Below are 72,089 nucleotides of genomic sequence, written 5' to 3'. Positions count from 1 at the left end.
GGAAATTTTTCAAACTGAGAAGTCACCACTTTCTACATACTTGCAGTTCATGATTAATGAAACGACTAGAGCTTATTGGTCGTTACGTTAATCATGAACTGTAAGTATGTAGAAAGATAGCGACTTCTCAGTTTGGAAAATTTTCCCATGGACAGAATCAAAGTCCTTGGGTGTACATACATGATCGTGCAGTTTACGTGAAACTTTTCACTTTTCACGTTTCCGCCCTAGGGGAAATGTTACATGATAGACCCTTTGCTCATTTAGGCATCGCAGAGAACGAGCAGGCGGACTGCGCGGCCAAGGAGATTATTGAGATAGGAAGGGACTCTGATCTTCTCCTCCCCCCCTCTGACCTGAGGGCATCTTGGAGGATCAAGTTGTATAATAAATTGTTTGAATGGGCTGAGAACCGAGATCGGACAAAGGGATTATATTTTTTTGAACGTTTCCCGGTGAGAAGTCGTAAATCGTGGTTCAATGGTTTTAAATTCAGACGTAAAAGTGTTGTGTCAATAAATAGATTGAGATCCGGACATACCACTTTAGCAGAATGCTTGTTTAAGCATAACGTGGTGGATTCACCGTTATGTTATTGCGGGGAAATTCAATCTCCTAATCCCATTTTCTGGCAGTGTGAACTGTTGGATGTGCAGAGAAAGAACCTTTTGAGCACTCTTTATGCTCACGATTTTATGGGCCCTTTCTGCATCGAACAAATTTTGCATACTATGACTCCGGATATTATTTTTGCGCTTACCATTTTTATTGATGCCATTTCGGTTAAGATTTAAGGAGCTACCGTTTACGTCTAATTACATTTGTCTTTCTACTTTTCCTCCCCCTCCCCGCGGTCTATGCTTCGATCTTTGGATCTCGGACTCGTCTTGTAAATTTACAATAGCAAGGAATTGTAACTGAAAAAAAGAAAAAGCGACCCACCCACTTGTTATTTTTTTATACTTACTGTAGGGAGGGTTCCGATAGCGCACATCCAGATAGCTCACCAACCAATCATCTTGACTTATCTAACCCAACCTACGGAAAATCTCTAGGCATCTGCCATTGTGAGTGGTTTGTGTGCTATCGGGATGTGCGCTATCGGGACCCGCCGCTTACTGTAACCTTATTCTAACAAGGGCACCACACACAACCCGGGTCACCGATTTTGATGAAACTTTACAGTTATGTAGTATTAGTATAGAAGTACTAAATGCTAAACGGAGACGATGCACTACTCAACCGTTGACGTGAAATCGTTGTTTGAATTTCACCATATAGCTTTAATACCGTAACATTGAAGGAGTTTGGCAAGTAGCAGCGTGGTGTGGCGGACAGCGCGAGCGCCTATAGTTTTGCAGGTCGCGGCCGTCGCGAGTTCGAGTCCACAAGTTTTTTTTTTTTTTTCTTTTACCCAGTACTCTTATTGTTATAATATATAAATATATATATATATATATATATATAAAAAATATATAATAAATAAAAAAAAAAAATTGGATTTAAATTGGATTTATAAAATGTTCGTGGTGTAAATCAGTTTTATGTTTTACTTGTTTTTATGATTATCATCACCCGAAAGTGTGCAAAATTACAGAGCAAGACGACGAATAAATTCATTTGTAATTGTTTTTGTACTTACACATAAATAAATATGCATATTAACTCTCACAATCAAATATATCATATAAATATCTCGCCATCCATATAAATCTATGTGTGTATATATATATATATATATATATATATATATATATATATATATATATATATATATATATAAATGTATATAAAGTAAACTAACAAAAGTTCGAATGCAGAGAAGATTTTTTGCGTATTATTATATCTATATCTGTGTATTATTTATTATATATTTTATTATATATATATATATATATATATATTGTAACAATAAGAGTACTGGGTAAAAGAAAAAAAAAAAAAAAACTTGTGGACTCGAACCCGCGACGGCCGCGACCTGCAAAACTATAGGCGCTCGCGCTGTCCGCCACACCACGCTGCTACTTGCCAAACTCCTTCAATATTACGGTATTAAAGCTATATGGTGAAATTCAAACAACGATTTCACGTCAACGGTTGAGTAGTGCATCGTCTCCGTTTAGCATTTAGTACTTCTATACTAATACTACATAACTGTAAAGTTTCATCAAAATCGGTGACCCGGGTTGTGTGTGGTGCCCTTGTAAGCTAAAGTTACTTGCTTGTACGCAGCTTTTTAACTTTATCCCTATTCATAGATCTAAGTATTACGTATGTGTAATAAAATAGGCCTATACTCGAAAATTAACATTTTGAGTTCAGTTATGACGCCGGGGCCAACTCAATTCAAACTTAAATTATCTTTTACTTTAATTTCTATTTTTAACTGTTATTGTTATTTTTCATCTTATATGTCTATTTGTTGCATATATAGTTATGTCTATTCTTATATTATATTAACTGTACCGCAATAGTAACTAGACTCATATTAAGTATTATCATGGCTTCGCCACCGATGGTACAGTTGCCTGGATTATAGTTGCGACACTTTTTTTCGATGCGTTTCTGAACGCGCAACTATAACAAGAGCTGAGAATGTAATTGGTTGTTACTTGTAGATCTAACCAATTACGTTTGCCGCTCGATGAGAAAAGCTACATTCCAAAAACCATCAAAGAAAAAGTGTCGCAACTATAATGCAGGCGACTGTACTTGAATCGGTACAGATTTACCGTATGACAGTAAATGTAATTTATTACAATCACTTAAAGTTATGTTGTTCTGTTTCCTATATTATTTTATGTCTTCCCTACTGTGATTTCTAGTTTTTAAGTGATGATAATTTTAGTTGTTATTCCGTTTAGTCAAACTGAATCCTGTCTAGGGGTGTATTCCGAAAGTTCTATTGAAAATAGTCTTTTTAATCATAAAGTTGGTAACACTGTAACTAACTACGCTGTGTTTCGTAATGTAAGTTGAAATTGTGATTATCGTTGGCTTGCAAAGATCAGCAGAGAGGTTAGTTTAACTTTTTGTATTTTAATTATTTATAAAATAATTGTAATGTATTATTGATTAAAATATTGTTACGTCCGCGGATTCGCGAGGGTTGCGATCCCGGGGCGTAGATCTGGTTCGTTGATTAGTTTTGGTGTTAAGGCAGCTGTCACCAGTCGCGGCTCCGAATCGTGTGATAACACGGCCGGATACGCGACAAATTCCTTGTATGGGAAATAGGAGGAAGATATATTATTAGTAGGTTTAGAAAATGTAGTAGTTTTATTAACGCTACTGGAGGAGTAGCGTGCGTGCTTGAGCTTGGCGTGGGATTAAATGAACGACAGAGCGTGTAATAATTAAACTGAATATGTATATATTTACTATTGGTACATTGAGGTAGAGACACCTGTCTTAAGTGCGAGTTAAGTGAAAAATGAAGTAACCCGACGGGGTCCTCTTGACTTTAAAGGGGACCATGATGTCTCCGATGATTCGGGGCCCTCTTCGTGCGAGGCTGGGCCTGGCCGGTTTCAATGTGGTCACCCCGAGAGGCAACGGCCTGGTCGGGACCCGAATCGGCGCGGGGTCAGGAGATATTTTGGCCGTTCTAGCCCGCGGCCTCCCGTCAGCTCTATCGTCCCTGGCTGGGGTTTCTCCGGAGACGACTATGTTAGCGGTGCGCGGGGATCCGGGCGAGTGGTCCTCTAGGTTTCCGGCGGTTTCCTGGGTAGGCGAGTCGTCGTAACTCAGAGCCTCGTCCACCTCTGTGGGGGAGGGCAAGGGGCTGAGTCGCGGAGGCGGGAAAACCGATGGGTCAAACTCGCCCGCAGAGTTGAGGTCCCTTATCATCTTCCGGAAAAAGCGCTTTCTGCCGCCGGCGTACGCGCGGTGAGCCCTTTGTTTGCCCATAGGTGCTTCGAGCGAGGCATGGTAGATTTAATATGGGTGAAGGATTGCCACGTTAATGCGTATATGAACAGGTAACTTACCGATCTTAACGCGAGAGAGAGAGAGAGAGAGAGAGAGAGAGAGAGAACTCGGTATAGAAAATGTACGAAATTTAGTGAAATAGATTAGTGATCGAGTATATGTAACGAGTGACGAATCCGCTGGGTCGGAGTGGTCACCCGTTAGAACGCCTCCCTTAAAGGTGGAAATTATATGGAAGAAGAGGGGACGGTGAAAGCGTCGAGGAGTCGCGCTAGCGAATCTTCCTCGACGGGTTGGGAAGGGAAGAAGGACGGTGTCGAAAAGTCGCGTTAGCGAGTCTTCTTCGACGCCGCAGGAAAGAGAGAGAGAGAGAGAGCAGACGTCGAAGAGTCGCGTTAGCGAGTCTTCTTCGACGCCGTAGGAGAGGGAGGGAGGCAGAGAAACGAGTGAGGCCACACTCTAGCTAGTGCTAGGTGAGGTTCAACCCTCAGGATCTCTGGTGGAAAGGAGGGAGAGGAAAAGGGGCAATCCGACCGGGGCCACCCCGAAGACCAACGTCTTCGTCAGGAGTAAAACCCTCCCGTCGCTGAGATCGTACCTGGAGGTCTGAACGTTGGTGGTCGCCGATGGCAGCGAATCTCACTCGACCAACAAGACTGATCTGAATTTCGAGCTCCAATTTCGCTCCTTATATAGGCAAGGATATGGGCAAGAGGTGTCGCGGGACGATTCCTCAGGTTCGCGGAAAATTCGGAGCGATAGTTTTTCGTAACGTGTGGCCCTTAGAAGCCCGCCCCGTTCCGCGATCGCGCGGCTTGCGCCTATATCGCGCGAGCGCTTGTAGACTTCTCCGGGGACCGCGACTCGCAGGGGCACCGCATACCAAGCCCCGACGCGAAATCCAGTGCTCAGAAAATTAATAGAATTTAATAGAATGTATATTAGAATTGAGAGTGTGCGAGGCGATAACGCCAAGCACATGCAATAGTTTTACGTATAAAAAGTTAAGGTTTAATTATCGTTCGTAGGAGATTAACTGATTCAAAATTATTTGGCATTTTTATTGGCCGTGATTTTAGAGTTGTTTCAATCTGAGTTGCATTGTGCAGCAGTGGGAAGCGTCCATGAGTGGATCACGCTTAGATAATAATAAATTTGCCATTCTTAATATTTCGTATTAAATTGGAAAGATGAATAGAATTCCAACGCGCGGAACTTGGCGGTATCAGAGGGGGTCGCGAGCCGAGGGGTCGGCGCGCACGATGTTTGTCTCGCACCGATGGACGCTCGCGGGTGTTGCGCGTCGAGGGGGCGGCACGATGTAGCCAAGCCGTATGAGATTTGAAATCGAGCGATATCGACTGATGCGGGATTTATCTAATTGATCGGAGGATGTTTCCGGATTCTGATTAGGTTATTATTAGTACGGATGGCGCGGAAAAATAAAAATTTTCTCGCCAGACGTAACACCCCCATCGTTAGGGAGGAGCGAAATCGGAAGTCCCAAATTCTTAAAGCGGGGCGCGAAATCTCTCCCAAAAAAGAAACGGAGTGTGTAGAAAAAAAACGTGACAATCTTTCGGAAACATGTAAGCAGAAATTAACCAACAAAATATGAGCAAAAGAAGCACATCGATAGCATAAGCGCAAAAGAAATATCATCGCAACTAAAACTTACGCAAAAATAATAATAATTGGTTAGTTGCTAAATAAGCGCAGAGGGACGCAAGGTTCGCAAAGAAACAAAAATTAAAACAATAAGCGAAGAATGATAAGCGCATACAACTAAAATTTAAGCGCAAGCAAATATACGCGAGGCGAATGTGTGATACTATATCGCAAAAGAACGTAAGAACTTACAGAGAATTGTTAACATAAGCAAAGCGCAACGCAAAAAGAAAAAACGCAAGTAATACATGAACAGAGTATATAAGCATGGAACTAATGCGCATGAATATGAGTAGCTTAGTGTGATCAGCCGTGTGACTGGGTGATATTATAGATATAGGGTTTAATAACGCAAGAGAACGCAAGTATAGTATAAACAAAGAATGTAAAACTTAGGACAAGTATAATATGAGTAGATGCGATTAGGAGCAAAAGAACGCAAAGAAAATATAAGTTGTCGCAACGTGAGAGCAGATTAATACAGTATTGAACAGCGAACGCAAAACAACGCGAAAAGATTAATACTATAACTATGCAGAAAAACAATGAACGCAGGAAAGATGACTAGTATTATATACAGTTATATGCTTAATATTCTTAGAGTTAGTATGGAAACGTATAATCGCAAATCTTATAAAAAATATATACATATACGGGGGCTTGCACATATATGCATGTATTTTTCTTTTTGTTATTAAAAATTTTTTTTTCTTTTTATATTATGTGTATTTTTTTGTATTTTCTTTTTGTAAATACGTTGAAAGATATTAGAAGCATGATCTCGCAACGATAGGTCGCAATGATTATTGCGGTGGGGTATTGGGGTACTATATTGCTTTGATCGGCAATAATCATTTTCCTTAGATTCACCAGTTGTTGTTAGAAAGGAGAGACTCCAATTGAGTCGATGGAAATGAGAGACGTCAGGATTTTAGTACGAGTTATCGTCGATTGTTATTTCGGAGAAAGAAGAAAAAAAAAGGAGACTCTCGTTAATGAGACAGTGGCGAATTTTAAATTGATTCTGAAGCATTATAATTTAAAAATTTTAACACATAAGGCGATCAAGGGGAAAAAGACTCCCTAAAATTAATAGATTGAGATTTGTTATTGCCACCAGTTATTGACTGTTATTATTGTCACCAGTTATTATGGTGGGGTTTTAAAAGATGTGGTTTATAGGTCGGATGATATAACGCCACTGGACATATAAAGTTTTACTGTAATCGTCGCCAGTTGTTAGATAACATAGGCTGTCTCAGTTAAAATGTGAATAATTTTAAGGGGTCGTTTCCTCTTAATTTTTATAATTAATTCTTGCAATTAATTTTAATTAATCGAGGTTACATTTATAAGGGAGGGGGGGTTTATTGCAAAACTGCACGTGACGTTGTCGTTGTCGATCAGTAGTGGGACGATTGTCCTCCTTCAAGGCAGTCGTCAATCCTCCGCTCCAGTTTAGTCAAAGATTTAGAGGTTGCTGTCATCTCGTTGTACAGAGAGAGACTGAATTGCCGAGTACTGGCCGTGGATTGGCGAGCTCTAACTGACTTGCAACTAGGTATTGTGCAGTCGCAGGTTCGGTTGTGTAGTAACACCGAACGAGGCAATCGACTTGAATTAATGGCCTCGATGTGGCAGGCTGGCGAGAGTTTTGGCATTCTCGCAGCAGAATTTCTTGGTTTGAAGCATTGCCATATTATAATTAGGCAGATTGTTGCACCAATGATTCGGACGAGCCCATGTATGATAGAGGCTGTAATCTTGCGAGGAAAACTGTCTCGCTGTGCAGTCGTGGCATTTTAATTTAGGTTAATTTAAGTCGTTTATCTTTTGTAAAAATTACCTTATTAATGTATAGTCGTGAGCTAAAAGGTTGCAACACGTTTTCTTCAATGGTTTTTGGAAAGTAAACTTGCTCATCAAACGATGAACATAATTGGTTCTTACCTGTGGCTCCAACCAATTACGTTCGTCGATCAATGAGCATTTCTACATTCCAAAAACCATCGAAGAAAATGTGTTGCAACCTTTTAGCTCACGACTGTACACCCAAGGACTTTGATTCTGTCCATGGGGAAATTTTTCAAACTGAAAAGTCGCTATCTTTCTACATACTTACAGTTCATGATTAACGTAACAACCAATAAGCTCTAATTGTTTCATTAATCATGAAACGCGAGTATGTAGAAAGTGGTGACTTCTCAGTTTGGAAAATTTTCCCATGGACAGAATCAAAATCGTTGGGTGTACAGTCGTGTTCATTATAGTTGCGACACTTTTTCTTAGATGCGTTTCTGAACGCGCAATTATAACGCGCAATTATAGAGCTGAGAAGGTGATTGGTTCTTACTTGTGGATCCAACCAATTACGTTCGCCGCTCGATGAGCAAGACTACATTCCAAAAACTATCGAAGAAAAAGTGTCGCAACTATAATGAACACGACTGTACCTCTAGTTTTAATTATGTATGTATCGGCTAGATAGCGTTCCCAGGCCTCACTTTTTGCCTTCAATAAAAAAAAATACATCACATGAAGAGATTGGGGTCCCTGGTGAACACTTGATGCTGATATGTGTATATAATTGATAGATCAGGTTAATATACGTTATCGAAAAAATGAAATATGTATAATTAAAGCACAATATTTATATAAACAAATATAAAATTATAGTTTTTTTTACTAATTTTGCAAATGCAGAATAGCATCTAGAATAACTTTTCTGTTATTTGTTTAAATAAGATGCGATTAGAAAATATATATCAATATAATACAATAATTAAATTAAATATAAAACATTTTTATTAAAAAAAACAATTAAAAAATATTGTTTGTTCATTAGGCTGTAGATCGAGGTTTTTTCATATCGGCGAGTCCCGATAGCGCACATCCCGATAGCACACAAACCACTCACAATGACAGATGCCTAGAGATTTTCCGTAGGTTGGGTTAGATAAGTCAAGATGATTGGTTGGTGGGCTATCGGGATGTGCGCTATCGGAACCCTCCCCACGGGACCGCATGCCTTTTTCTAGAGTCTTAGCGGGGATTCACACCTTGGCGGAAAAGCAGAAAGCAGAAAGCAGAGTGCCAATTAAAACTTACGCTGGTAGTATATAGTTTCAAAATTCTGCTACAGACTGTACCTGTTTACTACCAGCGCAAGTTTTAATTGGCTCTCTGCTTTCTGCTTTCTGCTTTTCCGCCAAGATGTGAATCCCCGCTTAGAGTCAACATTTGAAAGATGTCTGCAGACGTCTATGCAAAGTCGATTTGCAATCAACTTTGAAAGCCTGACTTGGATGAATCGACTTACAGTCGATATATGGACGGTTTTACTCTTAGGGAATGGAGAGATTTAGCGGAAAATTTAGTAACCTCGCCCGATCTTAGTTTACTAAAGGATGAATAATTATAGATGAGTTAAATTAATATATTATTATACGCAAATATTCTGCTTTGGTTCTTTATTGCCACTACTTTATTAAAAAATTATGATATTGCAATGTTTCCGGAATATTACTGGCATATGCCATACGATGTTGCAGGCATATTATTAATTTATGTTTCTGCAATGCAAAAACATCCGTAATCAGTACAAAATTACCTTTTCAAAAAAAGGTAAAAAAAAGGTGCCAATTTATGTGTGTGCGCGCGCGCACCTTATCTATAATTTTTTTTTTAAACTCAAGTGGTACTATTTTTTAATTTAATCTAAATGTATTTTTTCCAAAAAATGTATGAAATCTTTAAATTGCGCCAATTATAAAGAGAATATATTACTGTTTGAAATAACTGTTGTACTACTTTTAACGAATAAAATGCAAGTGATAGTATATTTATTTTTTAAGTAAAATCCAAGTAGCGGTATCTTTAATTCCTTTTTAAATAAAATTCAAGTGATACTGTCTGTGTATTTTTATTGAAACATTTTTCTGTTCTAACCTAAGTGGATGTACTTAATTTAAAAAAGTTTCAATAAAATATGTAACATTTAATCTCAAAGAATTAAACAGAAATGAGAATGTTTTATTAAAATAAAAAATTGTTAAACTACAAAAATTGGCGCTGCTGTTTTACAACATTTTATTTAGATTATAGTTAGACATTTAGCAGCACCAATTTTTTTTAGTGCAATGCTCGACTCAAACGCATTAGTTGTGTTCGGTAGCGAGCTCCTGTGATGGTTTCACTCGGTTGCAACAGCTCATAATAAATCACGCCGAGCTGGTCCCACCAAATACACAGCATGAGCTTCGAACCATGGATGTTTGGCTTGGCCGTCGATGTTGATGCATGGCCGCGGTAGCCCCACGATTTTTTTTTGCTTTGGATTATCATAATGGATCCACTTTTCATCGCCGGTTACAATATGATGCAGAAAACCCTTCCGTTTTTGCCGTTGGAGCAGCTGTTCGCACGCGAAAAAACGCCGTTCGACGTCTCTCGGCTTTAATTCGTATGGCACCCAGTGTCCATACTTTTGGATCATTCCCATGGTTTTCAAACGATGTGAAATAGCTTGTTGAGTCACGCCCAATGAATCTGCAAGCTCCTGTTGCGTTTGAGATGAATCTTCATTCAGTAATGTTTCCAATTGTGCGTCTTCAAACTTTTTCACCTGTCCGGGACGCTCCTTGTCTTCTACGCCGAAATCATCACTTTTGAAGCGTTGGAACCATTCTCGACACGTTCTTTCACTAATGGAAGCCTCACCATAAGTTTTTACAATCATTCGACGCGCTTCAGCCGCAGATTTTTTCGAATTGAAGGCAAAAAGCAAAACTTCCCGCAAATGACGCTTATTGGGCACAAATTTCGACATTTTCGATCACAAAAAAATATATAACGCCGATAAAAATTCACAACTGCAATGATAAGGAATTGTTACCAGATGCTCAACCTTACATTTAAAATTTTTGATCTAACGTTTGGCGCCAGCATTTACCGCTGGCGCCATCTACTGGAAAACGGCGGTTTTAAATTTGTTCTCCTAATATCTTGTATTAGTAATATTATTTTCATAATAATTGGTAGCGATTTAGAATAAATTAGAGTTATGTTTATACAGATATGTTGTATAAAAATATTTTTGCTTATCTTTTTAGAACATTCAACAATATACAAATGATTACAGATTTAAATCTGAATTTCATTCAAAATCAAATGCAGACAAAAGCTTCATAGAAGAGGCATAGAAAGCAGATCATTTCTTCAATAAAGTGATTGCCATCACTTTGTTTATTACGTTTTTTATTAATAGGTCAAACCCCTTCGACGTTTTCGTTCATTTATATTAGTTCTCTTTAATCTAATCCACCAAATAACTATAAATAATTTCATATTCGTATCAATTTCTTTACCTTTCTTTTGTAAAAGATATAATAAAAGTAAAAATCGTTTTTGCTGTTTACTGTTCATCATTAGTATTCTAAAAAATAATATAGAATGTATAAAAATAAAAATAATAAGCTCGTATTATGAAAAGCAAATATAAGAAAATGTAAAAACAATAACAAATAAAAGAAAATGTAAAGCCCTTATATTTTTAAATATTTTTATTAGATTTTAGATTTATAGATTTTGTATGACTTAATTTAATAAAAATTTGATATTTATATTACCTTATTTTATTTGTTATTGACACGTTATTGATTTGTCTTATATTACTTTATAATACTTGTAGAATTACAATAACTCACTTGCTGGTCGCGTAAAAACATATATTGCACATCATCGCGTCTGTGTGAATAGATAGAAAATTCTAATCTCGCGATTTGTTGCGTATCACGCATCGCGTGTCGCGTCATCGTGCTGGTCTGCAAGAGCCATAACATGTCTAGAAAAAGGAATGCGGTCCCGTGGTGCTGTGTGCATTCTAGTATTGTTAAGAAACATAAATATTTATATCAATAGACGAAATAGGTCCATATATGAAGAAACCTCGATCTACAGTCCAATAAACAAACAATATTTTTTAATTGTTTTTTTTAATAAAAATTTTTTCATATTTAATTTAATTATTGTATTATATTGATATATATTTTTTAATTGCATCTTATTTAAACAAATAACAGAAAAGTTATTTCAAATGCTATTCTGCATTTGCAAAATTAGTATGTAACGCTGGTAGTTTCTCGGTGTCGGTTACGGGATTTAGGTTCAGGATCGGTTGCTCGGATGTGCTCGCCGGATGTCCGGGTTCGTGTCAAATGATAACGCCGTGATTTGGTAGTGAAAACAAAATAATTTAAATATATTTTGCTATGGTTTAGTACAAAAGAATCTGGTTCCGGTATCGTTATCGTATAATGCTGAACTCCACGATTAGCATTACGGCACTGGAGTGCTTAATTGCGCGGTCGTCGACCCGCGTGAAACTAATAGCGTTTTTCACTGGGCGACACTGAGTGCGCACTGGAAACTCGCCGAGTTCAGGCGACACTGCCCGAGTGCACTGACAGTGCGAGTTTCTTGCACTCTCAGCTAAACACGTCCATTATTTTCCGTGCAGTTTTATGGCGCATTATATTCGATACCTTTTGAACATTAGCATCACAAAAATTTGTAATTTAATATGGAAGGATCGATTAGTTTGTGTATTTCTTTTAGAATAAATAGTGAAATATTAACTTTAACCCTTGAGCCGCTTGAAACGGACTTATATAATAAATTAAAGAGTAAGTATATACTTATGATCTTGGTTTTTGAGATTATTCAATGAACATGTTAGAAAAGAAATTGATAAATTTCTATAAAATTAATTAATAAAAATAATAATAAAATTAATAAAATAATAAAATTAATTGGTAAGTACCACAGACTTCATTAGATTAAAAATAATAATAATAATGTAATATAATAATAATAGTAATAGTAATAGTAGTAATAGTAATAATAGTAATAATAATAATATAATTAATAATACAATTATTAATAATATAATTATTTGTATTAGAGAATAAAACGTAGGAAATACGAATTAAACGCAGTAGTTGGTGCGTCAATATAATAATACATATATTTCGCTATTAATACATAAACGTGAATACAAATAACGGACGCGTTTCAACTTTCCTTGAAGTCATTCTCAACGATAATTTTCAATTAACAAAATCATATATGCTAATTGTTAATTTAAAATTATCGTTGAGAATGACTTCAAAGAAAGTCGAAACGCGTCCGTTATTTGTATTCACATTTATGTACTGATAGCGAAATATATTTACTATTTATATTATTGACGCACCAACTACCGCATTTGACTCGCATTTCCTACGTTTTATTCTCTAATTTTAATACTACCAAGTCTATCTTAAATATTTTGATAATTATTTGTATTATTGATACTATATATTTATACAATATATATTATTGCTTCACGTGTAATACAATATGTAATACAATATACATATAATCTGCAGAAACAATGAAAACAGATGTATTTACATCTTTATCCGTTAAGTTATGCACCACCTGAACAAAATTTTTGATTTTCGGAATTTTCCGTGGATTTTTTAATACTTCTTCTTCATCACTGCTAGATGATGATGAAGAAAGCAAATCTAGTAATGCAATTGCTAATCGTGCGTCCCGCGCAGCCATGTTGCATTGAACTGGCACCGTCTCTGGGAACTCGTGCCGAAATCTTGCACGAAAGGGCAAAAATTCGGCACTAGCCTTCCCAGTGAAACAGCGCGCACCGGTTTCATGCGCACCGAAACGTTCAGTGAAACACGTTGCCCGTAGCGAGTGCGCACTCAGTGCGCACCAGTTCTCCCAGTGAAAAACGCTATAAGAGCACGGTCACAATGTATTCGCGGCGTACTTAATATCTAGACACTTAGAAGAAACGGATTTTAGCAACTCTGGAAACAGACGGATACGTGTCATGCGCTATGCGCTCGGAGGTAGCAATCGGGGTTGCTCGGTTAAACAATAATCGGTTCCACGGACAAGAAAATATAATTCGCGGTGTCACTTAATACTAAAGAACGGACTCGGATAATTATAGCAACGGACGGACAGGCATTATGCGCCAGGCGCTCGGAAGTAACAGTCGGAGTTGCCGTGAAGCGGCTAACTTAACTTACGGTTAAACGGGCCGTGATTGGCCCGCGCGACGGCCGGTCACGATCGCGGAATCGGCAGTGTGCGGCGCAGCGGACAGTTCCGCGATACGCGAGAGCGGTCGACGGTGGAGACCTAAGCGGTCTCTCCCTGCGGAGTGTTGTCACCCCGTAGAGAACAGGTTTGCGGAATGAGCCAGAGAACGGCGTCGAGCATTCCCAACGACGGTGCTGGTCTCGAGAATCCCCGAGAACGGAATTGCGGGACGGACGGTTCCGATTGGCCGAGAATACCCAGCCGCGGAGACGACGAGTATTCCCGTCGCGGACGGAGGATGGGATCGGCCGAGTATTCCCAGCCGTTAGGACCGACGAGTATGCCCGTCGAGGAAGTTAGAACGAGAATGCCCGTTCCCGAGGAAGTGCTTGAGAATGCCCAAGCTAAGGAGCGTCGAGAATACCCGGCGCAGGAGCGAAGTAGGTTCGAGATCGGTGGCTCGGAGCGATCTGATCTCGGCTGCCCACTGTCGGCTTATATAGCGGTCCGCGCGGTCGCAAGTACCAATCAGCGCGCGCGGTGGGGCCGGCCGGAGTAGGGACGCTTGCCGAACGCGGCGCGCGGCACGCATGGTAGCGCGTGATCGCGGCAAGCTTAGCTGAGCGCGTGCACGTGTTCGGTCTTACGTGTTGCGTTCGGCGTTTGGACCGGAGTAGTGGCGAGGTGGAAAGGCGTAACGTTACAAGTAAAAAAATTATAATTTTATATTTATTTATATAAATATTGTGCTTTAATTATACATATTTCAATAATAAAAAGCATAAGGCAACGCTCGTAATGTGAATAAACACAGAGTATAATGTTAAAACGGTCAATTTAACGAGCCAAATTGATTTAATTCAGGATTTACAATTACAATAATATAGTCGCTAATAATTGGAACGTTTCGGCTTTACTTAGCCTTCATCAGCCTATTAATACAGTTAAAAGTTCATCTCTTTACAAAAGAATTTTCTTTCTTCTTATATTTAAATTTCTACAAATAACAATTTTCCCTAAACTGTCTTTTTTTAAAAATTTATCGTGTGTGTCGCATACCGTCTGTGATTTTTTTTTATGGCGAACAGGTAATCTCATGCATCAAATGGGGGTGCGCACGATTGAACACCGCACGATTGGACACCACCACTCACAGCGGCCGATGCCTAGGGTTTTTCCGTTGGTTTGGTTAGATAAGTCAAGATGATTGGTTGGTGTCCAATCGTGCTGTGTCCAAAAGAGTGTCACCCCATCAAATGTTGTGTGTGTGTGTGTGTGTGTGTGTGTGTGTGCGCACGTGTGTGCGTGCGTGCGTGCGTGTGCGTGTGCGTGTGCGTGTGTGTACAGGTGTTGAGTCCTCCAAGCAGCAACAACTTTTTTTCCTCCTCCTTACATGATGAAGAACTCACGAGATCACTTACGGAGGTGACACTCTTTTGGACACAGCACGATTGGACACCAACCAATCATCTTGACTTATTTAACCAAACCAACGGAAAAACTCTAGGCATCGGCCGCTGTGAGTGGTGGTGTCCAATCGTGCGGTGTCCAATCGTGCGCACCCCGTTATTGTCTTGTATGAATTGTAAATTTTTTTGTCATATAGATTAATTAAAAGGTTTATTTGAAAGAGTATTTGAACAGAAATTATATGGACGTTCGCCATCGTCGCCATTGCGCACGATTGGACACCACCACTCACAGCGGCCGATGCCTAGAGTTTTTCCGTTGGTTTGGTTAGATAAGTCAAGATGATTGGTTGGTGTCCAATCGTGCTGTGTCCAAAAGAGTGTCACCCGTCGACGGTCTTGTTGCCGAGACAGACAGAGCGCAAGTGAGGCAAAACCGTTGGAGCAGGAGTCAGTAACGTATGTTCGTGTTATCTTTAAGCGAGTCAAGTAAACAGAAATAGGAATCATGAAGAAGGTCTGTGTCACTCTATGAATTTAGTCCGTTTGTTTATTGTTTTATATGTATTATTTCCGAAATTAATCTCTTTTGGTAATTTTCTTCAGTGTCCAGAATTTTTATGTCCTTCCAATTGAAGGAATGGTCAAAAAATATTCTATGATTTGTTCTGACTGAGGCTATTTTCCGATATTAACTGCCAGTACTGAAAATGTATAGTATATGTGACGTGAACTATAAATTTTCAGTACTACCAGTAAAAACGGAACACAGCCTGAGTGTTTTGAAGGATCAAGTTTTATATTGTTAATATGCTCTTTTGCTCTAGTCCTCAACTGTCTCTTCGTCTGCCCTACATATGTAGCATCGCAATTATTACAAAAGATCTTATAAACGACATTGCTACTGCAGTCCCTCTCCGTTTTGTCTTTATGTACACCCAAGGACTTTGATTCTGTCCATGGGGAAATTTTCCAAACTGAGAAGTCACCACTTTCTACATACTCGCAGTTCATGATTAATGAAACGACTAGAACTTATTGGTCGTTACGTTAATCATGAAGTGTAAGTATGTAGAAAGATAGCGACTTCTTAGTTTGGAAAATTTCCCCATGGACAGAATCAAAGTCCTTGGGTGTACTTTGATGAAATTGTTAGTTTTATTTATGCATCTATAGCCAAATGTAAATGTATTTTTGTCTAATAAAGATGTTGTTTTTTTAGAGATATTTCGAATGTAAGGGACAACAATGAATTTTTTGTGTTCTCATCTTTTTTTGTCTGGTCTTGATCATTTGTGATGATGGGTGTCATTTTTGTATTGAATAGATATTTTATTCTTATTTTAATATATTTGAAAATAAATTCTAGAGGATATCCATTTTTTAGAAGTAGTCCAATAATTAATTCCAAATTTTTTTGTTGGAAAGTAGGATGAGGTAGCATTAGCGCTCTATCCACCATATTATAGATTGTTCCAATTTTGTGGCATATTGGGTTGTGAGAAAAAAATGATAAATAACGACCAGAGAAAGTTTTTTTATGGAACCAATCAATGATGATGTATTGTCGGTTATATATATTTCATTTTTTTGATAACGTATATTGACCTGATCTACAAATTATAAACATATATCAGCATAAAGGTGTTCACAGATCATCATGAGGGATCAGTTCGCAGCGATCACGGAGGTCAAGCAACGTTCACCGGAATCGCGACTTGAATGGGTGACCGCTTGGAAATTTCCGAAAAAAATATTCCCAAAATTTTTGTGCAAAAAATGTTTTTTAAAATGTTACACAAATATTGTTTTGTTTATTGGAATTATGTGGTGTAATAATATTTATGTAAATATTTTGAAAAAATGGGATGTTTCAATGCAATATTTCAAAAAGCGGACATTTTAATGTTGCTGCAATCTTCCAGCAATGTTGCAGCAATGTTTCGCAATCAAAATGCAATATTACAATGTTTCAATGGAATTATTCTGCAATGTTCCTGCAATCTCTCTGTGCTATATGGGTAACAAAGTTTTGTTGGTAACGGTGTCATATTAATGTCGTAGTAGTGAAAAATGTGTTTTCCGACAATCGAAATAATTTTTGATAGCATTTCTTCAAAATTTAAATAAGATAATAAGGTTTTTTTTGAAAACTTTGAATGTATCGTGTCCAGTTGAATGTATTTGAAACATTTCGTGTTTACTTTTTGCTGTGTGATGTCTATTTTTGTCGATCATACGCAATAATGCGCACAGTTGATGTTGGGGCTATTCGTAATACTAAGCATCGGGGCGATCGTTAATACTGATTACAGCGCCTAATCTAAGTTGGGTAACCCTAATCCTTACCTCCGCGCTGCCAGCTGTCGGACTAAAGCCTGTTCTACAATAGCATAAACACAAGACCGTAAGGTTGTAAGGCGTTTTTAAGAGCTCGTAAGCGAATGAAAAATTTTCATTTCTTACGTTACAACCTTACGGTCTTGTGTTTACTGCTATTGTAGAACAGGCATAACAGATATAACAATTTTGAAGGTGCCATTCGTTTGCTAGTCGTTTGCTAGTGTTTGCATGTTTTTTTGTTTTGTTTGCATATTAATTAGTTTAAACAAAAATTCGAAATTAAAATTTGGACAAATTTGGACAAGTAAAAAGCTGTTTTAGCCTTTACCTCGTGATTTCCTGAATAATTCAGTGTCGAATCGTTTGCTAGTCGTTTGCTAGTTCCAAATATATAAATATTATTCTAATTATATCGATAAATAATGTAATAATTCATTTATTAATAAATGGGATTTTTATAGTAACTTTAGCCCTAGTAACTTTCTAGGTAACTCGATCACCTAGAAAGTTACGAGGGCTAAAGTTACTATAGAATCCCATTTATTAATAAATGAATTATTACATTATTTATCGATATAATTAGAATACTTATATATTCGGAACTAGCAAACGACTAGCAAACGATTCGACACTAAATTATTCAGGAAATCATGAAGTAAAGGCTAAAACAGCTTTTTACTTGTCCAAATTTGTCCAAATTTTAATTTCGATTTTTTGTTTAAACTAAATAATATGCAAACAAAACAAAAAAACATGCAAACACTAGCAAACAACTAGCGAACGAATGGCATCTTCAAAATTGTTATATCTGTTAGTCCGACAGCCGGCAGCGCGGAGATCTAATCCTTTGGCTGTGTTACATACGAACGTCTGCGCTACGCAGAGTCAAGGTCCGTGGATTGGCGTTGGAGGGGAAGGAAGGTCGTTGCATAGCCGCCATTTTCGAGACAGCGAGTCAGTGTTAGTGTATGTACGTAGATAGTAAGGTACTACAGCTATTAGTTGTATGAGTGAGCGAGTGTGCAGTAAAAGTATGGCCGCCGCCATTTTCGTTCCACATCGTTGAAGTGGATGCAACGACCTTCCTTCCCCTCCAACGCCAATCCACGGACCTTGCGCAGAGTTAACCATTGAGATAAAGTTCTTCATTGGTTTAGCTCAAACTTGATAATATTGTGTATTTCAGTACATAGAACATGAATATGAATATAAAATCAACGCTCTCTAGCAGGTAAAAAGTTATAAAGCGTTAAAGATTGACATTTGTGAGGTTAGGAAATCTGTCACACCGATAGCATAAAAAAACATGCGAACATGTATGTTTGCATTTGTTTATTGTATACCTTTTTTTAAATAAAAGAAAGTCTTAACAATAGCTTTTTTACAGTCTTTCAACTTGAAACACAAATTTCGGGATATTCCCGGACTAGTTACAAATTACCCCGGGCTTTGAGCTATTCGTAATTTTTGGCATTGGTCGACATTTTTATATGTACTTCAAAGCAAGTACAATTCCATGTTCTATCTACACCAGCATTGTGAAGGGGAAGATTCAACCTTTCAACCGTCCCATGTTTCTTTTTTTTTAATGAATATAGGACTCGGGAAACACAAAAGAAAAAAAGCTCTAACGAATAGCCCCGGTCTCCCCTATACATTAAAATAATTTTTTTGAATCTTACAATTTTATGTACATACATATGTACTTATTTTTATACTGTTTGAAGTTCAGTAAACCTATTTCGTAAAAAATAAAGAGATATCCATAATGTCAGAAACTTGCAAGTTATCCACAGAAGGGTATCCATTTTAAACTTTCGTACATTCTCACATTGAGAACAATGAACAAAAATGTGCCTGCAGGTTTATTGTATCTATGAATAGTTAAAGTTTATTTTGAATTTCAATTTTTAGTCTTCAAATTGTATTATAAAGTTACAGTAAAAGATCGCATAGGATCCGTCGGACAACCTATGTGTGAGGAGCTAGGATTAAATCAAACAAATAAAAATGTTGAATTAGTTATACATATAGTGGCATAAAATAAATTATAGCTTTTTTATATTGAGCTTTGTATATATTTAAGAGAAAAATAATTTTCTTTGATTGTATTATTTCATATTTGCAGTTTCAAATTTTATGCACACACATGGAAACAAATCTTAAATATGTGTATTTATAAATATTTACTCACATTTTATTGATCAATTCTATATTACAAACTATACTATAAAATCTGTATTTACATTAAGATATCCATATATTAAGAGCAGAATGAAAATTAATGTCATTCTTAAATAAAAGATTAAATAGCGAATATTGTAAATAAATCAAAAATTTATTTCGTTTAGAAACCATTAATTGATGTATAACTTCTGTAAAATAATATGAATTATTTTGATATGATAATGCTTTAGTGCAAAGAAATCTTTTACATTTATATCAAATTATTCAAACTTGGAATTCTTTCTTAGTATTAAAAATAAAAATTAATCGTGCAACATATATGTCAAGAAAGAAATATATGCTCAACTTTGGTATATGTAATGTTATCGAATTTTAAATTCTATGTTTATGTGTTGCATAAATTAATTTTTATTATAATATAAGTTATGCATTGTTTTCTTTACATTAAACCTATACAAGGTGATTCTTAAGTATAAAAAATTAAAGGAGATATTCCTTATTTTAGGAAGAAAGTCCTATGTAATCATGAAAACAGAGCCACTGTAAAAAGAAAACAACAATCATTAATAAAAATATTTAATCATATTAAAATTTAAATATGTACTTTTATTTTATTACTTATTCCAAACATAAGAGATTAAAAACAAATTTTTATTTTATTGCAATTTATATTAAAATAAGTGAAAATCTAATATAAATGCATTAATTTTTATATATACTCGGTTCACTGCAAGAACATATCCAACGCGAACGAAAATTCGTCCGTTTCGCGTACGTTCTCTTGCAGGAGAAAGTCTCCTGCTCAGACTTATACACTCGCTTCTTTAGCAGATAGCATAAGAGCATCGACTTAGCATATCAATATTAATTTTTGAGATGCTACATATTAAAGAACAACATAATACTCATACTCAATTATAAACACGATTTTCATAAAAATATGCTTGTATTACGGATTTAACTATTTCGTATATCATAGACACCTACTTGTGTGATTTAAATATATATCGATTTCACACTGAAATGTAGAGATTATTTCACCTGTTCAATTTTGTAACAGTAAGTGCGGGCCCGAGCGTGCCATATTTATATATATAGTCTAAGTAATGTGCTACGCTTTCTCCACTATGCTATCCATATGCATAGATTTGGGTATGTTCTTGTTGTGAACTGAGTATAAAATGACTTTATTTTTATTATCACCACTATATGTCCATGGGATCTCTTCTTTTTAAAATAAATCAAAGAATATCTCCTTCAGTTCCTTATTGTTATTGTTATATTATTTATGAATTACTCTATGTACTTCTTAGCATAAGGAATCCACAATTTATAATACTATAATACTATTATAATGTCAAAGGATCACAAAAAATATTTTTCTTATGACATAATCATTATATAGTTTAAAACATTTTTAAACTATTTGGTAACATTTAACTGTTCCAAGAGAGTCTCTCTTTCTTTAAGACACGCCCATGCCTTCTCCTGATCTTTTCTCGTTAATGGCACCTTTCTTTGTTTTGCCAAAGTTAATTTTTTATAATGCTCTATCACCTCGTTATCTGCAACACTAATTTTCCGTTTCAATGCTTGTCTCTTGCTTTCCTCCTGGGCCAAATTTAATAATCTCCTTAATTGTGTGACATTGTGATTAGACAATGCAGAGAGTTCCTGTTGACATCTTTTAATTTCTGCAAGAATCTCATCATCCTCTTGATTCTTTTTTTGTGCATCAGGTTCCAAGATACCTTGCTCGACTAGCTCTTTATGCATTCGTAACTCCAAATTCATAGAATTCTGAATAGTCAGATCCCTCAATACAGGTGGATCTCCATCTCGGAATAATTTGTTCTCCATATTATTATTCCCCATATACACATTCTCCTCAAGAAGCGCGGAAACCAATCTCTGAGTAAGGGGTCCTGTGATGCTATTGATCTTTCTATCACCTTTGGCTATCAAATGTGACATATCTGTGCGATTCTTTCTCTTCTCTCTGTTTGGGTTAGCTGCATCCTCTTCCTGCAACAGATCGTTATGCGCCCACATTAAGCTGTAATGACGACCTAAAGAAGGAATTTTCTTGAATTCACTTATGTCACTATGTGTAGCAATTAACTCCTCCAATAATTTCACATCATCAGGCATGATGTCAGTGCAATAGGGATCCACTGACGCCCAAAACTTGTTAGGCGTGTCATTTTTTGGGAGGAGCAGCTTTGGCACATCCGACTTGGATCCTTCAATCCTTGAAATTTCATGCAAATTTGGTACCACCTGACTAGTTGAACCTCCCACTGTTTTCTGCTTAAAGAGTTTTGAATGTAAAGGTGACTGACTCTTAGTATTGGTCTCCTTTGGCTTGAACTTGTCCTCGCGTATCTTCTTGTCAAGTAAAGACAGGCTTTTGCCACTCTTCGATCTTCTATCTTTACGTTCTTCTGCTGAAAACAAGCTGGCAATCTCGTCTTGAAGTGTGCGATGCCGTACAACAACTGCTGACAAGAGTGTCTCGAGTTCTAATTGTAGCGTATCAAGATCATCCATACTGATACCTTCTTCTGCTGTACGCTTTAATATACTAGTATATCTTGGCAGGTGTCGATTGTTGTCGACTGTCTTTAAAAAAAATTGAGAAGTTGTTGGCTCCAATACCTCTGCGTTTGTATCAATATTTGCTGAAGATTGTGTGGTTTTTCCGGACTCACGAACTTTGACGACAGCCTTCTTGGAACTCTGCTTTCCCTTTCCAGACATTTTTTTAACAGGTTGTAGTAATCGATAAGAAATAATTAAATTGTTGCCTCGCACAAAAGCTATTGCTTTTGCAATTAATTTGGAACAACCTCAAACGAGGAATCTCATGTTAAGTCTGCAATTATAATTGAAGGCAATTGTTTAACATTTGTGAAGTAGACTTCGATAATTACTTCAAATTATCAGATTATATGTGTCAGTTTTTTATTTACCTTGCATTGCTTTTTACGCGTAAAGCAAAAATATATACTATTAAACGTGATTAATAGTGTATAACGAATCTTTAGGTTAAGTTATAAATATTACCGCTGACAACCACGGGAGTGAAACCTTTACATATGTTCTGTGGGTGAAACTCACAGAACATTTGGGCTGCGTTCGGAAATACCACTCGTGAGTGTGTTCTGTAATTTAAGTGGAAAAGTAGTGGGGATATAGTGTGCCCTCGTGTGTTTCCGAACGCTAGTCAGTCTTGGGCTGCGTTCAGATTCTCCACCCGGTGAGTGATCTCTGGGGGTGCTTTCCAGCTACGACACAAGTCGACACTGGCTGTGTTCCGTTTTTACTGGCAGTACTGAAAATTTATAGTTCACGTCACATATACTATACATTTTCAGTACTGGCAGTTAATATCGGAATACAGCCACTGTGTAACACAGTGTCCATTAGTGTGAGTGAAACAACTAAAATTTTCTCTCTTACACTAATGGACACTGTGTTACACAGTGTCGATTTGTGTCGTAGCTGGAAAGCACCCTGGGTGACTGGGTAAATGGGCGGAGCTAATGAAAAGCTCCCTAGTGGTTTATGGAATCTGAACGCACTCTCAAACATTGGGTGTGTTTAACAAATAACGCTGAGAAATAGTAAGGCTCAATGCACACAAAACGCGTCAACGCGTTACGCGTGGCGAATAGCCAATCATTCTTTTGCTTTCTTATTTCTTGGCATAAAAACGAAAAAATGATTGGCTATTCGCCACGCGTAACGCGTTGACGCGTCCTGTGTGCATTGAGCCTAACATAAATATCTCAGATTCAGAATAAATTACATAATAAATTGAGATAAACGATAAAGATAATACATAAATATTTTACTATGAATATTTTTATCAATATAACTAAAGTAGGTGAAAATTAAATGTTAGTAGAATAGGACGAATCAATTTAAACAATGAAAATAAATTTTTATTTTAACAAATTAGATGAAGATATATATTGCGCATATCATCTATTATATGTATAGGCTTGTTTTCTATTCCTGCACTAGACTGCACTGGAACGTTCCTTTTTGTTTTCACTAACTTTCAAATATATATCTATTTCACTTTAAGTGCACACTAATTCAGGGAGTTCAGGAACAGAAAACAAACAATATATTTTATTAGTATCAGAAAATATTTAATAATACTAAAAATCTTTAACATACTAATCTCAAATATAAATATTTATATAACGGTTTTGTGAGACTGTAGACCAAGAAACCTTACATTAATAGAATAAAAGATTAATATTTATTAATCTGTAATTACATAAACAGAATAATAAACAAAACGTTTAAACTTTACTTGGTTATTAACGTTTTTCTTTATTATATTTATACATTTTTATTTTTATTTACTATAATATTTTAAATTAAATTTATTTTTTTATTTTAAATTTGTTTTAAATATACGAACTTTATCACAAATATATAGAAATTTTTATAGCGATACATTTTGGAACGCACCTTTACGTCACCCACCCGTTTCACCCGGCTCAAGGACCCATGTGGTTTTTCCACTCTCTCGGGATAGACAGAGGGTGCTTTCCAGCTACGACACAAATCGACACTGTGTAACACAGTGTCCATTAGTGTAAGAGAGAAAATTTTAGTTGTTTCACTCACATTAATGGACACTGTGTTACACAGTGTCGACTTGTGTCGTAGCTGGAAAGCACCCAGAGTGATAAAGTGAACGACCCACCTAGGCCCGTATTCATAGTCGGAACTTATTCTTAAGATCACCTTAAGTTTAATCTTAAGGTGCCCTCTAGATTCATAGTCGAAAAACAAGGCAGGATTTAAGCAAATGCTCAAGGCTTAAAGGCCTCGCACATGAAATGCATAACGTAACGTAAGCACAACATAAGATCGACGAACCAATGAAAATGTTATGTAATTCATATAGCGACTTTATGCTGGATGCTCATTGGCCTATCGGTCTTATGTTGTGCTTATGTTATGTTATGCATTTTATGTGCGAGGCCCTTTACCTTGTTCAAGATGATCTTATTTAAGAATGTCTTAATGTGATTCATAAACACATCTAAGCATGTTCTTAAGGCTACCTTGTTAGTCATTAATTCATAGTCATTTAAGACTGTCTTATTTCACGCACACATTTATAAATAAGACGATCTTCGCGAAGACGTGTCCGAGGACGTATTAAGCAAGGCTTTTGGAGGTTAAGTGGTTCGCGTGCTCCGGTCATAGGCCTAGTTTACATCGAGCACTTGATACGCGTAATAACTCGTAACTTTCTATTAATTTATCTTACTGTCGACAATACGTGTATACATAATACATATATTTAATTATCTTGATTCATATTATACCAACTTAATATACTATTTTTTAAATTTATTGCCGAAATCAAAACAATTTAATAGAAAATTACTAGTTAGTACGTGTATCAAGTACTCGGTGTAAACTAGGCCAAGGTCATACTTTTAATTGATCTGAAGTAAAATCTGTAGTGATAATGACCTTGTTTACACCGAGCACTTGATACGCGTACTAACTAGTAATTTTCTTTTAAATTATCTTGATTTCGGTAATAAATTTAAAAAATAGTATATTAAGTTGGTACAATATGAATCAAGATAATTAAATATATGTATTATGTATACACGCATTGTTGACAGTAAGATAAATTAATAGAAAGTTACGAGTTAGTACGCGTATCAAGTGCTCGGTGTAAACTAGGCCAATAACAAAGTTCTGCATTCTTAAGGCTGGTTTATAATTACTTAAAGTAGGTTTATAATAGCCGTAACCGTAAGAAATTGACCAATCATAGTTAATTTATAAGAAAATAATTGACGATTAACCAATTTCTTACGGTTACGGCTATTATAAACCTTAAGTGTAGTATTAAATTTTAAACTATTAATATCAATAATGACACAAATCAGAAAGAACTGTTCTGCATGTGGTACATTGCATTACAACAATAAATTTATTTTTCAGAAGGACGGTGTGAACATAAGCAGATATATATATATATATATATATATATTTATATTTATACAGCTCAGCTAGTCAGCTAGTCGCTGAATTGTCATCATCACCTTGGTTTATCTTGAGCGCCTACTCATGCAGAAATAATATCGGCTAACTAGAAACGAATTGTGCTGGAGACTATTTTATTGCCAATTTTATCAGGCAGTGTAAAATGTGGATCACTCGCAAAAACTGAGAGACATCACGGTGAAAGACGAATGTAAATATGCTTATCATAAGGATTTCTTTGTGCTCGAGCGAAATACTCTAGGCCATCCCTGGTATATTTGCAATATTTAATATTAATTAATAATACTTAACAATTACCTGCCGATTCCGTTAGCTCTTCAGTTCAAATGAAATTAAAATCATAGCTTAATAATATATAAGATAGTATTACAGTATACAAAAATTACTTAAATGCAACGTTTCTATTGGAGGAGTCCTAGGGAATATTACGAAAATAGCCAAACGGCAAATAAGTACAATCTTAAGATCAACTTTGCCAAGTCGATGTCAACTCAAATAAGAATTACTTGAGCAAAATCTTCTTCGCGAAGGTCACCTTATTTGGCGACTATGAAGTCTTATGACTTAAGACGATCTTGATTGAATAAGATGGTCTTGGCCAAGACGATCTTAAGCGCTGCCTTGAGCTTGGACTATGAATACGGCCCCTAATGTCCGGTAGGGGCACTCTAAAGGAATCTGAACGCTCTTTAGGTGCCTGGGTGCACTCGGGTGGGGAATCTGAACGCAGCCTGGGGGGTGTATGATGGTTCGATGCTTAAAGGGCCTCGCACATGAAATGCATAACATAACATAAGCACAACATAAGACCGATGGACCAATGAACATCCAACATAAAGTCGCCATATTGATTTACATAACATTTTTATTGGTCCATCGGTCTTATGTTGTGCTTATGTTGGCTGTGTTCCGTTTTTACTGGCAGTACTGAAAATTTATAGTTCACGTCACATATACTATACATTTTCAGTACTGGCAGTTAATATCGGAACACAGCCCTTATGTTATGCATTTCATGTGTGAGGCCCTTAAGAGCCTCGCACATGAAATGCATAACAGAGCATAAGCGTAGCATAAAGGGCCTCGCATATAAAATGCATAACATAACATAAGCACAACATAAGACCGATGGGCCAATGAGCATTCAGCATAAAGTCGCCATATTGATTTACATAACATTTTCATTGGTCCGTCGGTTTTATGTTGTGCTTATGTTATGTTATGCATTTCATGTGCGAGGCCCTTAAGGCTTCTGGACCAATGGGAATCTTATGTAAATCAATATGGCGACTTTATGATGGATGTTCATTGGCCCATTGGTCTTATGTTGTGCTTATATTATGTTATGCATTTCATGTGCGAGGCCCTTTAATTGGTTGGATCCACAGGTAAAAACCAATGACGTTTGCCGTTCAATGGCCTAGTTTACATCGTGCACTTGATATGCGTATTAAGCACTATGATCTAGTTTACACCGAGCACTTGATACGCGTACTAACTCGTAACTTTCTATTAATTTATCTTACTTTCGACAATGCGTGTATACATAATACATATATTTAATTATTTTGATTCATATTGTACCAACTTAATATACTATTTTTTTAATTTATTTCCAAAATTAAGATAATTTAATAGAAAATTACTAGTTAGTACGCGTATCAAGTGCTCAGTATAAACTAGGACAATGGCCTAGTTTACACCGAGCACTTGATACGCGTACTAACTCGTAAGTTTTTATTAAATTATCTTACTTTCGACAATGCGTGTATACATAATACATATATTTAATTATTTCGATTCATATTGTACCAGCTTAATATAGTATTCTTTAAATTTATTGCCGAAATTACGATAATTTAATAAAAAATTACTAGTTAGTTTGTGTATCAAGTACTCGGTGTAAACTAGGCCTATATTTGTATCAAATTCGTACTAAATTTTTAGTACTTACGATGTAAACACTGCCGGATCAAATTGGTACGAACATATCAAGCAAGAGTATGGCCTAGTTTACACCGAGTACTTGATACACGTACTAACTAGTAATTTTCTATTAAATTAACTTAATTTCGGCAATAAATTTAAAGAATAATATACTAAGCTAGTACAATATAAATCGAGATAATTAAATATATGTATCATGTATACATGCATCGTCGAAAGTAAGATAATTTAATAGAAAGTTACGACTTTAGTACGCGTATCAAGTGCTGGGTGTAAACTAGGCCTATCGTACCAAACTGATACGCGTACCAAATGATACACGCGTACCAAATGAAAACGTATTTTGTAGTGGATTAGGCCTATTGAATATAACCTTAATTGACCGGTCTTATGATAAGTAATCTTATTTGGTTTTTCTGAAACGATAACATATTAAAAAATGTCGTGTAAGAAACGTTTAGTACGTTCGATGTAAACAAGCCTGTATTAAAGTATTAGTGCGCACCAAACTTAATACGAATACTAAAGTTTTAACGATGTAAACTAGGTCAAAGAGCAAGTCTACATTCCAAAAACAATCGAAGAAAATGTGTTGCAACCTTTTAGCTCACGACTGTACAGTGCGTTGCATTGATGCCTGGGGTATCGATTTTAAGGACCACGTTTCTTTCTTAGTTATTTTTACGTTCATGACCAAATGCTGCTGTCAACGATCACCGCAGCATTCAGTCATGAACATAAAAAAAAATAAAGAAAGAAACGTGGTCCTTAAAATCGGTACCCCAGGCATCAATGCAACGCACTGTAAAGTCGTGAGCTAAAAGGTTGCAACATTTTTTTCAATGGTTTTTGAAATGTAGACTTGCTCATTGAACGGCAAACATAATTGGTTCTTACCTGTGGATCCAACCAATTACGTTTGCCGATCGATAAGCAAGTTTATATTCCAAAAACTATCGAAGAAAATGTGTTGCAACCTTTTAGCTCACGATTGTACACCCAAGGACTTTGATTCTGTCCATGGGGAAATTTTTCAAACTGAGAAGTCGCTATCTTTCTACATATTTACAGTTCATGATTAACGTAACGACTAATAAGCTCTAGTCGTTTCATTAATCATAAACTGCAAGTATGTAGAAAGTGGTGACTTCTCAGTTTGGAAAATTTCCCCATGGACAGAATCAAAGTCCTTGGGTGTACAGTCTTGGACAAAATTATATTCCCCATATTATTAAACTAGTGATGTCGTATTTTCACACGGGGGTGAAACATAACGGTTTTCGGTAACACGGAAAAAGTAGGGCCCACTTGAAAGTGGGAGTTAAAATGACCAATGAAAATGCCTTGATGTAAGTTGGTAAGAGTGAGCAGATGCTCACTCGGGGTGTTTACGATAACTAATCGGATCTTGGATTGGATTGAACAATGGTACTCAACGTAAGTATAGAAAATTTCCCTAGGCTAATCGGATTGACAATTGCTGTCTCAAATGTAATCCGATTGATGACGAAAGCGTGGAGACCGAAAAGCATGCTTGAAAAGTAAGTCTCTTTATTTTTTTAAATAATAACACAAAAAATCAAAGATTAAGTTAAAAAGAATGATTTGAATTTAGATTTAAATATAATTTTTTTTGTCTAAACACTAGATTTCGTTTAAATTTCTGTTTGTAAAAATTAATTAATCTATTCTAAAGTTTGTGGTTATATCGGAAACAAATCAAAATTAATAAAACAATTATTAATTATTAGGTCCATATTAAAGCATATAATATTTCAAGCATATCATATAGAATTCCTGTTTATTATAAACTTAGTAAACATAACTTTGAAATTATTCAACTACATTATACATTAATCAATATTAATTTATATGTTAAAAATCAATAATGTTTCTAAAAATGTTCTTTTTATTCTTTTCCAGATCGTAAATAAACTTCAATTCCATGAATAAATAAAAATTACTGGAAAACGGATTTATATGAAGAGAACATTATTGAACAATATCAATTTGTGCTAACTTAAAATTTGTAAAATCTACTTTTCTTTATTAGTTATTTATTAGAGAGTAATAATATAAAAATGTAATATACGCATCATATATGCATACAATTATTTTAATTTTATTTATGTATATTCCGGTCTTATATTATTACTCTCTAATGAACAACTAACAAAGAATAGCAGATTTTACAAATTTTAAGTTAGCACAAATTGATAATGTTCAATAATGCCCTTTTCATGTCAATCCATTTTCCAGTAATTTTTATTTATTCTTGGAGTTGAAGTTTATTTACGATCTGGAAAAAAATAAAAAAAACATTTTCAGAGACATTATTGATTTTTAACATATAAATTAATATTGATTAATGTATAATGTAGTTGAATAATTTCAAAGTTATTTTTACTAAGTTTATAATAAACAGGAATTCTATATGATATGCTTGAAATATTATATGCTTTAATATGTACCTAATAATTAATAATTGTTTTATTAATTTTGATTTGTTTTCGATATAACCACAAACTTTAGAATAGATTAATTAATTTTTACAAACAAAAATTTAAACGAAATCCAGTGTTTAGACAAAAAAATTACAATAAATCTAAATTCAAATCATTCTTTTTAACTTTATCTTTGATTTTTTGTGTTATTATTTAAAAAAATAAAGAGACTTTTCAAGCATGCTTCTCGGTCTCCACGCTTTCGTCATCAATCGGATTACATTTGAAACAGCAATCGTCAATCCGATTAGCCTAGAAAAATTTTCTATACCTACGTTGAGTACCATTGTTCAATCCAATCCGAGATCCGATTAGTTATCGTAAACACCCTCGATTCTCGTGTGGTAGGTATTGATGAACAGGGGGTCGATTGCATATTTAAAAACCTAGTGAAAATGGTAAAAGTGAGCTCTCACTCGATTGGCTACTTTTCACCATAGTGGAAATGCGACATTTCTCACATGACATTGCTCGGCAAGTATTTTGATGTCAAGTTCAATCAAATCATGTCGAATTTGGTCGAGTTTGCGGAGTCTTGTATCGTTTCAGAATGGAGTACCTTTTACTTTTTATCGAGCAAGAAGAAAATGCGAATTAGAAAAAGAATTAGAAAAAGAAATTTAAATTTATTAAGAAGGAGACTGAGAGATACTCAGGATCCATTCGATATTTTAGATAATATATTCTAGATAATACATTGTAAAATTGTATAAAGTATATAAATAAATTAATAATTATATAAGTATATAAATAATAAATAACAATAAATAAATAATAAGATGTAAATAATATAAGTATATATTGTAAATAAATTATGCAATATTTACGCACCGTTTTTTTTAAATTGGTATCTTACTCGGGACACGCGTCTTGACTCGTCAACAGGAGGGACTTTGAGATTATTGGAAATTATTTAACTCAGAGGCAATGCACCGTTTTTTGAAGGTTATGTGAAGTATTCTACTATTGCTCGCACTCGCATTTGTGATTTTCACTCACGTGAGCATAGAGATATCGCATTTTCACTATGCTCATAGCCAATCGCGCGTATTTTTTCATGTGAGATGAAAATACGAGAAGTGAGAAAAGTCGACAAAGATACACAATCGACCCCCCTGGGCTGCGTTCAGATTCTCCACCCGGTGAGTGATCTCTGGGTGACTGGGTAAATGGGCGGAGCTAATGAAAAGCTCCCTAGTGGTTTATGGAATCTGAACGCACTCTCAAACATTGGGTGTGTTTAGCAAATAACGCTGAGAAATAGTAACATAAATATCTCAGATTCAGAATAAATTACATAATAAATTAAGATAAACGATAAAGATAATACATAAATATTTTACTATGAATTTTTTTATCAATATAGCTAAAGTAGATAAAAATTAAATGTTAGTAGAATAAGACGAATCAATTTAAACAATGAAAATAAATTTTTATTTTAACAAATTAGATGAAGATATATATTGCGCATATCATCTATTATATGTATAGGCTTGTTTTCTATTCCTGCACTAGACTGCACTGGAACGTTCCTTCTTGTTTTCACTAACTTTCAAATATATATCTATTTCACTTTAAGTGCACACTAATTCAGGGAGTTCAGGAACAGAAAACAAACAGTATATTTTATTAGTATCAGAAAATATTTAATAATACTAAAAATCTTTAACATACTAATCTCAAATATAAATATTTATATAACGGTTTTGTGAGACTGTAGACCAAGTACACCTTACATTAATAGAATAAAAGATTAATATTTATTAATCTGTAATTACATAAACAGAATAATAAACAAAACGTTTAAACTTTACTTAGTTATTAACGTTTTTCTTTATTATATTTATACATTTTAATTTTTATTTACTATAATATTTTAAATTAAATTTATTTTTTTATTTTAAATTTGTTTTAAATATACGAGCTTTATCACAAATATATAGAAATTTTTATAGCGATACATTTTGGAACGCACCTTTACGTCACCCACCCGTTTCATCCCGGCTCAAGGACCCATGTGATTTTTCCACTCTCTCGGGATAGACAGAGTGATAAAGTGAACGACCCACCTAATGTCCGGTAGGGGCACTCTAAAGGAATCTGAACGCTCTTTAGGTGCCTGGGTGCACTCGGGTGGGGAATCTGAACGCAGCCCTGGGGGTCGATTGCGTATTCTAAAACCTAGTGAAAATGATAAAAGTGAGCTCTCACTCGATTGGCTACTTTTCACCATAGTGGAAATGCGACATTTCTAACATGACATTGCTCGGCAAGTATTTTGATGTCGAGTTCAATCAAATAGTGTCTAATTTGGTCGAGTTTGCGGAGTCTTGTATCGTTTCAGAATGCAATACTTTTTACTTTCTATGGAGCAAGAGGAAAATGCGAATAAAATTAAAAAAAGAAAATTAAATTTATTAAGAAGAAGACTGAAAGATACTCAAGCATTCAATATTCTAGATAATACATTTGTAAAATTGTATAAATAAAGTATATAAATAAATTAATAATTATATACGTATATAAATAAGTATATAAAGAATAAATAATAATAAATAAATAATTAGATATAAATAATATAAGTATATATTGTAAATAAATTATATAATATTTACGCACCGTTTTTTAAAAATTTGTATCTCACTTGGGACACGCGTTGTCAATCGTCAACATAAGGGACTTTGAGATTATTGGAGATTATTTAACTCAAAGGCAACCGTTTTTTAAAGGTTATGTGAACTATTCTAACATTGCTCGCACTCACATTTGTGATTTTGACTCACGTGAGCATAGAGATATCGCATTTTCACTATGCTCATAGCCAATCGCGCGTATTTTTTCATGTGAGATGAAAATACGAGAAGTGAGAAAAGCCGACAAAGATACACAATCGACCCCCAGATTCTCCACCCGGTGAGTGATCTCTGGGTGACTGGGTAAATGGGCGGAGCTAATGAAAAGCTCCCTAGTGGTTTATGGAATCTGAACGCACTCTCAAACATTGGGTGTGTTTAGCAAATAACGCTGAGAAATAGTAACATAAATATCTCAGATCCAGAATAAATTACATAATAAATCAAGATAAACGATAAAGATAATACATAAATATTTTACTATGAATATTTTTATCAATATAACTAAAGTAGATGAAAATTAAATGCTAGTAGAATAGGACGAATCAATTTAAACAATGAAAATAAATTTTTATTTTAACAAATTAGATGAAGATATATGTTGCGCATATCATCTATTATATGTATAGGCTTGTTTTCTATTCCTGCACTAGACTGCATTGGAACGTTTCTTCTTGTTTTCACTAACTTTCAAATATATATCTATTTCACTTTAAGTGCACACTAATTCAGGGAGTTCAGGAACAGAAAACAAACAGATATTTTATTAGTATCAGAAAATATTTAATAATACTAAAAATCTTTAACATACTAATCTCAAATATAAATATTTATATAACGGTTTTGTGAGACTGCAGACCAAGAAACCTTACCTTAATAGAATAAAAGATTAATATTTATTAATCTGTAATAACATAAATAGAATAATAAACAAAACATTTAAACTTTACTTTGTTATTAACGTTTTTCTTTATTATACACTACTAAAAAAAAAATAGGGAACACTTTCCAGACACCAAAAATTAGGCTATTTTCAAATGACTGTAACTCGGTGAAAAATCATCGTAGATAAAAAATAAAAAAAGCATTTTGAAGCTTGAAGATCGAGCTTTAACGTTCTACCAGCAGATTTTCAAAATTTTTTTAACTTCCTTATCTTATGCAGTAAAAAAGCACACCTTGTTTTGTTCGTTAAAATTTCGTATCTTTGACACTTTGCAGATCGACCAACAAATCTTTTTCGTATAATTCAAGTAAAATTTCATAAACAACAACTTTTTACCTATAAAAAGGTTTTTTTAAAATTTCTCTACGATTCTTTTTGACCGAGTTACGCAACTTTGAAGCTAAACCTGCATTTTATACAAATGATATCCGTACTCCGTGAAAAATCATCGTAGACAAAAAATCAAAAACCCATTTTAAAGCTCGAAGTTTCAGCTTTAACATGCTATTAATGGTTTTCAAAAATTTTCTCAATTTCTTAGTACTATGCCCCAAAAAGGTACAGTTTTTTCCTTAAAATAACGTATTTTTAACAGCCTGTAGCTCAATAAAAAAATTTTTCTCGACAAATCCAATGCAAGTGCCATAAAGTATGACATTTTCTCTACAAAATGCTTTTTTTTTAATTTTTTCTACGATTTTTTTTGACCGAGTTACAAGATTTCAAAGATATACATTTTTTACAGTACATTTTTCCGAAAAATGACGTCTACTGCCGACATTAGCATTACCCAATGTGCACCACGTGGAGGTTGTCGGTCGGATTTTTGCACACCGTGTGTGTGTGTGTGTGTGTGTGTGTGTGTGTGTGTGTCACAGCAGAGATAAGGAGCCCATAGTTCGTCACTTCTGCAGTATTTAACGACTCCAAACCCTCTTTACTGTGTATGTGTGTGTGTATCACAGCAGAGATAAGGACCCCACAGTTCGTCACTTCTGCAGTATTTAACGACTCAAAACCCTCTTTACTGTGTATGTGTGTATAACTTTGATAAAATGTATATCTTTGAAGTCTTGTAACTCGGTCAAAAAAAATCGTAGAAAAAATTAAAAAAAAAGCATTTTGTAGAGAAAACGTCATACTTTATGGCACTTGCATTGGATTTGTCGAGAAAAATTTTTTTATTGAGCTACAGGCTGTTAAAAATACGTTATTTTAAGGAAAAAACAGTGTATCTTTTTTGGGGCATAGTACTAAGAAATTGAGAAAATTTTTGAAAACCATTAATAGCATGTTAAAGCTGAAACTTCGAGCTTTAAAATGGTTTTTTGATTTATTGTCTACGATGATTTTTCACGGAGTACGGATATCATTTGTATAAAATGCAGGTTTAGCTTCAAAGTTGCGTAACTCGGTCAAAAAGAATCGTAGAGAAATTTTAAAAAAACCTTTTTGTAGGTAAAAAGTTGTTGTTTATGAAATTTTACTTGAATTATTCGAAAAAAATTTGTCGGTCGATCTGCAAAGTGTCAAAAATACGAAATTTTAACGAACAAAACAAGGTGTGCTTTTTTACTGCATAAGATAAGGAAGTTAAAAGAATTTTGAAAATCTGCTGGTAGAACGTTAAAGCTCGATCTTCAAGCTTCAAAATGCTTTTTTTATTTTTTATCTACGATGATTTTTCACCGAGTTACAGTCATTTGAAAATAGCCTAATTTTTGGTGTCTGGAAAATGTTCCCTATTTTTTTTTTAGTAGTGTATTTATACATTTTAATTTTTATTTACTATAATATTTTAAATTAAATTTATTTTTTTATTTCAAATTTGTTTTAAATATACGAGCTCTATCACAATTATATATAAATTTTTATAGCGATACATTTTGGAACGCACCATTACGTCACACCCGTTTCACCTGGCTCAAGGACCCATGTGGTTTTTCCACTCTCTCGGAATAGACTGGAATATGTTCTGTGACTGTATATACACGGATGTTTTTCTGAACGCAGCTTTAAAGGAAGTAGAGAACAGTAGAGAAGTATGTTCAGTGGTATTTCTTCGCTCGTGTAATTTAAGTTCTAGATTTATAATTTTTTAGCCACTAAGTTTTGTGGCAATAAGACTAATTGATATTATTGAATTTATGTGAAATTTTTCAAATTTTTTCTGGAGAGATTAAAAAATTTCACCGATTCGAATTTGGTCGACAAGGTTAAATCTGATCAGATCTAATGCAAGAAATATCAGGCATGCGTAAAGGAAGTTAATTATTACATGAACGCTAAAAAAAAAGAAAAATATCACAATGTCACGTGCACTGTTTGTTCTGACGACGTATTACACTGATGACTTGCTTTTTAAAGTTTTCATTGGAAAGCTTCGTATGTTGATGTAAATTAAAGTGAAGTTATGTTTACGATGAATAAATTAACCAACGTACCGTCGAACGCGCATATTGACTTGGATGATCCAAGATTTCGTATTAGACCATATCAACAAATGGTGGCTTCTTGCACCGGTGCAGTCATCACGTCGGTCATTGGTAAGTTTGTATGCAAATATAACGGGATAGCTGTAATTAACTTTTATATTCTCAGTGATATATTTACATAAGTTTATAAAAATGTTATTTTGAATAAATATATTTTGTATAAAATAATAAGAAAATATTAAAATATTGTATATACTTTTTTTATGCTATTTTAAAATTCATTATTTTGTAAGCTAATAAAATTTCAAAATTCTATTGTATCTTGTTGCATCTATTGTATATTATATTTTTTTGAAGTTAAATGTAGTGTTTATATATTTTTTTAAGTATGTTTTAATTTCTTGATTGTTTATGTAATCATATTCTTTTAGTAAATACAATTTTGAATGTTTATAACTTGTTCTGTTATTTTTAGTAACTCCATTGGATGTGGTGAAAATACGTCTTCAAACACAACAGAAAGCGATGCTTTCAAATAAATGTTTTTTATATTGTAATGGTTTAATGGATCATTTGTGTCCTTGTAGCAATGGTAAAATGCCTGAATGGATGAGAAGAAATGGAAAATTTAATGGAACAGTTGTATGTGATAACTATATAATTGTGATACAATTTAGGATTTGTTTTTTTATTAAATTATGATATTTACAATGCAAAATTATATGAGTTTTTTTTGTGTCAAAATATATTAACAAATTAACATTTTTTATGTAATGATTTGAACTAAACTGTTTAATTTACACAAATAAGTAAAGCAACTGCAACTAATGGATCTTTGTACTTAATTTTTTTTTATATGTAAATCTTGAATACATTTTCAGTTTTTTATAAATTGTACCAAACACCATTGGATTTTTCTATATTTTTTTTATTAAGTACATTTCTGAATCATAAGATCAGGGCAACAGGACCCAGGACAGATGGTTTTGAAATGGAACTGTCTCCAAAAAATTATCAAATAAGATATTTTCAAATTTTTAATTTCATTACTGTGCTCTTAAGTTTGATCTCACAAAACTAATATAAAACATTAAAACTTCAATTCTGCTTGATACTTATATATCTTTCATGATTTTGCATTGCATCATATATAAATATTAACACTGCTTTTTAAATATTTCTTACTCTTCCTGTTTCTACTGTTGTGTATAAGAAAAATTTTAGCAAACTAAAATTAATTAAGATTTATTTAAAATTGTCTATTAGACAAAAATGATTATCTCGTTTTTAGTCTATAATTTTAGTTGAATATATCATTAATTATGTAATCAATAAATGTATTGTAATGAAAGTCAAAAAAATGAAATTAAGATAATCGTTTTTATTTATGTACATTAATATATGTGAATATATTATACTTCTTATAAAAAATTATTTGTAAACAATTTAAACAATTATATTATATTTGTTATTATTTTTTTCTAAATAAATTAAGGGGTTGCCTAAAATAAAATATTATCTAGGGGCTGTATTCTGTAACTCTTAACGACAGCTAGAGATATCGTTACGTGTCGTTGCGCAGCTTTTCTACCATGTATAATATCTGCGCAACGACGCTGTAACGGTACCGAATTGTTGTTACGAAGTTAGAGAATAGGCCTACTGGACACATGAAAAGTTGCAGCTCTGGTACATTTTGTAATATAGTTAAATGTATTAATATTTTTTTTGTATACATATTAAATCTTGATTAAGTGTTATAAAGTCTAGTTTCATTAAAAACAAAGAATATAAACAGACTGATTTAATACATTTACTTAAACAGGAAAAAAATTCCTGATATGTTTTATTCAATTTATATTACCAATTCAATTTATATATTATGAACCTACAAAAGCTAACTTGTATATTTTTAATAAAAAAAATACAAGAAACATTTATATAATTGTTTCTAACGTCATAATTTAATATGCAGTTTTAACGCAATATTAACATTATTCATTTTTATTAATTTTCCTTTAGGATGCTTTAATAAAAATAAGTAAAACGGAAGGCGTGACATCATTATGGAGTGGCTTAAGTCCTACTCTTGTTCTAGCTATACCTGCAACTGTTGTATACTTTGTTTCATATGAACAATTAAGATTATATCTTAAGGTATTTTAAGTATTACCGTTTTCATTATGATAACACTTTTTAATTTTAATTTATTTGATAATACGTGATATATTGCTTTAGATGGAACTTTAGATGGAATATTTAATATTATCTTTTAGGACACATATAACAAAAAGTTTAAAAAGAAGGGATCTAGTGTAGAACAACCTTTTTGGATTCCTATTTTAGCTGGTGGCACTGCGCGAATCTGGGCTGCAACACTGGTGAGTCCATTGGAGTTGATAAGAACAAAAATGCAATCTCAGAAACTAAGTTATGCAGGTAGGATAAATATAATATTAAACTTTAAATTAAGTTTTGTTGACGTTTTAACAATTTTAAATATGCTCTATATATTTCAGAAATAACACAGACATTGAAAACGTTTGTGAAGTATAGCGGCATTTCTGGTTTATGGATGGGATTGAGTTCGACTCTTCTTCGTGATGTTCCTTTTAGCGCTATATACTGGTTAAATTATGAGAGTATAAAAAGGCTGTACAGTGCATATAGTACACAACAAACTTTTGCTTTTAGTCTGGCAGCAGGAGCTGTAGCTGGATCTGTATGTATTTCATATAAAAATACAGGTATCCCTCTACTTAAGATTACTGCAATTTATAAATTTTTGAATATACAATTGGTATACTTGATTAGAAATTAACTTATAGATTATAGTTGTTTTCCAATAAGGTACATAGATGACAAGATATAACACTATGTCCAACACAAAGTGTGGACACAGTGTTACACTGCTCGACACTGTAAAAAGCTAAATAAGAATGTATAAAATATGATACTGTCATCAATTTTCTTAAAGATTTTATGTTTAATATACAGTAATTATATTCATTTATAATATGAACACGATCTAAATTGTATAGAGGAAGATTATTGTTCAGTTATTAGTGTATTAGAAATTAAGTCTAGAGCTCTTATTATGTTTCAACAATAACTTTACACAGTTGAACAGTGTAGTATCAATGTGTCCTAGTTGGAATATAGCTTATAATGAAGGTAATTAAGCACTTATTAACCAGTGATCCAAATTAAATATTATTACTAAATATTGTAATACCAAATATTTTAATATTTATTTTATAATATTAAACATTAAAAGTCAAGAAAAAAATTGCTTTTTAATTTTATTTTTGCTCGTTGAAGTGTTAATCTGTATTTAAATGTTAATTTTATAATATTAAAATTACCCAGGCCAAAAAGTTCATTACATACTTGCCGCAAAAAACACGGGACTTACTTTCCCTGGACTAAAGGGATTTAACCACTCTGGTAAGCCTGCTTTCTGGCCATTGCTAACTTAAATACAACCTTAGCATAATTGGCAAAGTTGAGGATAATGACTACCGTTTCTGTATGGAGACGGCCGAAACAGCTGAACATATCATGTATGGCTGTCCGGCTGTCGGCCATCTCAGACAAGAATTTAAGGGGAAGTTATTCATCACCCCTGACCAGATCAGGGAACTAGATCTCCGACGGGTCGTAAAGTTCTTCAATAGCCTCGACGTGGCGCAACTATAAGCTAGGGTATTGTCACAATAGACTTCTCTAGGTCGCGGTGACGCACTGGCATTGTCCGCTACAGCCCTCTCTCCTCTATTATAATTATTATTAATAGTAAAATTATATTAGGAATTATCTTTGAAAATAATTTATTTTGTTATTCCCGAAATAAAGGTTTGTAATTGTAATAAATCTCTCCATTAATGTTTTATTTATATGAAATATAAATGTTATTCATCTTATAATTAATTTGATTTATGACGGAAATCTTGGAATATAACCCTATCATAAATAGAAGGATATCTGTATAACTATTGTTATAATATTCTTTATATTTTACAAAATATTAAATTATAAATATTATTACAGATCGCAGCATTTTTCACTATTCCGTTTGATGTGGTAAAAACACACAGGCAAATCGAAATGGGTGAAAAAGAAATTTATTCAGATAAGCCTATTCGTAGCAGTACCACATGGGCCATAATACAAAGGATCTATCAACAGAACGGATTGAAAGGTTTATTCACAGGACTAACACCACGTTTAGTGAAGGTAGCCCCAGCTTGTGCAATTATGATTGCGACCTTTGAACATGGCAAGCGTTTCTTTCAATTGTACAATGCTAGGGAGACTATTGAATTGGAGATTGAATGTGATGTACATTTATTACAACACAAATCTAATAGTACGAAATGATATACCTTCTACAGATTAATCTACAAAGAAACAATAAATTTATGTCTAACAAATTATTTAAATTGGAGCTTTAATTTTATATAGTTATTAATTTATATATGTAAACTTGTATTTTGTATAAGTTTATAATTCTAATCAGTTGCTTTAAATAAAATAAAAAAAAGAAGAGAACTTTAACTCTTAAGGCTCCTGACTCATCAACCGAGAACTCCGCGTTGACGGTAGCGACATTCCATTGCGGACAAAATTAGAACTAATACACGTGAAACGTGACAGATTAACGATGAGATGTTGTCGTGCATGTCATTTTGTTATTATGTGTTTTATTGTGAAAATATGATTTGTCTCATATTTACCAAATTCGTAAAAATGGACCGCGAGTAAAGTTTTTTTGAATTTTATACATAAAAGTACATTTTTCATTCCTTTCAATAGCTATCCGTGTGTTTTCCTGTCTAAATAGGCGTCACTTTACATGCTTTTTATGACTATTTACTGACTGCTAGGCGAAAAAAGGATAATCGTGACCGATATTTAGAAGTGTTTTAAAGCCTTTTTCTTCTTTTCTGTGCCCTGGATTTCAGACTTCTAAGAAGTCTCAGTACCAATGGTTAGTGTTGTTTTAAAGCCATCTCAGCATCAATTGTCTAACTAAAATATGGTGAAAATGTGAAAAGTTTACGTGATTTTGTAATTTTCACCATGATTAGAGTCCTATATAAAGAGAGAAGCGACATCGAACCCCCACCACAACCTTCAGTATCCAATTGAGTCCTCCACCGCCAATTTGGGACCGCTCCAACGTCATCAAACACCATTCGTATCATTCTGCAAACAGCTGTGGTCACAATATGGCTGCTCGCTTAGCCAATCAAGTATCAATCAGATTACCAATCGGAGCTTTAGACATCAATGTCGCTTCTCTCTTTATATAGGACTCTAACCATGATGTAAGAAGAAAGGTGAAACAAGTAACTAGATGCGCAGTAGATCATATTCTAGACCAATCAGAAGTGGGTCCAAATTTTGAGATTCAATATGGCTACGGCTCCGGTACTGGGGGTCTATCATGTAACATTTTCCCTAGGGCGGAAACGTGAAAAGTGAAAAGTTTCACGTGAACTGCACGATCATGTACGATTCCACGGAATCATGTAACTCACTCATGAGCGGAAATATGAACTTTTTCACGTGAACTTTTTCGCCATCAGCCGTGATGGCGAAAAGGTGAAAATTTAGGGAATTAATAAATTATATGTATTTTGAAATAAGAATGAAAGTGTGGTAACAGTGTGGTAACAGTTTGAAGACGTATTATTGAAAAGGTTAACCTTTTTGGTATTGCATTGCGTTGATAGGATAAAGTAATACATACATAAATAAAAATAATGCTTTTGTGATGTAATTAGGTTTGATATTTATATTTGACAAATTGATATTTTGATAATTATATAGAATGAGATTTCATCAAATGCAAATTTAGATAAAAATATACTTTAAACGCGTTTTGATACTCAATGATATAAGAAAGGTGCGTCTTGTGAAATAGAATATTAATCTATCATGTAAGTGTTTATAACTTATAAATTTGGAAAATACATGTGTGAGCGGAGAATTCAGTTTTGATCAAGGTCCATATTCTAAATTATTCAATATTTTTTAATTAAACAAAGTTAAATTTAATGACTAATGAAATTAATTTACTTTAAAATTTGCACACATAAAAAACTAATTAAAATTAATTTTGAAAAACAATGTTTGAATTAAATTACAATGTAATTTTGAATATTAGATTACTACATAATAAAATAGTTGTTACAATATACGGATCATTAAAAATAAATGTAATATATATTATATTTGTAAATTAAGTTTATGCAATATAAGAAATATTGCTATTTATTTATGAATATTTTTTTTACAATTTTTTTTATATAACAAAATTTTTACAGTAAAAGTTATACTGTAAAAGCAGATAGAAACCTTTTTCACGATCGCTTGATAGTTGCAATGACAGAGCCTCTAATGGTGAATTTCGGAACGCAAACTAAATTTCCGTGCATTATTCATACATAATCGCTGTGCGTGAAAAGATTCACGTGAACTCTCTATGAGTGAAAAATGAAAAATGAAAAGTGAAAAGTGAAACATGAAAAGTGAAAAGTGAAAAGTGAAACGTGAAAAGTTCCACGTGAAATTACATGATTGACCCCCTGGGGCGTATTTATACTTGTATTTATACGTGAATCGGAAATAATCGGTGAATCGGAGAAATTCAAAGCTACTTAAAAAAGGAAGAACGTGAAGGTAAAGTTGAGACTTTGTACATTAATGAAAATTGTGATAATTGTTATTTCAAATTTTTTAAACTTGAATTAGAAGAAATTTGGAAAATTATTAAATTATTAATATTAAAGAATGAGCTTATGTGTATGGCTAAATTGTTGTATTTCATGTTTATAACAACGATGTTTATTGAAACAGTAATTTGTGTTAAAGATAATGAATTTCAAGTATTTTTACATTTTTATATTTATTTTTTTTAACAACATCTACATTTTAAGTACGTGTGACTACATATGATTGTTTCGTATTCAAATTGCGCGGATATATATAGACCCAAATTTCATTGGCTCACCACATCGAGCCACGTCTCTTACCGCGCATCGAGCCGCCGACGATGCGCGTTGTTTCACCTTGTTTCTTACATCATGATTTTCACCATAATGAAAATGTGAGCCATCTCACGTGAGTTTATTCGACGAGAAATGTCTTGCCAAATGAGATTGAAAAGAGAAAGGTAGTTGCTATATGCACACATGAAAGAGACAAATATGCCAAACTCGCCACATAAAATATACGCATCGATTGAAAATAATGGCGGAAATCGTAATTGTTGTGTTATTTGACGAAGAAAATGAAAAGGAAAAACAGATATTAAGAGTTACAAGAAGAATGTTGAGGGATCAACAATCTAATCCGTTTGCATTACTAGAAACTCAATTTTGTTCGTTGTATAGATGAAGTTATATAATATTAATGGAAGAGATTATGTCATAACTGTACCCTGTTAAATAATGAATAAATTGCAGATTATCTAGAGAATGGATTTCTATTCGAGCCTCAGAACTTATATTTTTTATTATTTCTAACTCTCACTGAGTTAGGGTGCTCTCACTCTTCGGGTGCCGTCACATGGGACGTAACTTGCGTAAACGTAACTTGCGCCAAACAATGATATCGTTTTACTGGAATATTAGCTTCCGCTTAGTTACTTTACGCTTTTTACGTTATTGACTACGTTTACACGGCTTCTAACTTCGATTTAGTAACGTTAATGTTGTAACTCCTACTTAAAGTGAGGTGCGTTTACACGTTCAGGCTTATCTTATTCCCATCAAGCTAAAGCAGCTTAAGAATTTTCGAGTGAAGTGAGTCAAGGATTTTCATTAATACCAACATAAAATAACGAAAAATTAGATGCTTGAGTTTCTTCGGTTTCCCAACTTTCACGCTTTTTGGTTTCCATCGTTTTTATTTTTTTTCACTTGCTTTAATTTTCTTTGCCTTCTGTATTAAGATTTGGAAACTTAATACCAACTCTATAAACAATGGAAAATAAAGTTCAATTTTTATGGGTTGGCATTATAACCGTCGTTATATTGCGACCGTTTACACGTCCTTTTTACGTCGAAGTTATAACTCTAACCCTCTTTACCAACTGACTTTGAGTTACTACATCGATGTTATAACTTCGGCGTAAAATAGCGTTTACACGGCATCTAACGTCGGTAGTTATAACATCGATGTTATAACTTCGGCATAAATCGTGCCGTGTAAACGTAGTCATTATCGTTACGTCGAATCCAATTTCCTGCGTAAGAAACGCTGTGTACATGTAATAATACATGTATTGGTAACACATGTACTCTTAACTTAAATAAGCAGAACAAAATTGAAAGATGGATAAAATGGCCTAGTTTACACCGAGCACTTGATACGCGTACTAACTAGTAATTTTCTATTAAATTATCTTAATTTCGGCAATAAATTAAAAAAATAGTATATTAAGTTGGTACAATATGAATCGAGATTATTAAATATATGTATCATGTATACACGCATTGTCGAAAGTAAGATAAATTAATAGAAAGTTACGAGTTAGTACGCGTGTCAAGAGCTCGGTGTAAACTAAGCCAATGGCCTAGTTTACACCGAGCACTTGATACGCGTACTAACTAGTAATTTTCTATTAAATTATCTTAATTTCGGCAATAAATTAAAAAAATATATTAAGTTGGTACAATATAAATCGAGATAAATATATGTATCATGTATACACGCATTGTCGAAAGTAAGATAAATTAATAGAAAGTTACGAGTTAGTACGCGTATTAAGTGCTCGGTGTTGTAAGAGGCAGAGATAATTAATATTGTAGATATTAGATAATTGTCAGGCTTTATTATGAAATTAGGATTACAAGAATAATAAAACGTCCGTCATCAGCTGATACACTTCAACGAATGAATGTTATTCTTAGTTGTCATGACAATGTAAGACATTTGACAGATAACTTAAAAGGTATTCAATAAATTAAGTAGTTAATAACTAATACGTAGCATAAATCTTACAGTGTAAACTAAGCCAATGGCCTAGTTTACACCGAGCATTTGATACGTGTACTAATTAGTAATTTTCTATTAAATTATCTTAATTTCAGCAATAAATTAAAAAAATAGTATATTAAGTTGGTACAATATGAATCGAGATAATTAAATATATGTATCATGTATTCACGCATCGTCGAAAGTAAGATAAATTAATAGAAAGTTACGAGTTAGTACGCGTGTCAAGAGCTCGGTGTAAACTAAGCCAATGACTCAAGTCTTGGAGGACTTATTGTATGTACACCCATGGAATTTGATTCTGTCCATGGGGAAATTTTTTAAACTGAGAAGTCACCACTTTCTACATACTCGCAGTTTATCATTAATGTAACTTCTTCTTCTTCTTTTTCAGTTGATATGGCACCCGTCCCCAGTAAATTGGTAGGGCAGGGACGATTAGGCCATTGCACCACGTTAGTTTCCCAAAAGCAGATCAGTGTGTGAGACAGATTAAATTGTGTGATGAGTGGTCAATGTCTGTAGTGGTGGTAGAGTCAATTTGTAATGGCGGAGCAGCGCTCCAAAGCCATGCAGACTAGAGTCCTACGAGGTGTGTTCAAAAAGTATCGCGAATTTTGTGTTTTTTCAAAAATTATTTATTTATTCATGAATATCTATTTTGTCCCCTTCAAAGTAATCCCCATGAGATATTATACACTTGTGCCAACGGTTTTTCCAATCTTCGAAGCACTTCAAAAAATCATTTTTTTTTATCTTGTTCAGCTCCTCCTTCGATGCCGTCTTTATCTCGTCAAGCGTAGCGTAACGTCGTCCTTTCATGGGCCTCTTCAGTTTAGGGAACAAGAAAAAGTCACAGGGGGCCAGATCTGGGGAATACGGTGGCTGCGGCATCATTAGTGTGTTGTTTTTGGCCAAAAAGTCGCGCACAAGCAACGATGTGTGAGCAGGGGCGTTATCGTGGTGCAAAAGCCAATTTTTGTTCTTCCACAAATCCGGGCGTTTCTGGCGGATTGCTTCGCGCAAATTGCGCATAACTTGCAGATAATATTCCTTATTGACCGTTCTACCCTGTGGCAAGAACTCATGATGCACCACGCCCCTGCAATCGAAGAAAACTGTCAGCAAAACTTTCACATTCGACCGAACTTGGCGCGCTTTTTTCGGTCTTGGTTCGTGCGGCAGCTTCCATTGAGATGATTGAGCTTTAGTTTCCACGTCATAACCATAAACCCACGATTCGTCACCAGTTATGACCCTTTGGAGCAAATTTGGGTCGTCGCGGACAGAGTCCAACATCTCATTAGCAATGTTCATGCGATGCTGTTTTTGGTCGCAATTGAGCAATTTTGGTACGAATTTCGCGGCGACCCGTCTCATGCCCAAATCATTGATAAAAATCGAATGGCACGAGCCAATCGATATGTTTAGGTCCTCAGCAACTTCTCTAACGGTGATTCGACGATTGGCCAATACCATTTTCTCCACTTCATTAATTTTTTCGTCTGTTGTTGAAGTGCTCGGGCGTCCGGCACGCTCTTCGTCGTTCACATCTTCTCGGCCTTCTGAGAACATTTTGTACCACCGATAAACGTTGCTTCGGTCCAAGGTAGCTTCTCCGTATGCCACAGTCAACATTCGGAATGCATCCGCGCACTTAATTTCGTTTTTCACACAAAATTTGATACAGGTTCTTTGATCCATTTTTTTGAATAGGTAAAAATCGAAGACGATCCAAAACACGTGCAAGCAAAGCAGCTGTCAACAATTAAGTGAACATTCAAAATGGCCGAGCTTGTCGGCATAAGTGAGAGACATGAGTACCAACATAACGCCACAAAAAGATCGAAATTCGAATATACGTAACCCGCGAAAATTCAAAATTCGCGATACTTTTTGAACACACCTCGTATATAAAGAGAGAAGCGACATTGATGTCCGAAGCTCTGATTGGTAATCTGATTGATACTTGATTGGCTAAGCGAACAGCCAATTTGTGACCACAGCTGTTTGCAGAATGATACGAATGGTGTTTGATGACGTTAAAGCGGTGGAGGACTCAATTGGATACTGAAGGTTGTGGTGGGGGTTCGATGTCGCTTCTCTCTTTATATAGGACTCTAATGCAGACCGATAACTGAGCGCCCTCCCCTTGAATCGCGTCTGGGACGCGAACTCGCGTACGCGCGCGAGGCGGGAGGATTTAAATATTGAGATTGCAGGCTTTGAAGTATGAAAACACTAGTCGATATAATTTGGTGGTAGGATGACTGAGGATAGAAAAGATATCAATTGGAAATAAAGGGAAATTGTCTTGTATTGTCTGAGTTTAGCAGAATGAGGAGTAGTTTGTGGACAATAGAAGATGATATGATTAGCGTCCTGCCGACCCTCCCCGCAAGGGCAATTTGGTGAATTTGACATATTTTTTCTGTGTAAACTGTAGTTTAAGTTATAATGATTGCTTCTAAGCCGATTTATGATCACGACTTCTTCTCTGCGAAGAGGCTTGCGGTGGAACCAAGGACGTTTATGAAGAGTGTGCTGATAGAGAGTGGCGTGTTGGGTGCCGTTGACGCGTGCCGCTTCTTCTAAGTATGTTCTAAACTTGATGGCTGTGGCATTATTTATTAGGTGTTGGAATTAATTCGTAGCGTTTTACGAGAGATGGCGGGGATACTACAGTTTTCTGTTTTTACCGTCAGAAGCAAATTTATCTTAAATCAGTTGTTAGGTTAGGTGTTATTTTTACGACATCTTACTTTCACTTGTTAATAACATCAAGTTATAATTATTTAAATATGTCTAAATTTATACCAAATAAAGTGTTTTTGCGGGGAGTTTTATTACATTACTTTCATATGAATAAAACTGCTGCGGAAAGCCATAGGATTTTAGAAGAAGTTTACGGTGAGCAAGCTTTAGCTGAACAAACGTGTCGGAAGTGGTTTGCGCGATTCAAGAGCGGTGATTTCGACTTAGAAGACAAGGAACGACCTGGACAGCCAAAAAAGTTTGAAGACAAAGAATTGGAGACATTACTTGAGGAGAACTCAACACAAACGCTCGAAGAGTTGTCCACATCGTTGGGGGTTGACTTTTCAACAGTGGGAAAACGACTTAAAGCGTTAAGGATGATCCAAAAGGAAGGACATTGGATCCCATACGAATTAAAACCGAGGGACGTTGAAAGGCGTTTTTTGACTTGCGAGTTACTGCTTCAACGGTACAAAAGAAAAAGTTTTTTACATCGGATTGTTACGGGTGATGAAAAGTGGATATATTACGATAACCCCAAGCGCAAAAAATCATGGGTTAAGCCTGGACAACCATCATCATCAGTACCAAAACGTAATATTCATGGATCTAAGCTTCTTCTTTGCATTTGGTGGGATCAACGGGGTGTGGTTTACTACGAACTGCTGAATCCAAATGAAACCATCACTGGGGATCGTTACCGACTGCAATTGATGCGCTTGAGTCGGGCATTGAAGGAGAAACGGCCGGAATGGAGCGAAAGGCACGACAAAATTATTTTGCTGCACAACAATGCTAGACCGCACGTCGCAAAGCCAGTGCAAACGTACCTGCAAACACTGAAATGGGAAGTCCTAACCCACCTGCCGTATTCTCCAGATATTGCTCCTTCGGATTATCACTTGTTCCGGTCGATGGCCCATGGTTTGTCCGCGGAGAAATTTACTTCTTATGAAGAATGCAAAACTTGGATTGATTCATGGATCGCCTCTAAGGACGAAGCGTTTTTTCGACGGGGTATCCGTCTCTTACCCGAAAGATGGGAAAAAGTTGTGGCAAGCGATGGAAAATATTTTTAGTAATGTATTTTTATATTTAAACTTAGAATAAATCATTGTTTCTCTCTAAAAAAAACTCTACGAATTAATTCCAACACCTAATATTTGCGCAAAGTAGTCCGCGTAAGGAATGCGGAACGGGGGGACAAATCCTTGTCGTATTGCCAGTTTAGCTGCTTTGTCCGCCTGTTCGTTGCCAGGGATCCCCCTGTGCGCCGGTACCCAACAGAGAACAACGTTGTAGTGTGATTTGTTTAAAAGGAAGAGCTTATATTTAAGCCTCTATACAATGTAGTTGTCTGCTTTGTGGTAGTTTTGCGCGGTGGTCTGTAGCACGCTTAGAGAGTCGGTAAAAATGACAGAATTAATCCAATGGAGTTCTTCAATGATTCCTATGGCCTCGAGGAGCGCCCAGGCTTCAGCAGAAAAGATGGAGGTCTTGGCAGGTAATTTATGTCCTATAGCTTTATTCAAGTGGGGAATGAAAATACCAGCTCCAACGGCCGAGAATCTGGATTTTGAGCCGTCTGTGTAGAGTTGAGTGTGATGGTTGAAAGATTTGTCGATAACGTGGAGAAAACTTTGATTAACAAGTTCGTTAGGAGCATTCTTGTCGAGCTTCTTGAGGGAGTAATTGATGCGTGGGGTGAAGGAGTAAGCGGAGTAGGAATACTGGAATTTGGGGGGAATTGTGCTGCGAAATAGAGATTCCTCATCGCCGGAGGCCTGAATATAAATCCCAAAGATGGGAAATTTTTTAATGAGTTTGACTTTATCGAGGGCTGAGGCCGCCGCTCCTTTGAGGGACATTAAGAAGGAAATAGCAGGGTTACATTTATTAGAGATAGATTTATATATGTATTTAAAGGAAATGTAAGAAATTCTAGTTTCCAGAGGAGGCTCTTTAGATTCGTATAGCATTATGTTAATAGGGGTGGAAGCTCTGTACCCAAGTGCGGTCCTAATGCACCTATATATTAGTCTTTTGAGTTTGAGAAAATCGGATGAATTGTTTCGAAATTGGAAAATCTGACCGCCGTATTCGATAGAGCTTCTAAAGATGGCACGGAAAATTTGCAGAAGTAGACGGGGGTGAGCACCCCACCAAACGCCAGAGAGAGATGAGATGACATCCGCTAATTTCCTGCCCTTTCGTATAAGATATTTTAGGTGTATGTTTCCTTTAAGTTTGTCGCCAAATGCCTAAGAAGCGGGCACTAGAGACTCTGGGGACAGGTGCACCATTTATAACGATTTCACGGGGACGGTGTGCGTCATGCGAAGAACGGCGGTTCCGAGAGAAGATCAGAAGCTGGGATTTATCGGGAGAGAGAACAAGGCCTCTGTCCTCGAGGAAGATAGATATTCGATCTAAGTTGTTCTGAAGGAGGCCAAGAGCGCTATTGACGTTGTTAGATGCAACAAAAAGGGCGATGTCGTCTGCATACTGGAGGATCTGACATTCTTTGGTCAGGTGTTTGCCTATGTGCCTCAAGTATATATTGAAAAGGATGGGACTTAAGGTGGAACCCTGAGGGGTGCCCTTGTGTGAAAGGAAAGGACCTCTGAGCTCGCCATCAATAATGAAAAACAGTTTTCTTTCTGTAGTGAGATTAGCAATGAATTTGCAGAAGTTGGGGGGAAGTCCCATATCCACCAGATCTCGAATTAATATAGAGGGAATCACGTTATCAAATGCTCCTTTGATGTCAAGGAAAACGCAAGCAACAGATTCACCCTTTATGAGAGAAGAGTGGATGAAACTGGAGAGGGAGACGAGGTTGTCAATGCAGGATCTTTTTTTTTTTTTTTAACATGGGGAAATCCTCATGGATACCCCTCCCTAGGGGAAGGGAGGCGGTTATGCCGGACTCTTACCGGCTAAAACCCCATGGTGGTCCACCTTCACATGGGACATGGGGGGGCGCCCCCTCCCCGAGCCCCTTCCCTCTCCCACTAGGGAGAGGATCGTCCTAACTAGAGACCGTTGCGGGACCACCACGCAACGGTCTCCCCTACCGAGGAGCTGCGTGCAATGGGATAGGGTGCCCCCGCACCCCATCCCTGCAGCTCACAGCAGCCACGGGCTGGAGGGCCAGGCTGATTCGCCCGTGCCTCCCTCCAGCCCGTGACTGTTAGTGGGGGAGAGGGTTATAAAACCCGGCAAAGACCCGAGCCCTTCTCCCCGGTCTTTTCCTTCTGCAGGGGTCGGCGTTCGGGGCCGACTCCCTCCGTCGTTCTTCGGTCTCCTTCTGCGAGATTACGGACTCGTAGAAGGACAGCGCGGCTGCCCAGGTCTCCTCCCCTTCGAGCATGGCACTCACCATGCTCTCCAGGGAGAAGTCAGCCTGGTTGATGTTTAGGGCCCGTAGTAAAACCCGGCGGTCACCGTCCCATGCCGGACATTCCAGCAGGGTGTGATCCGTCGAGTCCACCCGAGCCCCGCAGTGGTGGCACACACTGGTGGGTTCACGGCCTATGCGGTGCAGGAACTCACCGAAGCAACCATGCCCGGTGAGCACCTGCCCCAGCCTGTAAGTAAGGGATCCGAAGCGTCGCCGGCCCATCCATTCCATCAGAACGGGTCCAATGGCGCCGACGACGCGAGAGCCTGGCCCATCTAAGGTCAGGCTCTCGCCCCAGTCCTCGACAGCGCGCCTCCTCGCTTGGAGGCTTCCTGCTCTTGCGGTGTCCAGGGAGCCCCGGGGGCCCGAAGACGCGCACGTTTTTCCTCGTAGGCAAGAGCGTATATGCGCGCCTCGAGCGCCCACGGGAGCTCTCCGGCCACCAGCATCGCCGCCCTGGTGGCGATGGTCCGGTAACCCCGTGCGGCACGGACGACCAATCCACGCTGGGATCTCTGTAGGAGATCCCTTGAGCGATGGTTGGCCACCATATCCGTGTACCACACGGGGGCGCCATATAGCGCCATGGACCGGACCACGCCAAGGTACAGGCGGCGAGCTCCTCCTCCAGGTCCCCCGAGATTGGGCATTAGTCTGCCAAGGCTGGCAGACACTACCCTCACCCGGGGGACCAACCGCAGGAAGTGCGGCACGAAACTCCATCTGCTGTCGAGGATGAGACCCAGATACTTCATCTGGGTCCCAATTGGGACTCGAACCCCCTCTACGGTAAGCTGGGCCCCGCGCATTGGTCCCCTCACCCGAGGTCCGGCGACCTAGACGACCTCGGTCTTTTGGGGAGCCACGCGTAGGCCCAGCCTCCGTATTCGACCCACCAGTTGTGCCACGCCAACCTCGGCGAGGCGAATAGTGCTCCTCCAATCTTTCCCCCAGACCAGGAGTAGTGTGTCATCGGCGTAACACACCATCCTCAGCCCACGAAGGAGGGCGCCCCGGAGGACCCAGTTGTATCCGAGGGCTCACAGGAGTGATCCAAGGACCGATCCCTGCGGGACACCCCGGTGGATCCCCCGTTTATAACGTCGCCCGTACCGCCCCACGTAGCATATGCCCCTGTCCCGAAGGTAATCTCCGATTACCTTCTGCATATACGCCGGCACCCGATGGAATCGGAGTGCCTGGCGTATACACTCCCACGGGAGAGTATTGAAAGCGTTGGCTATGTCTAATGAGACCGCCAACACCTTCTTCCCGCGAGAGACAGCCTCATCCGAGAGGGCACGGATCCGCCGAACAGCATCGACGGTTGATCTGCCCTCTCGGAATCCGAACTGGCAGTCGGCCAGATCGGGGCCCTCCCGGGATAGATGCTCTCGGAGGCGAGCAGCCAGAACGCGTTCCAGCATCTTGCTCGCCTCGTCGAGCAGGCAAATAGGGCGGTAAGCCGAGGGCGATCCCTCGGGCTTGCCCTCCTTCCGGAGGAGCACCAATTTCGCCTCCTTCCACGCGGTGGGGAACCGCCCAGCCTCCAGACACTTCCCGAACAAGTGCTGGAGGCCGTCCATCAACTTTCCTGACACCAAGGCCAGGACCTTAGCGGGGATGCGGTCCGGGCCCGGGGCTGTCTTCTTCGCCCTGAGCCGTTTGACAACCCCCATTATCTCGTCCCTCGAGACCTCGCGCTCTTCCCCCCACCGGTCAGGCACCGGCGGAGGGGGCACGCCAAGATGAGCCACCTCCCCTGGCCCCTCAGGGAACAGGGTGATGACCACGGTCTCGAGGAACTGCTGGTCGAGACTCTCCGTTAGGGGTGCGCCCGCCGCCCTGAATTTGTTACGAACAAGTTTATATGGGCGCCCCCACGGGTCACGGTCGACCGTCTCGACCAGCTCTTCCCAGGCCCTGGCCTTGGATTCTCCGATGGCTCGCTGGAGGGACCTTTTGGCATCGCGCCGCAGGTCCCTCAGCGAGGCCATCACCTCCGGGTCCTTTACGCGCTTGCGCGCATAATGGATGCACCGATGGATCGCCCGATTGCACTCGCGCCTGAGCTGCGCGATCTCGGGCGTTCACCAGTACACCCACTTCTTGCGGGGGGGGGCTTTCGGATGCGGGGCATTGCGGCATCACAGATGTCTGTGAGCGCACCCCGCAGCCGTGCCGCTCCCTCATCCACGTCGACCATAGGCGTGGTCAAAATGCCTGACCAGGCCACTGACTCAGCCGCGGCCATCAAGAAGTCAACATTGAGCTTCCTGACGGCCCAGCGGCACGGCGTTCGGCCCTCCCCGTCGCCATCAGCGGTTTGCTCTTGAGCTTGTCGCTGGCGGCCGTCGGAGGGGTCGGAGACCTCGAATCGAATGTATCGGTGATCCGATAGAGTCTCCTCCCCCTCCAAGACCCGCCACCCGGACACCTTGCGCGAAGCACGGGGGCATCCAAGGGTATGGTCCACAATGGAGCCCCCGTTGTGCCTCACGCAGGTGTCCACGGACCCCCTGTTTAGAAAATTGAGCCCTAATTCCAGGGCCCAATTTCCCAGGGAGTCCCCACGTAGACATGTCGCCGGGGACCCGCAATCCTCCAGCTTGGCATTCCCCGGCGACGATTGTTGGTGAGGGGCGGGACCGGTCGACGACCAGTCCCACCCTCTCGAGAAGTTCCTCAAATTGGGCGAGACGGCGGCTCGGTGGGGCGTAAACCCCCACAACCATCGTCCCGCCCCATCTTGCGGCCACGTAGCCCTCCCCCCTCTCAATGAGAGAGAGGGGGAGAGCTCGCGGACCACCACCACCAATTATCACCACCGAGCCATCCTGGTGTCAATGCAGGATCTATTAGATCTGAAGCCGGCTTGAAAGTCCGGTATAGAACAATTGTATTCGGTGACCCATCTGAGCCTGTAGTAGAAAATTTTTTCTAAGATTTTAAGAAAGTTTGACAGAAGTGAAATGGGTCTGACGCCACCTGTTGGTTTAGGAATAAGGACAACCAATGATTGAGACCAGTGTTCAGGAAAGAGTCCTTCCTTGATGAGGGCATTATACAAGTCTACCTGGGTTTCGAGAAGGTGGTCAGGGAGATCTGTAATGATGCTATATGTGAACTCGTCGAGATGCACCGGGAGCGGAAGTCATCTTCATGGTGTGAAGGGTGGAGGTAAACTCGGAGAGGGAGACATCGGAATTGAGTAGACTAAAGCTTTCCGGGTAGTTTTTAGCAGGAAAAAGGTTAGAAGATTGAATAGAGGGATTGAAAAACATAGGGTTAGATGCTTGGAATTCGTGTAAGCAGGAAGGTGGACAGAGTTTGTCGACACAGGCTAATTGAGACCTGATAGTTTCAGATGGATCGTTGGAAGACAGAGATTGGGCTAGACTGCGTTTTTTAAAACTTTTGACAAGCGACCATAGTTCTGTAGAAGGGATCTTAGAATTAAATGATTTGCAGAGATTTTTCCAACTATTTCTTTTTTGATTTTTAAGGATGTTAGAGCACGATCTTTTAGCTTGAGTATAATGATTGAAGTTGTCCTCAGAAGGATAGCGTTTGTAAATGGCCGTTGCCTCTCTATGCAGGTCGACAGCCCTCTAACAGTCGTTGTTCCACCAGGGGGTGGATTTTTGGAAGGCTTAATTATAGTGGTTTTAGAGGATCTTTGATGCTCGGGAATAAAATTATATAGAATGTTTGTAATGTGAGCGATGAAGTTATTATATTTGTCGCAAGCGTAAGAGCCAGGAAGATCTTCATAGGAGATAGGATGTGTAAGACACGTGGCGCCAAAAGCGTTCAGTAGGCTGCGAGATAAAGGCCATTTATAGGTGAATTTTTTCCGAGTAACTAAGGAGCCGTTTATTTGTGTGACCACCGGGAAGTGGTCACTGCCCCATGTGTCTTCTAAAGTCTTGGATAGACATAAGGTGTCTAATTTGTGAGAAGAGAGGGAAAGGTCGATGGTCGAGTCCCTCGACCCAGGAGGAAGCAGAAGTGTAGGACTTTTGTCGTTGAGGATGACAAAGTTGTGGTAGTCGACGGCTCTGGCAAATATTCTGCCAGGACCGTCATCGTATGAGTTATTCCAATAGGAGTGATGACAGTTAAAGTCTCCGACTAAAAGCATAAATTGAAAATTATCTTGAAGTTTGAGAATATTGTTGAATATATTAGATGAAGTGCGTGTGCCAGGGTGTCGGTAAAGGTTAACAACGAGGCAGTGAGCGCTGTTGACCTTGATTAATATACCGAGTATTTCAAGGGTCTGTGATGTGATCGAGGTCAACGTGTGAAAATGATATATCATTACGTACAAGAGTGCACAGACCCCGCTTGTTTTGACTGTTAATATCTTTCCTGATCTGAAAACCTTTCAGGTAAAAATGATTAGCATCGTGTAGAATGGACTCTTGAATACAAATGATTTCGTATTTATAAGCGATTGATTGTAGAGTAGTAAATTTGCTGCGAATTCCCTGACAGTTCCATTGTAGTATGCTAAATGAATTTTGAAAGTGTTTATGAGAGTTGTTTCTGCGAGAGAGGGGATCACTCATTGCGTTATTAAGGTTTAAGAAGAAAGATTGGTGTTAATTAATTTGGGGAGAGGTAAAACAGAAGGAGATGAGCGGCCTAGGGAGTGCCTATCACTTTGAGAAGGCTGAGAACAATCAGTGTGTTGGTCAAGGGAAGTATCTGAATTATGGTGGGAGGAGTCAAAAGAGTTATGATAAGTGTTATCGTTATTAAATGAATTGAATATGTTTTTAAGTAAGTTGTTAATGATGTTTGTGTTGATATTACCAGATAAGAAGTTGAGAGAGGAGTCAATGATGGCAGAGACGTCCTTTTTGAGAATTAAAGGTAGGAGGTCTTTAATGAGAAATTTACTTAAGTTTTCAATAAAATTATTGAAACTATTAGAGTTCGAGGATGAGTCAGAGAGATAAGAACGCGCGTAAAGAGAGGATGAATTAGAGTTAGGGTGGTCAAACGCGATGCCATTTCTCGAAGGGAACGAGGAGCGGCCATTTGGGTAGAAAAGTATATCTCTGTTTGGATCCGCTTGTTGCCCGTTGTGCGGGGGAGGGCGGCGAGGCAGTGATGGATCACCTCGGTGTTGGTGAGTACCAGGAGCGGAAGTGATAGGATGAGAGAAAGTATGACTAGCGGAGCGAGTGCGGGAGAAGTTCCTGTTTGCAGTCGCGCTGGCATAGGAATCAAAAGAGGAGGAGTGAGGGGGAGCCTGAGGCCCGTTGGAATTAGCGTTATTTAAAGTGTTAAATATGTTATTATCATGAAAAACGAAGAGATCATCAGGAAGCGATGAGTATTTGTGATGGTAATTATCAGGGTGTTTGTTGACTAGGCGCGGAAAATTATTATAATCCAATCTAGGATCCACTACAAAGTCAAAAGAATAGGACTGTGAGATGCTAGTTGGAGTGTTGGAGCGAATGATTTTCCTGGTTTCAAAGAGGGGTATATTTTCAGTAGCTGCCAGAGAAAGAATTTGTTTATGTCTGAACACGATTGGACAATCCGGAGAGGTAGCCAGATGATTTCCCTTACAGTTAATACAGATAAGGGGTTTATCAAGCATGGGGCAGTGCTCATCATCTTTGTGACTATTGTTACCGCAGTAGAGACATCTCTCCGACCCTCTGCAGACATTTTTAATATGGCCAACTCTAAAACACTTGAAACAAGTGCGAGGTCTTGGAGTGAAGGGACGGACTTCATGTCTGGTTTTGAAAATGGAGACCTGTTTGGGAAGAATTTGGCCTTCAAATTTGATGGTAATAAAAGATGAAGGTACAAGTTTAGTCGAGCCTTCAGAGGAGACTCTTTTTTGTAATCTTTTAACCTCAATGATGCGAAAAGGATGTGCTTCTATTGAATTGGAGATTGTTTTGACACTAATACTGGGCGGTATATCTCTAACAATACCCGTACGCATAGTGCGATAAGTGAGTATGAAGGCACGCAAGCCATGAGACTTGAAAGTTTGAGAGGTAACGAGGTTGTTAGCAGAGTCTGCAGAGCCAAAGTCAACTAGCATCTTACCCCTACCGATCTTTCTGATTTTAAGGATGTTCTTGGAGGCTATTTTGGAAATAGTACAGCTGACATGAAGGGGGTGAGAGGCCTCAGTCTTAGCGTCATCGTAATTATATACGTAAACCGTATAAGGAGCCTTGTCGTTATGTGAGTATTTATATGTTGGAGAGCGAGCAGTCTCCGACGAAGAGGAATCACCATTAGAGCCATTACTGTTATTAACGAGTGTAGCATTAGGTAAGTGATTGTGATGTGAGGAGAGGTTAGGAGGTACAGTAGTAAGAGACGGATTATTAGATTTTTGTCAGCGTCAGGCTTGTCTGGCTTTGGCTTTGTTTTGCTCACCTTGGATGTAGATGAGTGTGGATGTTCAGTTTGTTCCTCTAGTTATCTCTTCCGGTAGCCCTTTAAAGGGTCAATTTCCATAGGGCAGTCGCTTTCAGAATTAGCTGCTTTATTTGCTTTATTGTTTGATGAGCTGGTGTAGTTTAAACCACCGGGGTTCAGGTAAGTGTTGGTTGAGATAGTGTCTTTTGCAGAGTCCGTATTCGTAGAAGCGTTGCCTTTGTCTGTATTGTCGATACTTTCCCTCGTAGGACAGTTATGTGTTGAGTTGTGGCCTTGAGAATTAAGACGCGTGTTAGTGCTGGACGATGGCGTATCTTGAGTTGAAAGAGTGTTCGCCTAAAAATTATGAGTATCGTCAGCCAAGTCAGTATTAAAGCAAGCGTTACTATTCAGTGAGGTTTTAAACTTGTTAAATTGGTCAGCAGGAACGCCGAAGTTGGATGGAATAGGAATGGGAGGGTAGGAGGGAGGGGGGGAAAAAGAGGATCAGGAGGGCGAACGGGGATTTCAGGATGCAAGCGGCGAAAATCGCCGGTAGTTGCATCCTTCCCGCCGCCCCCTGTCGTTGAGGCAGGGGGATTATTGTTCATAGTAAAATGACCGCGACAGAGACCGCAGAGTTATTAAGTACACACTAATAGGTACAGAAATAGTAAATGGTGTGTAAGAGAGATCAAACAGCCGCAAGAAGGCCCGATTAAACACGAAAATAATCGCAAAAACGGCAACTACGTAGCAGCAGATCACAAACACGCCCGATCGCAACAAGCCGCCATCAACCACGGGGGTGAAACTAATATAGCGGTTTCCGGTAACACGGAAAAAGTGGAGCCCACTTGGCTGCGTTCAGATTCTCCACCCGGTGAGTGAACTCTGGGTGACTGGGTAAATGGGCGGAGCTAATGAAAAGCTCCCTAGTGGTTTATGGAATCTGAACGCACTCTCAAACATTGAGTGTGTTTAGCAAATAACGCTGAGAAATAGTAACATAAATATCTCAGATTCAGAATAAATTACATAATAAATTAAGATAAACGATAAAGATAATACATAAATATTTTACTATGAATATTTTTATCAATATAACTAAAGTAGATGAAAATTAAATGTTAGTAGAATAGGACGAATCAATTTAAACAATGAAAATAAATTTTTATTTTAACAAATTAGATGAAGATATATATTGCGCATATCATCTATTATATGTATAGGCTTGTTTTCTATTCCTGCACTAGACTGCACTGGAACGTTCCTTCTTGTTTTTACTAACTTTCAAATATATATCTATTTCACTTTAAGTGCACACTAATTCAGGGAGTTCAGGAACAGAAAACAAACAGTATATTTTATTAGTATCAGAAAATATTTAATAATACTAAAAATCTTTAACATACTAATCTCAAATATAAATATTTATATAACGGTTTTGTGAGACTGTAGACCAAGAAACCTTACATTAATAGAATAAAAGATTAATATTTATTAATCTGTAATTACATAAACAGAATAATAAACAAAACGTTTAAACTTTACTTGGTTATTAACGTTTTTTTTTATTATATTTATACATTTTAATTTTTATTTACTATAATATTTTAAATTAAATTAATTTTTTTATTTTAAATTTGTTTTAAATATACGAGCTTTATCACAAATATATAGAAATTTTTATAGCGATACATTTTGGAACGCACCTTTACGTCACCCACCCGTTTCACCCGGCTCAAGGACCCATGTGGTTTTTCCACTCTCTCGGGATAGACAGAGTGATAAAGTGAACGACCCACCTAATGTCCGGTAGAGGCACTCTAAAGGAATCTGAACGCTCTTTAGGTGCCTGGGTGCACTCGGGTGGGGAATCTGAACGCAGCCCTTGAAAGTGAGAGTTAAAATGACCAATCAGAAAACACCTTGATGTAAGTTGGTAAGAGTGAGCATCTGCTCACTCGATTTTCGTGTGGTAGCATTGATGAACTGGTCTCTCCAGCAATGCAGAGTAACGGATGGTTTATGCAGGCAATAACATTTAACTTATGCAGGATCTGGTAAAGTTCAATACTAGAATTTCAAGGCTACTGTTTATTGAGACCTCGGTAAACAGAAGCATTGAAATCCTAATAATGAACTTTACCGGTTCCGGCATAAGTTAATGGTTATTGTCTGCATAAATAAGTTTCTTCTATTCTCTTTTCTGAAGACTCCCTTGACCCCCCTTCTATAATCCATTTAATTTCCCACTTCACTACCAGATAGCAGTGCTTTTTTGTTTCCCATGTTAAGTACAGAGCTTTCATTTCTCATAGTATATGTTCTGTGCCATCACAAGTCCCTGATTAATGTAACGACTAGAGCTTATTAGTCGTTACATTAATCATGAACTGTAAGTATGTAGAAAGATAGCGACTTCTTAGGTTGGAAAATTTCCCCATGGACAGAATCAAATTCCATGGGTGTACATCTAAAGACTTTCCGTTTGTTTTCTGTTCCTGAACTCTCTAAATAAGTGTACACTTAAAATGAAATAGATAGATGTTTCAAAGTTAGCGAAAGCAAGAAGGAACGTTCCAGTGCAGTCTAGTGAAGGAATAGAAAACAAGCCTTTTGATTCTGTCCATGGGGAAATTTTCCAAACTGAGAAGTCGCTATCTTTCTACATACTTACAGTTTATGACTAACTTAACAACCAATAAGCTTTAGTCATTTTATTAATCATGAACTGCAAGTATGTAGAAAATGGTGACTTCTCAGTTTGGAATATTTCCCCATGGACAGAATCAAAGTCCTTGGGTGTACAGTTGTGAGCTAAAAGGTTGCAACACATTTTCTTCGATGGTTAGATGATTCAATGCTAATTGGTTGGATCCACAGGTAAGAACCAATGACGTTCGTTGTTCGATGAGCAAGTCTACATTCCAAAAACAATCAAAGAAAATGTGTTGCAACCTTTTAGCTCACGACTGTATGTACAGCCATGGAATTTGATTCTGTCCATGAGGAAATTTTCTAAACTGAGAAGTCACCACTTTCTACATACTCGCAGTTTATGATTGATGTAACGAATACAGCTTATTGGTCGTTACGTTAATCATAAACTGTAAGTATGTAGAAAGATAGCAATTTCTCAGTTTGGAAAATTTCCCCATGGACAGAATCAAAGTCCTTGGGTGTACGTTACCTTGGATTCTGCCATGATAACTCCATTAGGCGTACTATTACGATAACCAAGGGCTATTCATATGCCCAAAAACTAATCTCTTTCTAATTTAAATTGTAGATTTTTATTTGAGGGGTAGAATACAAATGATCCGTAATCCATTACAGACCTCACTATACTTTTGTAAAGCATTAATGCGGTATTAACTTCTATGCCGTTGTGAACTTCTCCTAAGTATTTCAGAATTGAGTTTGCTCTATCGACTTTCCCTCTTATTTCTATAATTTGTTTTTGAAAGGAGAGGTGCCCATCGAACCAGATACCCAAGAATTTTGCCGCATCCTGATTTCTGATTCTGTTTCCTTTAATATTTATATATGTGTTTCTATCATAATAACCCGACTTGGTAAACTCTACAAGCTTACATTTCTTAGGTTATAGCGAGAGACCTATCTTTTCTAGATTTCTTCTTAACCTGTCTACAGCGGCTTCTAAAAGTATTCTATTGTTAAATCTAGATTTATCACAGATATTTACTGCGATGTCATCCGTAAATTGTACAATCTTTATATTTCGCTCTGTACCTAAAGTAATGTCCCTTGTATAAAACGTATATAATACAGAACAGAGCACTGCTCCCCATGGTGGAAGTATTACATGGTGTGTGCAAAATCCGCAAACCACGCCCCTTTTTCGCTTCGGATACCGCTCAGACCCCAGGTGTACCAACTTCGAAAAATTAAATGTTTGATAATATCAGGTTACTACAACTGTTATGATTGCATCTTTGTCGCACTCTGCTATATGTTCGTTGTGTCCTTTTCTCTGAAAGAATTGCAGTTTGTACCGTTTGTAGTACGCGTGATTTTGAGAGAAGTACGTAATTTGAGAGATTTTATGTGAAATTTAGTGAAGATGGTGCGTCGGTGCATCGTAAAATAAATAAGAAGCAATACTTAAAAAATGATAAACGGAGAAAAAATTAAAAAATAAAAAAATTATTTCCGCAACAAAAACATAATTTTTGCAACAAAAAATAAACATAGACCAACTTTTGGTGACTTAAGCCTGCCGCAGACGATACGTTTTTTTTTACTGGATTTCTAATTGGATTTTCTTGCTACCGTACGGGCAATGGTACTGGCAGTGCTACTGGCCGTGGCTTCACACGGTGCGAGTTTTCGTACGGGCTAAGCAACTGAAATTTGTTTCATAGAAGCGACACGCTTAAATATGGATGAGATAGATGAGATGGATGAAATTATTGCAACAGTTGTACATTGTTGTAAAATTGCATTATTTTTAATTATTGAAAAATTGCGACAACGAAATAAATATCGCCGACGTTTATGGAGTCGACAGTCAATACATTCTTTAATGCCTCACATTTACTATGTTTATTATGGTAATTTGGTGTGTTTATCGCATATAAACATGGTTCTTATTAGTAGGTCTCTATTAAACATAAAATACTTTCTTTGGACTATTTTGAAGTCTTTTCATTTCTGCACGATGTTATGTTTGCGAAGTGAATTCATGTTTGAACTTTGACAACACTTCGATAGTATAACCTGGTATAACCCAGTATAACCTATAAGACTGCATCCTGATTGGCTTTCACAATAAACTAGTACAGAATCACATAAGAAAAATAGGACATGATCTATTACGAAAATCCAGTACGCGAGCCAGTAGCGTAGCCCGTAAGCTACCCATTTCCAGTGGGGCACGTAAGACTGCCAGTATAGGAGCACGTAAGCAATCTCGTGCTTAGAAAAAAACGTATCGTCTGCGGCAGGTTTTAGTCAACGATTTGCGAAAATTTTTAAAGACAAACTGATCCTGCTTCCTTTAGAGTGTTGTTATCTCAACAAGACTGCATCGACTTTTGTGGTAAATGAGCAACCTATACTAGTCAAACTTCCACAAATTAATCAAAGTTTGTAAAATATCAATTTTACATTTACTCGCAGCATTTTGTGCGGATCGAGTAAAACGATCGCGGCTTTTCAAGCGAAACGATCTTAAGAATTTTATACATTACTCGCGGCATTTTATGCGGATTGAGTAAAAAAATCGCGACTTTTCAATCGGAGCGATCTAGGAAAAGCACTATATATAGTGCAGTTCGCGGCCTTATGGCGGATCGAACTAATTTGGGAGATAATTAACTGAAAATTCTTTAAAATTAAATTTTTGTATTTGTTTTTTCTTTTTATATATTGAAAGAGACCTTCAAAGAGTCATTTCATTGAATTTTATGTAATTTTATTTGAAGCCTTTCCAGTTTAATTTATCTTAATATATGAACAAACTTCTTCAATTATTGTAAAATATTAAAAAATATTACTTACATGCAAATCACACTCTTCCTTCTGTTCGAGGTTCTCGTACGATATTCACGTATGCGATAAAAAAAGACCGAGAGAATACAACATGATATGCGTGCAACGAAGACAACTACATTCAGTTGTAACAACTTTGTGGAGTTAAATAAGATTGGTACACCTGGGGTCTGAACGGTCAGAAAACAAACGAGAGGGCAAAGAATTAGAGAGAGATGCTTGCAAACTGCACACACCATGTTACTTCCACCATGCTGCCCCCTGCGGTAGTCCTCGACCGACCAACTTCTCGACAATGGTTTGGTGACTAACAATAAATTGAGTGAGTCTCGGCATTGTCCATCCAGCCAGAAAATTTAAAATACGTTTGGGGCATTTCTTCAATTTTAATTTATTTAACAAAATATCCAAATCCACATTGTCATACGTGGATGAGACGTCTAGAAAAGCTAAAGAAAATTTACTCACCAAGGTAGACCTTCTAACATCCGTAAAAAATTTTACCAAATTTTCGGCGCACGACTTGCCTCTCCTGAATCCATTCTGCATTTGAACTATTTTTTTATTTTCTTTCATCCACCATACCAACCTTTCATTAACGAGTCGTTCCATTATTTTGCCCATACATGAGGACAATGCTATAGGACCCACTTTTTCTTTGTTAGCTTTATCAATAAAGACAACTTGGTATTTTTTCCATTTTTTTGGAAAATCTCCCAAAAACCATATAGCATTATAAATTTTTAGGAGCAAGTCCAAAGCACAAATTGGCAGATATTTAATCATCATATAATCAATCTGGTCCAATCCAGGTGAAGAATCTTTTCTGATCATATTAAGGGCTCTGCTCAATTCATCCATATTGAATGCATTGTCCAACCTACCATATTGTTCGTTGTGGTTATGTAAAGTAAAGCTCGACTTATCTCTAATGGGAGGGTTCCGATAGCGCACATCCCGATAGCCCACCAACCAATCATCTTGACTTATCTAATCCAACCTACGGAAAATCTTTAGGCATCTGCCATTGTGAGACCCCAGTGAAGTTAGCCGGGCAACTTCAACGTATCGAACTTTAATTAATTGCATTCGTTTGGTGGTCGTTTGGTGGTCTTTGGTAGTCTAGTCCGATCGTTTGGTGATTAGTCGTTTTCCTGTAAAATAAAGAAGTAATTTTCGGTGTGAAGTTAGCCGGACAATTTTTATTTTTCAACCGATTTAACTCAAACAGGGCTCATTCGACGCGGAATCGTTTCGTGGTCACGAATATCGCGATGAAAACGTTTGGTGGTCAATCGTTTTCCCGGAAAATAGAAAAAACCGTACGCTCACGCCATGGGTTGCATGAAAACGTGACCTAAGCTGTGTAATTTGGTGGATAAATATTATTTTTCAACCGATTTAACTCAAACGGGGCTCATTCGACGCGGAATCGTTTGGTGGTCAACTGTTTTGTTGAAAAATATATATACAAAACCCATAGGCCCACTTTTTTGTTCATAAACAATTCGTTTCATAACGAACGATTTCAAAAATAGGTACCCAGGACGCGATGTAAATCAGCCGGTAAGTTATTGCTCCGGTCGTCACGATATATTTCATCATCAACTCGTGTGCAATTATGCGTGCTTGCCATACAAAACAATGTAAATTGGAGTACAATTGTGTTTTTCATCATTTGAGAAGCGATACCTTTCAGAGGAAGATATATAAATCAAGTAATCTGTTCAAACTTCCCGCGTGGTATGTTTCGTGCGTGCAGTTGATCGAGTGGTAGACCTGCATGACGATGTCGCTATCAGAAGAGATAAGGTTGGCGCGAGTTTTTGGTTGCCTGGCGACGAGCGAACGTTGTTGGTTGTTATTCGGTTTTCCCTCTTTTTCGAGTAATACAGTTCAGTTTTATTTATGAATCAAGCCTTTTTGAACATAATAAGAGAAAACCGTGAACTCTCAGTATATCTTTAAAGTTACATTGCCATTCGGGCGGAGCGAATGAGAGAAAAACACATTGCCGTTCGGGTGGAGTGAGTGAGAGAAAGTACAAGCTTTCCTTAGAATTGCACGTGCAAACGCAATCAGCCATTCGGGCGGTGAATTACTGTCTTTCGGACAAAAAGGAGAGAGAGAGAGAGAGAGAAAGTGACCAAGAGCACAGGCTTTGGTATTTTTTTTACTTATTCTATGTTTAATGATATAGTGCCACTCGGGCGGTGAGAGTAAGAGAGAAGAAAGATAAATCTTTTCTTCTAATTTGTTCATTTCACCCGATTCATAGAGACTTCTAGCGCAAGTTGCCGATCAAAGACAGAGAAAGAAGACGAGAAAGATAGAGATGAGAATGTCGAATTCTTTCATCGGATTACGAAACTACGCCATTTTTTCTTCTACAAACGACGTTCTTATTATCAGCTTACCAACGATACGTATTTACTAATTTTTAAGTTTATCTTCTGTTTTTTGAATAGATTGAGACTCATCCGATAACCTAATAATGTAACAGTTTCGTGAATATAATTAATTATAATATTTAAATGTATGAATTTCTCTTTGAATTTAATGTTTCTTTTCCTCTCTATTTTGACTTTATTGACATAAGATAATTATAATTAATGTATTTCCGTGGATTGCTATATTGTATTTCTAATAGATAAAATCTAAATTTCATATAATTATTTTTATTAATGTTGTTAAATTTCTTCACCTTTTATCATTCATGTTTTTTTAACATATTTTTGGTCCTTCGAGCCGGATAATAAACAAAAAAAAAAAAGAGATTGTATTTAACGATGAAACTCAGTCATATTCACGCTCATATTGAGCAACAATTTTCACTTTCAGATTTGATAACACACTCATATGACAATTTTGTAAAAAACGGATTATACAGTGTCACACCACAGAGAGTGTATGCTCGCTTGTCAACATTAAGTGACGACTGGGAGCGCTTCTGTCTAGAACATAAGGCCATTTTGATATCTATTCAAGAGCTAAGTAACGAAGATAAGCTTTCTATTAGAACTCATTTATATTTTTCAACCGATCTTTACACTTCAACACATGAAAGCTATGTGAGCGTGGTTGAACGTTTGAATTCATTAATTCAAAGTGATCAGGGAAGCGCTCCAAGTACGTCATCTTCACAGGCTGCATCATTCTCCACTTCCAGCTTACCGGTGTTCGTTCATCATGCAAGACTGCCTCGAATTGATCTTCCCAAGTTTAATGGCACCCCTAACGATTGGTTACCATTCAAGGATTTATTTAATTCACTCGTTATCAATAATCCAACATTATCTCCCGTAGAAAAACTCCAATATCTTAAGACCAGTTTAACTGGAACCGCGTCGTTTTTATTAAAGAACACAACTTTGGCAGTAGATAACTTTTTGAAATCTTGGGAATCATTAAACGAATTTTATGAGAATAAACGCTTATTGGTTAACGCAGCATTACAATCGTTGTTGTCTCTTAAACGTATGACGAGGGAATCATCCGTTGAGCTGGAAAAATTGTATACAAGTTTCATGCAAATTTATAGAACTTTAGAAAATTTGAATCGCCCAGTAGCTTTTTGGGACGATTTTTTGATTTTCATCATATTGCAACGCATTGATTCGGAGTCCGTGAAAACGTGGGAACAACATTTGGGCTCCTCAAAGGAGATTCCCACTTGGGCTCAGTTAAATGAATTTTTAGTCTCTCGTTTACTATCTTTGAAGGCCTTCGAGAAATCTCGTACGGGTAAAGGTGATTCGCAACCATTCCAGAATACCGTTAAAGCCCATTACCACGGAAAAGCAAAGGAGTTTGTTAGCGCCGATACAAAATCATGTCCGCTTTGCAAAGAGAAACATTACATTATGTCATGCCCCAGTTACTCTAATAAATCTGTTCAGCAACGTACTGCAATTATCAAGAAACACAAACTTTGCTTCAATTGTCTTGGTTTCCATTTGTCATCACAATGCAAAAGTACTAAACGGTGCACTAAGTGTGCCGCTAAACATCACACTTCTATTCATCAAACGCCTCTTCAGAAAACTACTTCGAAACCTGCTACAAGCGAATCTGACATTACACTTAGTAAAAATGAAGCACAAGTACTGCATTCTTCTGTTGATAAAGCTAACGAGTCAAATATTTTACTAGCAACAGCTTTTGTTAGCATCTCTGGTTTAAATGGAAGGAACGCCAAATCACGGGCACTCATAGATCCAGGATCCGAAGTCTCCCTGATTACAGAACGTCTGGCTCAACGACTACATTTTACACGTTTATCATCCAAAGTCTCTCTTATAGGAGTTGGTGCTCAAAAATCAACAAGTTCTAAAGATCTCACAACATTTACACTGTCACCACATTTTGAATCTCCCTTCAGTCGAGTAGTGTACGCTCATATCCTACCAAAGCTTACAACATGTATTCCGTCTGAGGACGTGGACCCAAGTTCTTGGACCCACTTACACAAGATCAAGATGGCTGATCCTGAATACTATCGCCAAGGGCCCATTGACATAATACTTGCAGCCAATGTTTATGGGCGCATCCTTTTAAATGGAGTTGTCAAAGGTTCCGAGGATTCTCCTATTGCACAACAAACTCACTTGGGCTGGATTGTTTCTGGACCAACAGAAGTAATGAACATTCCATCTATTGTACATGGATTTCATGTCTCACGTGATATAGATCTCTATGATCTTCTACGCAAATTCTGGACATTGAAGGAAATTCCGTTAAATACAAAATCGCATCTCTCACCAGAGGAACAAGAATGTGAGGACTATTTTATTACTACACATTCTAGAGATCAACGAGATCGTTACATCGTTAAGCTTCCCTTCAAGAAGTCCGTAAATCTTTTGGGAGATTCGTATGCCAGGGCGTCAAAGTTACTTACAAAATTAGTTGATCGATTTAAACAGAACAAGGAGTACTCTAAATATTATTCGGCTTTTATTTCTGAATACGAAGAGTTACAACACATGCGACTCGTTGACGAGGATTTAAGATCACCTCCTCATACATTTTATATTCTACATCATGGAGTCTGGAAGGAGCAAAGTCTCACGACAAAATTGAGAGTCGTGTTCAATGGTTCCAGCCCCACTACAACCGGATATTCTTTGAACGACATTCTCCATACGGGATCTAAGTTGCAAACCGATATTTTTGACGTCCTGATTTGGTTCCGTCTGTTTCGTTATGTCTTTTCTACCGACGCGGAGAAAATGTTCAGACAAATCAAAGTTTATCCAGACCATTGGGCTTTTCAACGAATACTGTAGCAGGATGCTGACAAGGGCCGTCGCATTTACGAGTTAACAACGGTGACTTACGGACTAGCTTGTGCTCCTTACCTTTCTCTACGAGTCTTTAATCAACTATTACGGGACGAAGGATCGAAATATCCTCTAGTGGTTCCGGTTTTGGAGAAGGGAAGATATGTGGACGATATCTTTGGTGGAGCGGATTCGATCGAAGAGGCTAAGGAAATCTCTCAGCAATTGATAGGGATTTGCATGGCGGGCGGCTTTAAATTACGGAAATGGATAAGCAACCATCCACTGGTGATCGATTTTATCCCGGAGGATAATCGAATGGAGACCACAACGATCAATATTAGTGGTGATCTTAGCATTCACACTCTCGGGTTGTGCTGGCAACCAACTACAGATTCCTTTCACTTCTCTCTCTGATTCTAAATCTTTCACGAAGAGATCAATATTATCGTATATTGCGAAGCTGTATGACCCGCTTGGTTTATTGTCTCCTATCATCATTACTGCCAAGATCATTATTCAAGAGTTATGGACTTTAAAGTTGGACTGGAATGATCCTTTGCCTGATTCCGCAAAAAAACGATGGTTGGATTTTATCAAAAGCCTAACAGGTTTACATCAACTTACATTCCCTCGTTGGGTACATTATACGACTATCTACCCGATGGAAATTCATGGCTTCTGTGATGCATCCCATCAAGCAATTGCTGCCGCTGTGTACATCAGAGTGACTGATACGCAAGGAGTTACTCAAACCGCTCTCTTAACATCAAAGACAAAGGTAGCTCCGTTAAAGAAGCTCACCATTCGTCGCTTGGAGTTGTCTGGAGCTTGTCTATTGACTAGACTTGTATCCCATGTACTCAAAGTTTTTACCTCCGCTAATATGCCTATCGTTCTGTGGACTGATTCGTCCATTACATACACATGGATAAATAATCATCCTTCTCGCTGGAAGGAATTTGTACAGAACCGAGTCTCCTTTGTTCAAGATACTCTTCCTCAAGCAAGATGGAGATTCGTACCGGGGATTGAAAATCCTGCTGATCTAGCAACCAGAGGACCGACCCCTGCTCAGCTCTCAGAACTGATTACATGGTGGACAGGTCCACCTTGGCTATTGCAATCACCGGAAAGTTGGCCTGTCATGCCATCAACCACCAAACAAAGTGAGATTCCTGAGGAAAGACCTGCTAAAGCAAACATAGTGAGAAAACGCCTTGAACTGTGGGAGCTGATATACAGGTTTCATGACCTCATCAAGCTTCTTCATGTCACCGCTTTATGTCTCCGAGCCGCCTCTCACTTTAAGAGAGATCCTCATATAAATACATCACTTACCGCTACTGTTAAGGAGGTAGAAATATCCAGGTTCTTCTGGGTCCAGCGTATCCAGAGAGTCTATTTCCATTCCGAGATTGATACACTATCTAAAGAAGAAGTCTTACCAAAGAGCAGTGCCTTGTTACGGCTTAGTCCATTCCTGGACGGTCGCGGTCTGCTGCGAGTAGGAGGACGGTTACAACAATCCCTCCTTGATTATTCAGAGCAGCATCCACTGATTATTCCAAAGAAGTCGCCACTGACCGATTTATTAATAGCCGACGCTCATGCTAAGACACTACACGGTGGTACTCAGATTACCTTATCCTACATAAGGAAAACTTATTGGATCGTTGGGGGTCGAATTCCTGTGAAGACATTTATCCTGAGGTGTGTCACATGCGCACGATTTCGACAGGAAAGAGCACGACAGTTGATGGGACAACTTCCGAAAGAAAGGGTAACTCCTTCTCGACCTTTCACACACACCGGAATTGACTACGCCGGTCCTTTTACAGTTAAAACATGGAAAGGGAAAAACGCAAGAACGTATAAGGTATACATTGCTCTCTTCGTATGCTATTCCTCATCTGCTGTCCACCTCGAGCTTGTGACAGATTATACGGCGGATACGTTCATCGCAGCATACAAGAGATTTACCGCACGGCGAGGAATATGTACGACTCTCTCGAGCGATTGCGGTACCAACCTCAAGGGTGCTGATTCTAAGCTACGGCGGTTATTCACTCAGGCCACCAAAGAATCAGATAGGTTAGCCATACTATTGGCTAGGAATGGAACTGAGTGGAAATTTAATCCACCGGCCGCTCCACACTTTGGAGGTAAATGGGAGGCAGGAGTCAAATCGGTGAAATTTCACCTGAATAGAGTAGTGGGAAACGCCTTACTCACATACGAAGAGTTCATTACTCTATTGACACAAATAGAGGCAGTACTCAACTCGAGGCCGCTGTCACCTCTAAGTGAAGACCCTGAAGACTTGGCTCCACTCACTCCAGGACATTTGCTGATGGGCTGTGCACCTACCGTCATTCCTGAGCCCTCTATTGAGTCGGCTAAAACATCGCACCTTTCCAGATGGCAACTGATTCGCCAGATGTTAGAGAGTTTCTGGACTAGATGGTCCAAAGAGTGCCTGCAGAGGTATTATGCGAGATACAAGTGGAACAAACCAACTCCATCTCTGAAAGAAGGTACTCTGGCCTTAGTGGTTGACGAAAGATACCCTCCCTCAAAATGGCCTCTCGGGCGTATCACTCAGGTTCATCCTGGTAAAGATGGTCTAACTCGAGTCGTAACAGTACGTACTCAATTATCTGTACTGAAACGTCCTATTACCAAGATTTGCCCTCTCCCTATTATTCATGAAACTCTTTAATCTGTTCATTAACCATGTTAACGAAAACGGGCGGTATATTCAAACTTCCCGCGTGGTATGTTTCGTGCGTGCAGTTGATCGAGTGGTAGACCTGCATGACAATGTCGCTACCAGAAGAGATAAGGTTGGCGCGAGTTTTTGGTTGCCTGGCATACTATACCATATATTCGTATCAAATCTGGATTTACACCGGCATAACCAGATATTTAATACGGATTTGATATGGATATAGTACTACTTGGTACGCGTATCAAACGGACGGTGTAAACTAATCCATTGACATTCACAACTCTTTACAGAACTCTCTGTTGATAAGAACACCAAAAGAATCTAAGTGAGCCCTTCGTATACAACAGAGAGATGGAGTTAAACATTTTAAACATTTTTCTTAATACATTAAAACAGCTTTAACAAAATTGAAAAGAGGACCTATACATCGAGCTGAAATTTACTAATATTTTGAGATTATAGAAAGTAACGGACAGTTCCTTGCTTGCTTAGACCAATATAGCTGTGGTATAGCTATGCTACTGTTTAGTGCAACATGCCATATAAGACATTGAGGAAAATAAAAACAAACTTACTGGATCTTCGTATAGTGTAACAATAGTAGCATTTTCACCCTCAAACAATGAATCTGTCCACTGTAGTCATTATCAGCCACCACAAAGCGTTGCTCGTTCTGTGATAGAAATGACATTGCACCTTAGCTGTCTTTTAAGTTGTCCATTTTATCCATTGTCATACTGGCATACAATCCCATTATAACAATCAGCAGGTTGTAGCATATCCAATGTACTTCTGAAAAAAAATCATCATATCTGTATCG

General features: G+C 37.4%; 3 protein-coding genes across 7 annotated transcripts; 2 read left to right on the top strand and 1 right to left on the bottom strand.

Annotated features, from left to right (window-relative positions):
* Positions 1–19,630: 19,630 nt before the first annotated feature.
* On the bottom strand, positions 19,631–22,957 carry LOC105195519 (transcriptional adapter 3-B). Its single transcript, XM_011160950.3, has 2 exons — positions 22,619–22,957; positions 19,631–22,521 (listed from the first exon to the last, which is right to left on the bottom strand). The coding sequence occupies exon 2, from the start codon at positions 22,404–22,406 to the stop codon at positions 21,069–21,071; it is 1,338 nt and encodes a 445-aa protein (XP_011159252.1). The 5' UTR covers positions 22,407–22,521; positions 22,619–22,957; the 3' UTR covers positions 19,631–21,068.
* Positions 22,958–35,649: 12,692 nt separating this feature from the next.
* On the top strand, positions 35,650–40,601 carry LOC105198175 (solute carrier family 25 member 40). Of its 5 annotated transcripts, XM_011164827.3 has the most exons (7): positions 35,779–36,276; positions 36,641–36,807; positions 38,188–38,322; positions 38,442–38,604; positions 38,685–38,912; positions 39,535–39,612; positions 40,216–40,601. In XM_011164827.3, the coding sequence occupies exons 1-7, from the start codon at positions 36,144–36,146 to the stop codon at positions 40,242–40,244; spliced, it is 933 nt and encodes a 310-aa protein (XP_011163129.1). In that variant the 5' UTR covers positions 35,779–36,143; the 3' UTR covers positions 40,245–40,601. The 5 variants fall into 5 exon arrangements, with proteins under 5 accessions (XP_039308545.1, XP_011163129.1, XP_025997087.1 ...); XM_026141302.2 differs by lacking the exon at positions 39,535–39,612 and having other exon boundaries at positions 38,685–38,887; XM_039452611.1 differs by lacking the exons at positions 35,779–36,276; positions 36,641–36,807; positions 39,535–39,612 and adding an exon at positions 35,650–35,772 and having other exon boundaries at positions 38,685–38,887.
* A 25,444-nt stretch (positions 40,602–66,045) lies between these two features.
* On the top strand, positions 66,046–71,260 carry LOC105202853. Its single transcript, XM_039453149.1, has 3 exons — positions 66,046–68,505; positions 68,548–68,826; positions 69,002–71,260. Exons 1-3 carry the CDS (start codon positions 66,046–66,048, stop codon positions 71,258–71,260), a joined length of 4,998 nt encoding a protein of 1,665 aa, XP_039309083.1.
* The last annotated feature ends 829 nt before the right edge of the window (positions 71,261–72,089 follow it).

This window comes from Solenopsis invicta, chromosome 8 (genome assembly GCF_016802725.1).
Source record: "Solenopsis invicta isolate M01_SB chromosome 8, UNIL_Sinv_3.0, whole genome shotgun sequence".
NCBI lineage: Eukaryota > Metazoa > Arthropoda > Insecta > Hymenoptera > Formicidae > Solenopsis > Solenopsis invicta.
The sequence above is the reverse complement of the archived record's forward strand: the minus strand, read 5'-3'. Positions and strand labels throughout refer to the sequence as shown.

What these genes read in the sequence shown, in the direction of transcription:
- LOC105202853 (XM_039453149.1), top strand. Translation starts at nt 66,046, where the DNA reads ATGAAACTCAGTCATATTCACGCTCATATTGAGCAACAATTTTCACTT. An exon ending in AAATGTTCAGACAAATCAAA is followed by an intron (nt 68,506 to 68,547) that starts GTTTATCCAGAC and finishes ATACTGTAGCAG; the next exon opens with GATGCTGACAAGGGCCGTCG. An exon ending in GGATAAGCAACCATCCACTG is followed by an intron (nt 68,827 to 69,001) that starts GTGATCGATTTT and finishes TATATTGCGAAG; the next exon opens with CTGTATGACCCGCTTGGTTT.
- LOC105198175 (XM_026141302.2), top strand. Translation starts at nt 36,144, where the DNA reads ATGTTTACGATGAATAAATTAACCAACGTACCGTCGAACGCGCATATT. An exon ending in AGTCATCACGTCGGTCATTG is followed by an intron (nt 36,277 to 36,640) that starts GTAAGTTTGTAT and finishes TGTTATTTTTAG; the next exon opens with TAACTCCATTGGATGTGGTG. An exon ending in CAGGAGCTGTAGCTGGATCT is followed by an intron (nt 38,888 to 40,215) that starts GTATGTATTTCA and finishes ATATTATTACAG; the next exon opens with ATCGCAGCATTTTTCACTAT.
- LOC105195519 (XM_011160950.3), bottom strand. Translation starts at nt 22,406, where the DNA reads ATGTCTGGAAAGGGAAAGCAGAGTTCCAAGAAGGCTGTCGTCAAAGTT.